Source organism: Salmo salar, chromosome ssa09 (assembly GCF_905237065.1).
Source record: "Salmo salar chromosome ssa09, Ssal_v3.1, whole genome shotgun sequence".
Taxonomy (NCBI): domain Eukaryota; kingdom Metazoa; phylum Chordata; class Actinopteri; order Salmoniformes; family Salmonidae; genus Salmo; species Salmo salar.
In genome coordinates this window covers 118,679,793-118,744,006 of record NC_059450.1, presented here as the reverse complement: position 1 = coordinate 118,744,006, position 64,214 = coordinate 118,679,793, and the positions used below count along the sequence as shown (strand labels likewise).

Below are 64,214 nucleotides of genomic sequence, written 5' to 3'. Positions count from 1 at the left end.
AAATGGTTAAAAAAAGTAAGAGACACATACCAGCAGTACTACACCAATACCTGTCGACGACACAAGTTATTCTGCTTCCACGAGCACATCCAATGCTAGCATCAGTAATTCTACATTTGTTGTTAGCCCAGCTAGCATGGACACTGACAGTTGTGAATCTGATGCAGCCGAATAGCTACTGCACCCTTACCTGGGAAAAGACCTTACAACAGACAGGGACGTTGGACCATCGAAGAGGCGCAAATATGATGAGAACTACATTGTTTTGGGGTTCACTTATATTGGGAGTTGTGCCTTTCCTCAGCCGCAGTGTGTTATATGTGAAAAAGTACTATCTCACAACTCGATGAAACTTTAACTCTTGCGCAGACATTTAAAAACAAAACATGCCAATTTGAAAAATAAACCATGGGAGTTTTTTGAGTGAGAATGAAGACGACTTTTGAGTAGTAAGACGTATAAAAGTAACAGATACCATTAATATGAAGGGGCTAGAAACGTCTTATATGGTGAGCTACCGAGTGGCTAGGACAGGCAAGCCCCATACTATTGTAGAGGCCTTAATTCTTCCTGCTGCCGTGGATATGGCTGGGACAATGTTGGGGGAAAAGGCCCAAAAAACTATACAGACAATTCCTTCATCAAACAACACTGTTTCACGACGCATCAGTGACATGGAAGGAGATGTTTTGAAACAATTACTGCTTCGCATACAAGCCAGTGAATTCTATGTTACAGCTGGATGAGTCAACAGACGTGGTGGCCTGGCACAGCTCCTGGTATATGTCTGTTACGTTTATGGGGGGTCAATTAAGGAAGACATCCTCTTCTGCAAACCACTGGAAACCAGGACAACAGGAGAGGATATTTTTAAAGTACTGGACAGCTTTGTGACATCAAATGGACTTTGGTGGTCAAGATGTTTTGGTATCTGTACTGATGGCGCAAAAGCCATGACAGGGAGACATAGTGGAGTGGTAATGCGCGTGCAAACAGTTGCTCCCGATGCAGGGTAGCCTAGTGGTTAGAGCGTTGGACTAGTAACCGAAAGGTTGCAAGATCGAATCCCCCAGCTGACAAGGTACAAATCTGTCGTTCTGTCCCTGAACAAGGTAGTTAACCCACTGTTCCTAAACGTCATTAAAAAAAATAAGAATTTGTTCTTCCCAAGTTCTCTCACGTCACCCCGCTCCTCCGCTCTCTCCACTGGCTTCCAGTTGATGCTCGCATCCGCTACAAGACCATGGTGCTTGCCTACGGAGCTGTGAGGGGAACAGCACCTCCGTACCTTCAGGCTCTGATCAGGCCCTACCCCCAAACGAGGGCACTGCGTTCATCCAGCTCTGGCCTGCTGGCCCCTCTACCTCTGCGGAAGCACAGTTCCCGCTCAGCCCAGTCAAAACTGTTCGCTGCTCTGGCACCCCTATGGTGGAACAAGCTCCCTCACGACGCCAGGACAGCGGAGTCAATCACCACCTTCCGGAGACACCTGAAACCCCACCTCTTTAAGGAATACCTAGGATAGGATAAAGTAATCCTTCTAACACCCCCCCCCTAAAAGATTTAGATGCACTATTGTAAAGTGGTTGTTCCACTGGATATCATAAGGTGAATGCACCAATTTGTAAGTCGCTCTGGATAAGAGCGTCTGCTAAATGACTTAAATGTAAAATGTAAATGATGCCACTTGGGTACACTGCAGCATCCGCCGAGAGGCTCTTGATGCCAAGGGAATGCCTAACAGCTTGAAAATATGTTTTGGACACTACAGTGAAAATGGTTAACTTTGTTAATGCAAAGCCCCTGAACTCTCATGTATTTTCTGCACTATGCAATGATATGGGCAGTGACCATGTAACGCTTTTACAACATACAGAAGTGCGCTGGTTAACAAGGGGCAAAGTATTGAGACGTTTTTTTTTTTTTTTACAGACGTTAAAGTTTTCTTTACTGACCATCATTTTCGCTTATCTAACAGCATTGCATGATTAAAAAGGTTTCTCAAATGACTGGCCTATCTGGGTGATGTTTTTTCTCGCCTGAATGATCTGATTCTAGGATTACAGGGACTCCGCAACTAAACTAAGCAAAAAAAGAAACGTCCCTTTTTCAGGACCCTGTCTCAAATCAAATCAAATTTATTTATATAGCCCTTCTTACATCAGCTGATATCACAAAGTGCTGTACAGAAACCCAGCCTAAAACCCCAAACAGCAAGCAATGCAGGTCAGGGTTCCATAGCTGCAGGCAGAACAGTTGGAACTGGAGCAGCAGCACGGCCAGGTGAACTGGGGACAGCAAGGAGTCATCAAGCCAGGTAGTCCTGAGGCATGGTCCTAGGGCTCAGGTCCTCCGAGAGAGAGAAAGAAAGAAAGAGAAAGAGAGAATTAGAGAGAGCATATTTAAATTCACACAGGACACCGGAAAAGACAAGAGAAATACTCCAGATGTGACAGACTAACCCTAGCCCCCCGACACATAAACTACTGCAGCATAAATACTGGAGGCTGAGACAGGAGGGGTCAGGAGACACTGTGGCCCCATCCGATGAAACCCCCGGACAGGGCCAAACAGGTAAGATATAACCCCACCCACTTTGCCAAAGCACAGCCTCCACACCACTGGAGGGATATCTCCAACCACCAACATGCCATCCAGGGACAAGGCCGAGTATAGCCCACAAAGATCTCCGCCACGGCACAGCCCAAGAGGGGGGCGCCAACCCAGACAGGAAGACCACGTCAGTGACTCAACCCACTCAAGTGACGCACCCTTCCCAGGGACGGCATGGAAGAACACCAGTAAGCCAAAGATAATTCGTAAAAATCCAAATAACTTAACATATCTACATTGTAAAGGGTTTAAACACTGTTTCCCATGCTTGTTCAATGAACCATAAACAATTAATGAACATGCACCTGTGGAACGGTCGATAAGACACTTAACAGCTTACAGACAGTAGGCAATTAAGGTCACAGTTATGAAAACGTAGGACACTAAAGAGGCCTTTCTACTGACTCTGAAAAACATCAAAAGAAAGATGCCCAGGGTCCATGGTCATCTGCGTGAACGTGCCTTAGGCATGCTGCAAGGAGGCATGAGGACTGCAAATATGGCCAGGGCAATAAATTGCAATGTCCGTTCTGTGAGATGCCTAAGCGCTACAGGGAGACAGGACGGACAGCTGATCATCCTCGCAGTGGCATACCACGTGTAACAACACCTGCACAGGATCGGTACATCCGAACATCACACCTGCGGGACAGGTACAGGATGGCAACAACAACTGCCCGAGTTACACCAGGAACGCACAATCCCTCCATCAGTGCTCAGACTGTCCGCAATAGTCTGAGAAAGGCTGGACTGAGGGCTTGTAGGCCTGTTGTAAGGCAGGTCCTCACCAGACATCACCGGCAACAGCGTCACCTATGGGCACAAACCCACCGTCGCTGGACCAGACAGGACAAGCAAAAAGTGCTCTTCACTGACAAGTCGCGGTTTTGTCTCACCAGGGGTGATGGTCAGATTCGCGTTTATCGTTGAAGGAATGAGCGTTACACCGAGGCCTGTACTCTGGAGTGGGATCGATTTGGAGGTGGAGGGTCCGTCATGGTCTGGGGCGGTGTGTCACAGCATCATCGGACTGAGCTTGTTGTCATTGCAGGCAATCTCAACGCTGTGCGTTTCAGAGAAGACATCCTCCTCTCTCATGTGGTACCCTTCCTGGAGGCTCATCCTGACATGACCCTCCAGCATGACGATGCCAGCAGCCTTACTGCTCGTTCTGTGTGTGATTTCCTGCAAGACAGGAATGTCAGTGTTCTGCCATGGCCAGCGAAGAGCCCGGATCTCAATCCCACTGAGGACGTCTGGGACCTGTTGGATCGGAGGGTGAGGGCTAGGGCCATTACCCCCAGAAATGTCTGGGAACTTGCAGGTGCCTTGGTGGAAGAGTGGGGTAACATCTCACAGAAAGAACTGGCAAATCTGGTGCAGTCCATCGGAGGAGATGCACTGCAGTACTTAATGCAGCTGGTGGCCACACCAGATACTGACTTACTTTTGATTTTGACCCCCCTTTGTTCAGGGACACATTATTCCATTTCTGTTAGTCACATGTCTGTGGAACAAATCAGGGGGAATGGGAACCAGGTGTGCGTAATGAGACAAGACAGTCCGGGGTTGGTGGTAATGATCCAGTTCAGTGACTCCTATAAGGCCGGTGACTTAGACCTCCGGAGCTGGTGAACGGAATGAGCAGCAGTGTACCGGGGAATCCGTGACAATGTTCCAATGGTCCACATCAGTGGCTTGTAGGCTATGTGTGGAAGATAGGAGATGCTAAATGTGTTTATGTTAATTAACGGTCAATTACCGTGAGACTGGCAGTTATTTGCTTGACAATCACCGGCTGACCAAATTTCATGATGCCACAGCCCTATCCACAGAATCAGAACTCTGTTACTGGAATATTTGTGGTTGGGTCTGGCTGAAGTACAGCTGGGTCATGCAGCATGACAATGATCCAAAACACATAATCAAGTCTACATGAAAATGGTTTAAAAGCAACACATTTTAAGTTGTGGAATGGCCTAGTCAAAATACAGACCCAATCCCAATTGAGACGTGTCAGGACTTGAAACGAGCAGGTCATGCTTGAAAACCCACAAATGTTGCTGAGTTAAAGCAGTTCTGCATGCAAGATTGGGCCAATATCCTCCACAGCGATTTGAGAGACTGATCAACAACTACAGGAAGCATTTGGTTGCAGTCATTGCAGCTAAAGGTGGCACAACCAGTTTTTTGATTGTAAGGAGGTAATTACATTTTCACACAGATACCACAAGCTGGCCTCCTAAATAGATACCACTAGCTAGCCTCCGCCCAGTACCCTGCCCTGAACTTAGTCACTGTTACTAGCCAGCCTCCGCCCAGTCCCCTGCCCTGAACTTAGTCACTGTTACTAGCCAGCTACCACCCAGTACTTTACTCTGCACCTTATAAACTGCTGCCCTTTATATATAGTCATTTAAAACTGGTCATTTTAATTATGTTTACATACTGTTTTACCCACCTCATATGTATTTAATGTATTCTAGTCAAGGCTCCTATTTCCTATATTACTACAACTACACACTTTTTCTATTCACATACTGTCCATAATCTCTATACACACCATCATATACATATACATTCATATTCTGGAGTCTGATATTGCTCGTTACGATATTTCTTAATTACTTTCTTTTTATCTTTTGTATTTGTTTGTATTTGTTAGGTTCTACTGTACTTTTGGGGCTACAAACATAAGCATTTCACTGCATCTGTGATAACATTGCAAAATATGTGTACGCAACCAATACAATTAGATTTGAAGTTGTCTATTGTGCGGGTATTTTCTTCAATGATTTTGTCTACATAAAATGTTTACAAAACAGTTATGCAAGTCGTCTGTTAAAATAGGCTATATACAGTGCAGGAGGGTGTATATACCCTAAGGGTATTGTGGGAACACGTCTTTCTTGTTCAACTATAGTTCCTGTTTATCCTCCAACCACAGCTAACCTGTAGCAGCTTTTTATTTTTTTTATTAGGTTTCATGTGGTCTTTCTCTCTCTACCTACATAGCTAAGAGTAACTGCCACGTTGCTCTGACACATCTTAATTCTCAAGTGACTTGAACATGGATTTACAACATGTATTGCTGACTGACATTTTGTCCATAATATTGGCCATAGTGGTTATTATTTTACTTTGGAAGTACATGGGGAAACAGAGCAGTTATGGACATTTGCCACCGGGTCCTTCACTAATTCCTCTTCTTGGTAACTTGCTACAAATGGATCTGAAACAACCGGACAAGTCCTACATGGAGGTCAGTTAAAAGCCACAAGCTGTCAGATTTTCTCAGTCATAGATGGAGCTATGGAGGCAAGCGCTGCAGTCATAGATCAATATGATAGTTTTAATAATTTGTAGCTGCAGTATACATTGTTTTCAGGGTTGTTAAGTAACTGATTACATGTACTGTCATCAATTACATGTCATCTGATTACAAAAAAACTAACTGTAATCAGTTACGTTACCACCCAAATTATTGTAATCAGATTAGAGCAACTTTTGAAAAACGAGATGATAAATTATTGGTTTACTTTTAAATTCAGAAAGGATGAATGCGAGAAGAAAAAAAAACATTTGTTCCCCCCTCAATGACATTCAATTCAGCGTTTAAAAAAGGCAAAAGTTTAAGTTTGTTCCACCTGAGCAAGTGGAACAATCAGAGACCAATATGATGACACACCAAATCCATTTGTGGGATATTTTTTTAATTTTTCTATTGCTTCTTAAAGGGGAAAGTAATCCAAAAGTAACTGAAAGTAATCAGATTATGTTACTGAGTTTGTGTATTCCAAAAGTTACATTACTGATTATATTTTTGGGCAGGTAACTAGCAACATTCAGAAAGTAATCTAACCAACCCTGATCGTTTGTTTAGAGACAATGGGATTAAACAGCCTTATTTGGGGTTGTGAGGGGATAAGACAGTTGTACTAAGATCATGAAGCAGTTATAAGTTATATTATTCAAGAATCAATGGGTTCCTCTCACCTCCTCTCATCAGCTCAGTAAGAAATACGGCTCAGTGTTTACTGTGTGGTTGGGCCCCAAACCTGTAGTGGTGGTCTCTGGCTATCAGGCCATCAAGGAAGCTCTGGTAGACCAAGGAGAAGAGTTCAATGGAAGAGCCAACCCTGCCATTACCCTGAAACTCCTTAACGAGCACGGTGAGTGAAATGAATGGAAGCGGGATGGTGTGACACACGTGTCATAGTCAATCTGTGTGAAAATTGACTTTGCTTAGAAGAGGGAGCTACTGTGCTATATTCATCCTATCTGTATGTGCCTCTGTCCTGTCGTACTCATCAATCTAGGGGTGGGATCAAGTAATGGGCAGAGATGGAAAACTCTTCGCAGCTTCTCCTTGACCTCCCTAAAAAACCTCGGAATAGGATGCAGGAGCCTCGAGGAGAGGGTCCAAGGGGAAGCTAAGAGTCTAGTGAAAGCCTTCAGTAAATATGGAGGTATGTTGTTTTTGTCTGTGACATCTGTTTGTGTGTGTGCGTCAAAAGAGGCTGCTGAGGGGAGGACGACTCATAATAATGGCTGGAACAGAATAAATGGAATGGCATCAAAGACATGGAAACCATGTGTTTGATGTATTTGATACCGTTCCACTAATTGCACTCCAGCCATTACCACGAGCCTGTCCTCCCCAATTAAGGTGCCTCCTGTGGTGTGCATGCATGCGTATTTATGCTTGTCTGGTGTCTCTTCCAGATTCCACTGTGAACCCCAAAGAGCTCCTGTTCCATTCTATCATCAACCTATTCTGGTCCATAGTCTTTGGGCGCAGGTTTGAATACAACGACCCTGAGTTTCAGATCTTCTACAAGCCTGTCTATACATACTTCGACATGCTTAAAAGCAAAGTGTCAACGGTATGGTAGCACATACAGCGCCTTCAGAAAGTATTCACACTTCTTGACTTCTTCCACATTTTTTTTGTGTTACAGCCTGAATTTTAAACAAAAAAATTGTCACTGGCCTACACACCATACCCCATAATGTCAAAGTGGAATTATGTTTTATACATTTCTACAAATTAATTAACCTCTAAAATGTAAAGTCCCCATACTTGGGGACCCTATTAGATGTTTTATTAAATTCAGTCTGATATGAGAACGGTAGCCCCTATCTGCAAAAGCAGGGTGTCTGCGAAAAGCTGAATATATTGGCTATTGATCTGTGCCTTAAAATATTTGGTGTGACTTACTACCATAAATGGGTATGTGAATGTATAAGGGCAGGCCGAGCCAAAGACTTAATTTCAAGATGGCTGCCACCTACATTCTGGTTAGCGTTGTGGAGCATAAATGAAATAAACACAGAATACATCGATTCACACTGAAAGACGGGATTCCACAGATCATGAGGATATCTGCTTTGTCTGCCTGTGACCTACCGTTATTGATCACCAGCCCCGAGAGTCAAAATGTTTATTTTCCACAACCTTTTCACCAGCCATCTTACAAGGTACGCTTCGATTTGGTCTGTGTTTGAGCTATAGCTAAATGTGGGTTATGAAATTAACACTTGGGTTGGTCGGAACATATCTAGTCTATTACCAAAGTTATCTGATGATGTACGACTTAATGGCAACATCGAATGTCCACAGAGTGACTATATCTTTGCGCATCAAAAATATGGCGTTGCCTGCTTACGCGCCGTAGGCATCCATTACACAACTGCTAACCTTGACAATCTTGTAGCCAATGAGATTGTCACGTCCTGACCAGCAGAGGGAGTAATTGTATTAGTTTTGGTCAGGGCGTGGCAGAGGTCTTTGTGTTTTGGTATGTGTGTCTACGTTCTGTCTAGCTTTGGTTTTCTATGTAGAGTTAATTGGGGTGGGACTCCCAATTGAAGGCAGGTGTGTTGAGTTGCCTTTGATTGGGAGTCCTATATTAGTAGGGTGTGTTTGTCTGTGTGTTTGTGGGTAATTGTTTTTGCACTGCGTTTGTATGCCTGCAAACTGTTCCTGTCGTCGTGAGTATTGTTTTCCCTGTGGATGCTTTGCGTGTTTTTTCATTAAAGAAAGATGAGTATCCACATTCCCGCTGCGCCTTGGTCTTCTCTCCACTACGACACATGTGACAGAATTACCCACCACAAAAGGAACAAGCAGTGGAGGAGGAGGGAGCCACAGGAGAACAGCGTGGATGGATGGACTGCGCAGAAGGAGCGACGATTCTGGGAGGACAAGTTAAGGGAGCTAAGGGAACCCGAGAGGCAGCCCCAATAATTTTTTGGGGGGGGGCACAAGGGCTGTTTGGCGGGGCGAGATTGGAGCCCCAGGCCAGCTCCCCGTACCCTTGTAGGGCAGAGACAGACTGGACAGGTCCCGTGCTTTGGGGTTGGGGCTGTGGTGAGGCCTGGGATTTTCAGGCCGGTAGGCAGAGTACCAGCGCCCCGCATGTGCCAGGGCGAAGTAAGCATCGAGCCTGAAGGGGTGATGCCAACCCTGCGCTCAAGACCGCCAGTGCGCCTCTACGGTCCGGTGTTTCCCGCTATACGCACTAGCATGGAGGTGCGTGTCTCCAGGCTGGCACGTCCGGTACCAGCCCCACGCATCAGGCGTCTAGTGCGTCAGCCCAGCCTCGCCAGTCAATAGTCGCCAGAGCTGCCCGCCAGTCAAGAGTCGCCAGAGCTGCCCGCCAGTCAGGAGTCGCCAGAGCTGCCCGCCAGTCAGGAGTCGCCAGAGCTGCCCGCCAGTCAGGAGCCGCCAGAGCTGCCCGCCAGCCCGGAGCCGCCAGAGCTGCCCGCCAGCCCGGAGCCGCCAGAGCTGCCCGCCAGCCCGGGGCCGCCAGAGCTGCCCGCCAACCCGGAGCCGCCAGAGCTGCCCGCCAGCCCGGAGCCGCCAGAGCGGCCCGACTGCCCGGAGCCGCCAGAGCGGCCCGCCTGTCCTCCGGCCCAGCCCGAGCGGCCCGCCTGTCCTCCGGCCCAGCCAGAGCGGCCCGCCTGTCCTCCGGCCCAGCCAGAGCGGCCCGCCTGTCCTCCGGCCCAGCCAGAGCGGTCCGTCTGCCAGGGTCAGCCCGAGTGGCCCGTCTGCCCGGTGCAGCTATCGGCGCCACCGAAGTGGGCGACGCCGAAGGTGGAGCGAGGTCCACGTCCCGCACCTGAGCCACCTCCAGGATAGGTGGGTTGGGGAGGGAGGGTGTAGCACAGTGCCGTTGTTGACGGCAGCCACCCTCCCTTCCCTCCCTTATTGTTTAGGGGATATTGTTTATTGGTTTTGTTGGGGTATTGGGGATTTTTTGTGTTTTCTTTTTTAAGGTGCATTCCGGGGTCTGCACCTTTGGGGGGGGGGTACTGTCACGTCCTGACCAGCAGAGGGAGTAATTGTATTAGTTTTGGTCAGGGCGTGGCAGAGGTCTTTGTGTTTTGGTATGTGTCTACGTTCTGTCTAGCTTTGGTTTTCTATGTAAAGTTAATTGGGGTGGGACTCCCAATTGAAGGCAGGTGTGTTGAGTTGCCTTTGATTGGGAGTCCTATATTAGTAGGGTGTGTTTGTCTGTGTGTTTGTGGGTAATTGTTTTTGCACTGCGTTTGTATGCCTGCAAACTGTTCCTGTCGTCGTGAGTATTGTTTATTGTTTTCCCTGTGGATGCTTTGCGTGTTTTTTCATTAAAGAAAGATGAGTATCCACATTCCCGTCTTCTCTCCACTACGACACATGTGACAGAGATAAGCTTTCCAGGGATACACAGTTGACCTGGGTGGGCCAAAGCAAGGCCTAGAAACTTTTATGCGTAATGCAAACTATTTCTACCTGGTTCAGAGACGAGACGCACCAAGCACACTGCATTACATTGTAAACAGATTTCATCGCGTTCATTTAATCTCTTTAGCATAAAAGATCGCTTCTCAAGGGGGATTTTTTTGTTGTCAAAACTAAGAATATAGAACAGCTAAAAAAAAGGCAGCTATGAATAAGTATACCGACATAGAAACTTTAAATAAAATACTGGTTGGACTCGGATCAGGGGAGCGATTTGGACAACGAGTATTTCGACTCGGCCGGCGAAGATTGCTTTCTAGAAGGATTGGATCCACTTTTAGATCTGTAAGTAAATTATTTTCATTACTTTATATTGCTAAATTAGTATATGTATTTCGTTTTATTTTTAAGTTGTCTGCTTTTTGTGCTTTGGATTTAGTTTACATAGGCCTATATAACAATTCATTTTCAATGTTACATAATTCTAAAGTAGTTATTGTCTATGTTTCATATTAGTTCACTGTTTGCTGTTCTAAGTTTCATCCTTGTAACTTTGGAGAGGCCACTAAACTGTCATGGCCATTGTTTATTTGTCGTTCTCACCTCTGCCTTTGCCTCCAAAGTGTTACTGATTGCACTGTGTGTCCTTCACACCTATGTGAGTCACCGTACAGATAAAGTTTAGGCTTGGTGTTTTTACTTTACAGTAATGTTGTTTTGTAAATTTAGTTAACAGTAATTCTGTGTGTCTTAAAACAATATATCCCTTTAATTTATTCACCACAGAGTGGAGGATGCATGACATTTGGGAGCCACCCTTCCCCAGCAAGCACCCCTGCCGGTCAAGGTCTTCACCCCCCACTGCTATGTCAGTCACCCTCTTGAAAAATAAAATAGGGCTTGTGGCACCATTTGTCCAAACAGTTTCCCCAAGACCAAGGTAAACAACATAACAAAGACAGTGGAAAAGGGGACCATACGTTGGAACAGGACTAACAAGCTGCTTTTTGTGAATGGAAGGATACTAGGGAAGTAACCATGCTCACCACACAGTATAAGGCATTCAAAAACAACCGTGTCTCAAGAAGGGTAAAAAAGGAAGAATGTTTCTGTGAAGGTCTACAATGTCAGCATGTGGTGTGTCGACCTATCTGATGCTCTCATAGTCTACTACCAGGTCCTCCACAAGACCAGGAAGTGGTATAATACTTTTTTTTTTACCACTTTGTGGACATTGCTACAGTAAATGCTTTCATTCTCCACAAGCAGATGGCCAAAGCAAAAGGTCAAACCCCTCCTTCAGAGAGCAGCTGGTTTTAGAGATGGCTGAATTGGAGGCCCAAAGAAACCTCACAACCATCACAAGACCCCACACTCAAGGTGAGCGCCACTATCCAACACACATGCCAAAAGACAAAAGGAAGAACTGCAAACATTGAACAAAACACGGGGAGAGGGTGAAATGGCTGATCTTCTGTCCGAAATGCCAGCTTTTTGTTTCCTGGCAGAGATGGACTGCTTCAAAGCCTATCACGACATGCACAAGCTACGGTGAACGTGAAATATAATAATCTACACCTGGGTTGTAAAACAAACACGAATGCCATTTGTAAATAGTTCAGATTACTTCTATTTTTGCACCTTTTTTAGTGAAGGACACGTGTAACAAGGTTTGTGTTTAATAAGACATTTTATATATTTTTTGTGTATATCTGTTAATTTTATATTGTATTTTGTAAACAGTTAATTTGTATGTGGGACCAATACATTGGATATGCCTAGGCTAAACGTTCAGGCACTTTGGAGAGGTTGAAAAAACACTTGGATATATACTCTGTATGTCCCCTGACACCACCACAATGTTTGAGAGAGGTTGATGTTGTAGATATTTAGTTTTTATAGTGAACAATGACTTTTAGGCACATCCAGTGTGCAAAAACAGTGCAATTACCACATTCGGACACTTTGGAGAGGTTGAAAGGACACTTGAATGTACCCTGGATACCCCATAACAGCAGCACAATGTTTGAGTGAGGTTGATATGGTAGAAATTGTGTTTTTATACTGAACAAATAGTATTTAGGGATTGCAAATATGTAATAGCACTGGTATTATCTAATTTACAGACATATGTCACTTTGTAGAGGTTTAGAGACACTTGGAAACGACCCGTGACCACACCTGACACCACTTACGAAAACATCTGCCCATTTCTAGTTGTTTGGTCTATCACTCCCATCTTTTTTCTGATATTGTTCACATGTTGTGGAAGCCGTCTGATGTGTTTCCAGCTCTGGGCATCAATAATTCACTTATAGCTTGTCAATGAAAGATGACTTTCAAAATATAAAACAAAAAAAAATGTTATTTTATGTGTGCTTGATCTTGTATGAAAACATTTATAGAATGTTCTTTTAACTTTGACATTATGAGGTATTTTGTGTAGATCAGTGACAAATAAATCACCATTGTATCCATTTCAATCCCACTTTGTAATGCAACAAAATGTGCAAAGAATCCAAGGGGGGTGAATACTTATGATATGCACCGTGTGCCTGTTATTTATCTACACCTGCTCTTCCAAAGCATGGCTTGATTGTGTCTTATAAGCTTGCCTGCCAAAATGGATAATGATAACAAAAGTATAACAACCACCCTTTCCTTCCCATGTTTCCTATGTTGCTCCTCTTCCAGCTGTACAACATTTCCCCCAGAATAGTTGAGTGCTTTCCAGGAAAACACCAAGAGCTGTTTAAGGCCATAGACAAGGCCAAAGCTTACATACGACAGGAAGCAGATCGTCGCTTTAAAAGCCTGGACACCTCTAACCCCCAGGACTACTTTGATGTATTCTTGGTTAAAATGCTGGAGGTAAAACAGTGATTGATTTCTGGAATTTAATGTTGAACATCTTACAGTATCAAAATAATGTAATAGCACCAACTAGCCACCAGAAGGCCCTGTTTTCCTAAATATATGATCAATGATTTCTTGTGTCCGAGACTTTTGCAAAAAGATGAACTTTCTCACAAACTTTCTCATAAATCTCCTATCAGTGTATGATTTAGAGGTATCTTCCAACTTTCCTTAGGAGAAAGATCAGCCCGGGACTGAGTTCAACTATGACAACTTGTTTCCGTGTGTGTGGGATCTGTTTGCTGCCAGCACAGAGACCCTGTCCTCCACCCTATCACACGCCTGTCTGATGATGATCAAGTACCCTGACATCCAAGGTATCCTCTCTTCTGTATCACTGTTATTGAAGTTATACTAATTTATTGCAAATATAGCAAATAATACTGCAACCCAACTTAATGGGCCAGTTTCTAGGATGCAGATTAAGCCTTTTCCTGGACTAAAACGTGCTATAATGAATGGAGATTCCCTATTGAACATGTTTTTAGTCAGAGGAATAATCTGGGTCTGGAAAACCAGCCAAATAAGAGCTGCAACAGAGAGTTTACATTACATACCATGTAAGCAGCACATACATGCTGGCATTTCTTCATTCTCAATACACTATAAACACTGTATATAAACATACATGACAGAACCCAAATGCTATGAATGTCTGACTGTCTCTCTTCCTCAGAGAAAGTTCAGAAGGAGATAGACGAGGTGATTGGCTCGAACAGAGTCTCCACGGCTGACGACAGACATAAGATGCCCTACACGGAAGCTGTCATCCACGAAATTCAGAGAAGTATGTGTCTTGCTCCTACTGCTGTCCCTCACCAAATGACCCGAGACACAACGTTCCACGACTACCACATCCCAAAGGTGACCACCATTTCTGAAAACCTATCCCAAACGTCTATTATTTGTACTTGTTAAACTGCCAATTGTTTTATGTAAGTGCTCTTTCGTAATTCTTCCAGGGTACCACGGTGTTTCCACTGTTGTCCTCTGTGCTGTTTGACCCCAAACTGTTCAAGAAGCCAGATGAGTTTGACCCAGAGAACTTCCTGGATGAAAATGGACGCTTTAAGGAAAACAATGGATTTCTTGCTTTTGGACTGGGTAAGAACATGTTACAAGTGGCTAATAAAATAATATGAGAATGTGAAAACAAGAACCACTCCGTAGTAGCTCTCAGAGAAAACGCCTCATCACACAATATACATACACATTGCTAACATCTTGTTTGATATGTTTTGCATATCAAACAAGGCCAATGTGTTTATTTTATTTATTTTTTTTTATTTCACCTTTATTTAACCAGGTAGGCCTGTTGAGAACAAGTTCTCATTTACAACTGCGACCTGGCCAAGATATAGCAAAGCAGTGCGACAAAAACAACACCGAGTTACACATAAACAAACGTACAGTCAATAACACAATAGAAAATCTGTATACAGTGTGTGCAAATGAAGTAAGGAGGTAAGTCAATAAATAGGCCAATAGTGACGAAGTAATTACAATTTAGTAATTTACACGAGTGATATGTGCAGATGAGGATGTGCAAGTAGAAATACTGGTGTGCAAAAGAGCAGAAAAACAAATATGGGGATGAGGTAGGTAGTTGGTTGGATGGGCTATTTACAGATGGGCTGTGTACAGCTGCAGCGATCGGTAAGCTGCTCTGACAGCTGACGCTTAAAGTTAGTGAGGGAGATATAAGTCTCCAACTTCAGTGATTTTTTGTTGTTGTTGTTGCAATTCGTTCCAGTCATTGGCAGCAAAGAACTGGAAGGAAAGGCAGCCAAAGCAGGTGTTGGCTTTGGGGATGACCAGTGAAAAATATATGTAGGTTTCAGTCCCAGGATTGTAGGTTGAGTACTGAAGGTAACCTCTCTCATTGTCCCTCAGGGAAGCGGTCCTGCCTGGGAGATGGAATGGGGATTCCCAGGATGGTGCTCTTCCTGTTCTTTACTTCCCTTCTTCAGCGCTTCACCTTCAGGGGCACAAAACCTCCAGAGGAAATTGATGCCACTGTAGTATCCTACTTTATTGGCCGCCTGGCACGCCCCTACACATGCTATGTCAAACTCAGGACAGCAAATATTTAATTGATCAAACAGCTTTTAATCTTGATGAAATTCAATGTGATTTATTTTCTGAATAAGGAGGCTCAACAGCAAAATGGTCATATCTTTCCTTATTAATGTCGATTTTTTGTTGTTGTTAGATACAAAAAATATATATATAGACAAGTACTTAAACTGGCAGATTAAGAATAATTTAAATGACTTGTGAAAATAACAAACATGTACATAAAAAGTGAATAAAAATAGTGTCCATTCATGTCACAGTCTTATACAGTATGTGAGATTTAGTGCTGTTCTTTGTACTGTAATTGCCCCGTGATAACATATTCACACACAGTGAAATATCACTTGAGTGTCAGTGCATCCACTTTACCTGTTGACAGGTATATAGAACATGTCGAGTTAAACAGACAAGACCTTCTGACTTATGTAATACGTTCCACCCATGCCACAATGGACCCAATGGATTATGGGTCCAGGGTGACAGTCCAGGACTAACTCACCCCATGGTTCTAACGTAGGCATCCATGGAATCCACCTCCCTTTGACCACAGTTTACTGTCCACTCTCTAGGTCACGGCACCACTGTAACACATACTAGCAACGCTAACTAACCCTATGCTACATCTGATCGTTTCATTATTGAAGAGTCAATGTCTGACATAAGCAGTTTTACAAACAACACAACATGTTGTAATGATGGCCAAAGAAATGCCAAAGATTACATGTGCTGTTGCCAAAAGGTACATTATACAAGAAGATATTTGTGAAGTACAACACTCAGTTTGTGAATGCTATTTCAGAATTTGTGAGGTTCAGCCAAGCCACTTTGGAAATTAAGATAATATCACACACACACACCATTCGAGTAATGATCTATGTCACCAGAGGCATCGAGGCAAGCACCAGTAATAACCCTAGTAGGAATACTGCTAGTGAAAAACAGTTGGTTCATTTGTTTGACATAATACATTTTGATGACACTGAGGTGGATGGCGGACATGCTTGGGTAATGGGTTGGTCCCATTTGGAGTGAACGGGAAGACAGAAATACAAAGTTCTGTATGTGGGTTAGAGAAGCTATTTCAAAAGGGAAGTTGACAACTGCCTGGTTTAATTGCCTACAGAACCACTGTTCAACCGGTGGATAGCCATTAGGTGCAATGTGACCCTCAAGAAGAGACTAATGACAAACCGTAAAATGAGTCGAGGGCTCTGGACGCTCTGACAGATCCATACACACAGAGTAGTCAAGCTATATCTGGAGAAGTTAGGGTTGTGCTGTGTTCGTTTTAGATTGAGACCAGTCTTTAAATAGGAGTAGGGGATTGTTAGCTGGGTTCAAAAGAAGAAAAAAAAAGTGGCCTTTAGCGCAACTCATATTGGTATTTCAAATGTTCACTGAGAGTGAGCGCGTAATCAGGGCAAAACATTTTGTTTGTCACAGATTCCAGCCTGGAGAACTGAGTTTGTTGCATCCTTACACAGATATATGTAATGTAACAGACGTCTTCACGTAGGATGAACAGAATGGATCCTAGCTTTGCAAACGTGCTGTCAGACACAGACCTACATACCATCAACACACATACAGTAGAATACTTATGTGTATTTTGTAGCTGTGGTTTATCATGTAGAGAGCCATTTCCCATTGCACCATAGTGTTTAGGCCACATGGCAGCAGGGGTACTGGGGACTGGGACCTTAATTCCCAGAAGCAGAAGAGAGATTCCCTCTAGGCATGTTACGACCTGTGTTCAGGGGGATATAAAACTGTCAGCTGGGTGGTAAGTAGTTATGGTTAGTCTGGAAAACCTATAAGACAAAACCATTTGTGGACGGTAACAGGCTACCAGAACTCACCACGATAGAGATAATTTACATTCCAGATTGCATAAGCCTGTGATAAATCGAGAAGATTAAAGAAGAAGGTGCCACAGACTACGCCATTCCAGTTATCGTCTTTTCATTTGCATGTAGATAGTGCTTAAAAGACCACTGGATTACGTTCACCTTCCATTCTGTGATAGTGAAAACTATGTCAATAGGACCTTACAAATAATTCAACCCATTTTGACAGTGCAGTAAAGAAACTCCCCTCCCCCCCACTGACATAATTTGAAGAATAAATGTCTTGCCAGTTATCTTCCACATCGGGCATGTAATCAGAGAATCCATCTTTCTCATTTGCAGAAGTCATGCCTCACACACAGCCACCACCATGATAGTAATGTGCCTGCCTTTAGGTCTACGATATTGCGTAAGAGCGCGGTTCCTTTGCTCACTGTATTCAGTTACATTTACTGCAACCTTATAGGCGTATGACTAGTGAGCAAGGGGCTTTAGAGATGTTAAACGATTGGGTGAGAAGAATTCAAAATACGGTGTTGCCAAGGGAAACCATAGTGTTTGTGTGGCTAGCTCACTGGGGAAGACAATATTGGTTTACTCACCTCTTGCCTTCTCTAAGTACCTCACTGAGTTTGTCCAATACCAACATATAAACACACTATTGTTAGAATTATCCATTGCACATGAAAAGATGGTCCACGGTTGGCACATAACGTTTCCATTTTGTCCACAAGTAGAGCAAGAGGTAGAAAACAAAAGAAGTATACCGCCAAAACAGTCGAATCAGAGCAGATCAAGGTTGGACGGTGTTCATTTCCTAATTTAAGTAGCTTTCCTCAACATCTGGGAGTCCCATAGGGCGGCGTACAATTGCCCCAGCGTCGTCCGGGTTTGGCCGGGGTAGGCTGTCATTGTAAATAAGAATTTGTTCATAACCGAATTGCGTAGTTAAATAAAGGTTAAATAAAATGAAAAAAGTCAATCTAGGTCGATTGAGGCGATATTGCACTTGGGATGGGTCATCTTATCTGCCACTGAAAACCTATAGGAGTCACAACACACAGACTGATTGGCCAGTGCAGCAAAAACACTCTGGCAATCATCCAATGTCCCGGATCATGTTCACACAACTATTAAGACATGGGTTCGATGAAACACCAACTACAGTAGGCCACATAGATCTGGAAGTACACAGCTGAAGCAGGCGGTTGTCTGGTTTGAATTCCATCCACTAGAAATTACAAAGTTAGCCAGCTAGTCGTTAGCCCCTTCACCGAGCCACTCAGCAGTAGCTCTCAGAGTATTTGATGGCTCCCTCTCCACCCCCGTTTCCCAGCGGAGCTCCATCAAGGCCGTTCAGCACCTGCTTGCGGGCGGAAATGTAGCAGTAGGCCTTGCCCTTCTTGGCCCCTGGGTGGTTGTGTGGGCGCGGGGGGATATGCGGCCCCGAGGCGGAGGCATCTGTGAAGAGGTTGTGGGTATCCTCCTGTGGACAGTCAGGCTGGCAGGGCGGGTCGTGGTGGCACTGCCCGCCGCCGGTGCCCCCCTGTGGCGTGTTGCTGCCGGTGTTGCGAAGGTCGTCCAGGACGGTCATGCCCAGCTTCCATCGCTGCCACTTCTTCTTTATCTCTGACTGCACCTGGGAGAGATGGAGAGAAATGAACGAGGGAAGGTAATGAGTTTTTCCTGACCTTATGATCTGACCAGGAAAAACGTTTCACAAGACAAATTGTATCTAAATTTGATTTTTATTCTCTTTAAGCACTACAGTATGTAGGCTTCCTCAACCAAACTAGGCCATATCTTAACAGGAAATACATCAGACCTTCCATGTCACACAGTGGCCTAACCACTTCTTGACTCAAGACATGGCTGGACCCCTCAGTGACATCCCCGTTGCCCTGTGGACTTAGGTAGTGAGCTTCTCTGTGTGACAGCTAACCCACAGTGACAGGGTGACATACCCAGCAGGTCACAGAAAGCGCTGGCTTCTCATAGGAACAAACAGAGACGAACGTGTCGTAAAATCAGGTGTTTGCTACGGATGTTCAAGTGGACTCATTTTGCCCTGGGCTTTGTTGAGAGCACACTTCACTTCCTTACTCACCTCCTTATTGACGAAGCAGTACAGGATGGCAACCAGTAGACCCTGTGGGACGAGAGAGTGAGAGGTATCAGAAGAAGAGTGATTACCTCCATCTTCCCCCATCTAACACATACAATACCTAAGAAGCACCACAGAGAGAAAGAACATGCACACTCACTCACACCGCATGCATACCCAAACACACCCCCATATAGACGAATAACTTTTGAATCTCATCATATTACCTGGAAAGAGTTGAAGAAAAGTTCAAAGAAGAGGTTGATATTTCGGAGGACGCCCTCGGTCTGTTCCTCTGACATCACGGCAAAGACAACCTCATGGATTCCGAGGAGAGGGATGAGGGTCAGAGTGGACTTAGCCAACCTGCACACACAGAGCATCCTTTACAGAGCCAAGCAAGGGCAACTATTAGAGAGGTCTGTTTGGTCCTATATGGTGAATCTCTTTCATCAATGACATCAATGGATGGCTCACTTTTCACACAAGCACATAAAACGGCAAACAAAGAAAGCCACAACTTCCACACCTGGACTCAGAGCAGGAATGTTAAGTAATGGCTTCGAAGCATCTTGGGAAATCAAAAAGGCATTCTCTTCCCATTACTCTTTGATGGCTCAGAATCAGTGCATCAGCTGCACTTGTGCTTAGATTCCAATTAGACTCATCTTATCCAGCGTGCCTCGAGGCCAGGCTTAGGCCAGAGGATTATGCATGCAACTGGTCTCTTGGATGTGGCTGGTTTCCTAAAAAGTCTATACCGTCTCCAAGGACCACGGCTCACAATCAAAGGATGGGAAGCCCCCTTGAATACCACAGAAACATCAAATGATTCCACAGCTCCCTCTACTCTGTATACCATAAAGGGCTAGTAGAAGTGAAAGTTAACTTAGTGATGGATTATTGAGGTAATGGATGTCAACGGAGGTCGAAGCAAAAACAAATTGTGTGGATAGTATGTCATGTCATCATAATGTCTGCTGACTTGCACAAGAGTAGAGTCCTTGTGTGTTTAGGCTGGAGGATAGGTGACAACGACGCTGCCAAAGGTACGGTAATGTTCCGTGAATGGGACAGGGTTTAACAAGGTATGACATAGACAAAGTTACATGACAAGAAACACAAACATGTGTAAGCAATGAGTTGACTAAATCAGTTTTTATAAGATACAATACAGTGTGTGTTTTGTGTTTTTATTTTGATCTGCTTTTATGTAATTCATGGATTAGAAGGTGCTGTATCTTTCTTACCTGAATTTATAATCGGTGTACCTCATTTGGTTTGCCTTTAATTTGGAGACAAGGATCTGTATGATCCGAATAAATATGAAAAAGTTGACCTGGAATAACAAAAGAAATCATCAATAAAACACAATCAACATTAAACCACCCAATATTAGCTTTATTAATGTCAGAGAGAAAAAAAGGATGTGTATCCAAATAGGTCTGTTCTGTTCTCTGGCATTTCAGTATCATATAAGAACAGGAAACAAGGATAAGTGCTACTGTTGAAGCAGGGTGAATATGTGAGAATTCCACAATAAGTTTGAGTTCCAAAGTCAGACTGCAACATGTTAGGGGTATTAACTGCAAAGTTCAGGTGACAGAGTGCAACTGCACGTCATATTACGTGTGAATTACTCCTATTTACTTAACCTTTATTATGACAGGCTGTCATGCTATTGTACAGATGAGCCTTGTAATTATAAAAATATACACATCAATACAATATGAAAAGTAAAACAGAGATAGAAAACACAGTCTGTCTAACATTACTATCTATGTCAAAACATGTTAGGCATTTAGTCCTTAGGGGAAATGTGAGAGTTGTGGGACAAATTACAAATTATCTGTGACAGGAGAATCCTCATCTCTTCTGGAATGTTGCTTCTGATGCAAAATACCGTAGGAAAAAAATGATATTTTCTTCCTCTCAGAGTATCACTGAAAGACGCTAATTAAACACTCTTTAGATCAAGCTTCAAGGAACATGTTAAGTGTTACTAAGAAAAGAAAAGAAACCAAGTGACATTCATTTTGTCTTCTGGGTTGATGAGTCATCCATTCATTTTAATGTACAGTGCATTCCGGAACCAAAACATGCCCACTCAGCTTTCACATTTGCACAATTTCCCCAGGCTTGTCACGGTCTGCTAACTTCAAAGAGACAAGACTGCAGGGGGAAGAGGAAAGGAGCGGTGGGTTGACGAATGACTAACCCCTGGACCCCCATTGCTTTAGGGCTCACACCACAGTCGACACACGCCACACACACACACACACACTCACCAGGATGGCCAGGAGGATGGGTGTGCGGATAATCCACCAGTACGACATGTTCTCGTTGATTTCCCAGCACCTGGGAGGAGATATGTCACAATCTCTCAGTTGGAATTCGTTTTCAGTAACAGATGAGGAAATAAGATTGAATGGACATGAGAGTGACTCACCGTGTATTTTCATACAGGTAACGCACTATAATCCAGGGGACCACAAATAACACTGGGGATCCTACACACAGTGCCATAAACCCATACATTACTGTCAGGAAACAGCATTTACATTATTTATCATACGTGTGTGTGTGTGTTCATGTGTGAGTGTGTGTATCTACCCCAGCCGATGAAGAGGTATCCACAGAAGTAGCTGTTCTCTGAGAAGACCATGAGCACCAGCAGGTTGTGAAGGTACAGGCCCTCCACCAGCAGCCAGTAGTAGTTAGCCCCCACACAGTACTGCATCAGCACCTGGGCCACACGGCAGCCAGACAGGGCCTGGGGGCAAAGGTCAGGGGTCAAATGTCAAGGGTGGAGGTCAAGGATGGCTGTCTAATGTATGAGAGACGAATTGTGTCTTTAAACGGTACGCTTGAGTGTGTGTTTCTGTAACGTGCATTAGTGTGTACAGCCTTTGGTTCTGACCTTATCACTGAGGACGTTGGACACGTCTCTGTTGTCTCTGAACTCTGGGGTGTCCCTGGTGAGAACAGCATCTCTGGTGAGGATGGATATGGCTCGCAGGATGAAGGACGCAAACAGATTGGTGTGGATATAGTTCCTGGTGCACCTTAGTTTCCTAGGGTACAACACTTGACAATGAGATTACTGTACCACAAAATTCTTTCCAGCATCATGTACAGTATATGTCATGTACAAGTGTAGGATTGTAATTTGATCACTCTTTTGTTGATGAGAATTTTCATGCACAGCAGGAGTGTATTCAAAGTTTAAAAAGGCTTCTAAAGTTTGTAATTTCCACTTTAAAATTTCAGAACTTGCCATAACAAGAAATATCCATTAATTATAATCCACAATTCACATTTCCTGTTGCTGCTGGATTATTTACATGCTGTAGCAAACTGGCTCAAATTAAGATCCTACATCTGTATGATTTACATTTACCTAATTCACATCAGATGACTAGAAGTGAATCCATTGCCTTAGTCCAAACAAACAGTCCCATAGTCAGAGTCAAATCTTGACATATAAATATGGACTGTATACTGTTTATGACTGTGGTCAGAGCCAGTATTTACCTGAAGATGAGCAGTATGATGAGGGCCAGGGAAAGGCTGGCCAGGGACAGAGAGTAGCCCACAGTGTACATCACCCGGAAGTAGGCCAAGATCACCATCTGGTTCTCCTGTGGACAAACATAGACCTGCACTCAAATCCCAAGTAGACGAGGGAACGACATGACCCTGTTTTCACCTATAACTCTCTTGTTGGTGTGCTGTGCTGTACTAATGTCCTGTCCTTTTGGTAGAGTGGAAACAGACAAATACAGACAAAGCAGATGCACTGACCGCAAAAAGTCCTCTTGTCTTGTTGCCTATTATGCCTTGGAAAATGTTCATAAACACTTTAATGATGCTCAGTACACTAAATAAACTCCTATTAAAAATGCATTAATGTACACTCTAGGCTTATGAATCTCACAGATTGGAACACGTGAGAGTAACACGTGTCAAACAGTGATGAAGTGGCGCGTAATTGCACATTTACTCACCTATCGTGGAAAAATGCATTGGAAATATAGGGAGCGTTATTTTATTCACTGCGAACGGCGATCAGCGTTTACCAACCTATTTTTCTTATCATCAGGGAGTCTGGCTGCAGACTGGAGTACATTTCAGCTGTGGGGCCAATGAGGCAAATCATCATTGCATCATTGGTTGTCAGCAAAAACATAACCCCTAGGTGACGGCTGTCTCCCTCTTCATAAAGAGGACTGTGTGTCTCTCAGAGCTCACCCCTCACACTCTGAAGCCCTGGCAGATCTATAATCCAGTATGTAGTACTGACTGTAAGGTTCTGTATTTATTTTCTTAGTCAACCTTGTGTTCTGTTTCTTTGTGTTCTTGAACGTAGCCCCGTCTTTCATTTTTGTTCATTGTTTTCACCTGTGTTAGTTACTCACCTGGTCTCATCAGCTCCTTATTTAGTTCAGTTCATTCTGTTTGTGCCTTTGTGAGGTATTGTTCGTTTTGACTCTACTAAACCTTTTCCTAGCTCGTTTGTGAGAACCAGTTATAGCCTTCAGTCCAAGTTTTGATTCACCTGCCTGTTTGCCTACCTGTGTATGACCATTGCCTGCCTATGACCACGATTCCTGCCTTCTGGCGAATTAAACACCTGCCGCGCTCTGTGTGTGAATCTACACCTTTTTCTTCCTGAGTATTCATTTCACTGACTAAGTAATGACATCTTTTATATTGATGTAGTGAGTGGACCATTCATTACTGAGCTCGAATTGGAGTGCAGCACTAGATGTGAAATTAAGAGAGGGTAAGGAGGAATTGAGTTGAACATGCTGATAGGGATGATTGGAAGTCAACATGAGGGGACAGCAACTACTGCTGCTAGCCCACCTCAACATCCATAAGCAATCAGAGCATTCGGGCATTATCGTACAAGAATGGCCATTCTGGTAATTGCATTTCTATGTCCCCTACAGGTGGTATGCCATTGGAATACCTACTCTATTACTCATTGCTTTTTGAATGGCTATTTGGCTATGAATTAATTCACCTCTCAAAGCATCTGTCAGTACTTGGAGGGTCTCCTAAGACTACTGGTGACGTTTTATAAAAATCACATACAGTAATTAAAAGCATTAACCCTTTGAAAGTATCTTGTTCTCCTCTTAGCCATGTGTGTTATTATGTGCTCTGAGAAGAGGGTCTATTTCAGGAATGGTGCATGATGGGTATTACCTGTGCCACCTGCTGGTTGTTGTCTGCGTTGCACTGGGAGTGGTCCCTCCATGTGCTACTGGTGTTGTTAACGGCCCACTGGCCATCAGGTCCACACTCCCGCAACACATGCCCATTACGAACTGCACAGACATGGGGAGGTAGAGATGAAGGAAGAAATCAAACAGATGAGACAAATTAAATTCTGTACATAGACATTAAAACCAGTAGATGGTGATAGCGCTGAAGTCATCCACGTATTCCTATGGAAAACTCCCGGTGGCGCATGAAGCCGGAACTATTTGAATTTGAAGCGCGCCATATTGCTGAATGGGACTGAATGGCACCCCAAAATTGCTAACCATCATGGTGTGTCTGTAAGTCTGTAAGTGTCTGTAACTAGCATAACAAGCAAAGGATCATGGTCGATGTAGTGGTTTTCATCCTGCATGAGAGTCACCGGGCGCCGTCTCGTAGCCTGCCCGCCCATGATTGGTCTGTGTCCGCACGTGGTCCTGTGTGACGACAAAATGTATGTAGCAGTCAGAATGGATCACGATTTAATTAAATATCGCGATTTGTAGCTGACTTTAAAATAATTGACAGTGGGGATCGAACTTGATCATAATAAACACATCTAAGAGCCCAAAATGTCCGTCAGTTGTTTTGGGGGGGTGGCCGATCGATTTATATAGGCTTTCTATGGCAGATCAGGGGCCTCATTTATAAACTGTGCATATGTACAAAATATAGCCCAAAATGAGTGTGCGCCAGTTTTCACACAAAAGTGGGCATTTATTCAAATTTTACTTGACATGAGAATGTGTTTGGGACCACGCTGACATCATACCACTCAGGAAGGAGACGCGTTCTGTCTCCTAGAGGAGAATGTACTTTGGTGCAAATCAATCCCAGAACAACAGCAAAGGATCTTGTGAAGATGCTGGAGGAAACGGGTACAAAACTATCTACACTGCTCAAAAAAATAAAGGGAACACTAAAATAACACATCCTAGATCTGAATGAATGAAATAATCTTATTAAATACTTTTTTCTCTACATAGTTGAATGTGCTGACAACAAAATCACACAAAAATAATCAATGGAAATCCAATTTATCAACCCATGTAGGTCTGGATTTGGAGTCACACTCAAAATTAAAGTGGAATACCACACTACAGGCTGATCCAACTTTGATGTAATGTCCTTAAAACAAGTCAAAATGAGGCTCAATAGTGTGTGTGGCATGCCTGTATGACCTCCCTACAACGCCTGGGCATGCTCCTGATGAGGTGGCTGATGGTCTCCTGAGGGATCTCCTCCCAGACCTGGACTAAAGCATCCGCCAACTCCTGGACAGTCTGTGGTGCAACGTGGCGTTGGTGGATGGAGCGAGACATGATGTCCCAGATGTGCTCAATTGGATTCAAGTCTGGGGAACGGGCGGGCCAGTCCATAGCATCAATGCCTTCCTCTTGCAGGAACTGCTGACACACTCCAGCCACATGAGGTCTAGCATTGTCTTGCATTAGGAGGAACCCAGGGCCAAACGCACCAGCATATGGTCTCACAAGGGGTCTGAGGATCTCATCTCGGTACCTAATGGCAGTCAGGCTACCTCTGGCGAGCACATGGAGGGCTGTGCGGCCCCCCAAAGAAATGCCACCCCACACCATGACTGACCCACCGCCAAACCGGTCATGCTGGAGGATGTTGCAGGCAGCAGAACGTTCTCCACGGCCTCCAGACTCTGTCACGTCTGTCAAATGTGCTCAGTGTGAACCTGCTTTCATCTGTGAAGAGCACAGGGCGCCAGTGGCGAATTTGCCAATCTTGGTGTTCTCTGGCAAATGCCAAACGTCCTGCACGGAGTTGGGCTGTAAGCACAACCCCCACCTGTGGACGTCGGGCCCTCATACCACCCTCATGGAGTCTGTTTCTGACCGTTTGAGCAGACACATGCACATTTGTGGCCTGCTGGAGGTCATTTTGCAGGGCTCTGGCAGTGCTCCTCCTGCTCCTCCTTGCACAAAGGCGGAGGTAGCGGTCCTGCTGCTGGGTTGTTGCCCTCCTACGGCCTCCTCCACGTCTCCTGATGTACTGGCCTGACTCCTGGTAGCGCCTCCATGCTCTGGACGCCGCCAGCATGTCATGCAATAAAATGCAAATGAATTACTTAAAAAATCATACAATGTGATTTTCTGGATTTTTGTTTTAGATTCCATCTCTCACAGTTGAAGTGTACCTATGACCTCTACATGCTTTGTAAGTAGGAAAACCTGCAAAATCGTCAGTGTATCAAATACTTGTTCTCCCCACTATAGGTTACATTGAAGTAGGCCTATGAATCAAGTTTCACATTTTAATTGTCACTTGCACAAGTACAGATGTGGCCAAAAGTTTTGAGAATGACACAAATATACATTTTCACAAAGTCTGCTGCCTCAGTTTGTATGATGGCAATTTTCATATGCTCCAGAATGTTATGAAGAGTGATCAGATGAATTGCAATTATTTGCAAAGTCCCTCTTTTCCATGCAAATTAACTTAACCCCCCAAAAACATGTACACTGCATTTCAGCCCTGCCACAAAAGGACCAGCTGACATCATGTCAGTGATTCTCTCATTAACACAGGTGTGAGTGTTGACGAGGACAAGGCTGGAGATCACTCTGTCATGCTGATTGAGTTCGAATAACGTACTGGAAGCTTCAAAAGGAGGGTGGTGCTTGGAATCATTGTTCTTCCTCTGTCAACCATGGTTACCTGCAAGGAAACACGTGCCATCATCTTTGCTTTGCACAAAAAGGGCTTCACAGGCAAGGATATTGCTGCCAGTAAGATTGCACCTAAATCAACAATTTATCAGATCATCAAGAACTTCAAGGAGAGCGGTTCAATTGTTGTGAAGAAGGCTTCAGGGTGCCCAAGAAAGTCCAGCAAGCGCCAGGATAGTCGCCTAAAGTTGATTCAGCTGCGGGATCGGGGCACCACCAGTACAGAGCTTGCTCAGGAATGGCAGCAGGCAGGTGTGAGTGCATCTGCACGCACAGTGAGGCGAAGACTTTTGGAGGATGGCCTGGTGTCAAGAAGGGCAGCAAAGAAGCCACTTCTCTCCAGGAAAAACATCAGGGACAGACTGATATTTTGCAAAAGGTACAGGGATTGGACTGCTGAGGACTGGGGTAAAGTAATTTTCTCTGACGAATCCCCTTTCCGATTGTTGGGGGCATCCGGAAAAAAGCTTGTCCGGAGAAGACAACGTGAGCGCTACCATCAGTCCTGTGTCATGCCAACAGTAAAGCATCCTGAGACCATTCATGTGTGGGGTTGCTTCTCAGCCAAGGGAGTGGGCTCACTCACAATTTTGCCTAAGAACACAGCAATGAATAAAGAATGGTACTAACACATCCTCCGAGAGCAACTTCTCCCAACCATCCAGGAACAGTTTGGTGACAAACAATGCCTTTTCCAGCATGATGGAGCACCTTGCCATGAGGCAAAAGTGATAACTAAGTGGCTCGGGAAACAAAACATCGATATTTTGGGTCCATGGCCAGGAAACTCCCCAGACCTTAATACCATTGAGAACTTGTGGTCAATCCTCAAGAGGCGGGTGGACAAACAAAAACCCACAAATTCTGACAAACTCCAAGCTTTGATTATGCAAGAATGGGCTGCCATCAGTCAGGATGTGGCCCAGAAGTTAATTGACAGCATGCCAGGGCGGATTGCAGAGGTCTTGAAAAAGAGGGGTCAACACTGCAAATATTGACTCTTTGCATCAACTTCATGTAATTGTCAATAAAAGCCTTTGACACTTATGAAATGCTTGTAATTATACTTCAGTATTCCATAGTAACATCTGACAAAAATATCTAGACACTGAAGCAGCAAACTTTGTGGAAATTAATATTTGTGTCATTCTCAAAACCTTTGGCCACGACTCGTTCAGCTAAATGCCTTTCTTGCTTGCTCTTTCAAAACAATTCAGTAATGAAAATCAGTAGAACTATAATAAATAAATAAATAAAAAGCCAAATAGAACAAAAACACACAAGAAATAGAACTGTAAGCACTGTCATTTTTCTTTGTAACCCTACAATGTTTCAGAATGCGTGGGCAGTCCATCATAAAACATTGTTGAATTCAAATGTTCTGCTGACGGGTCCCCGACAATTTGCGATTGTTCTCTCGTTCAGAAACGGACACAGTCCTGTTCCAGATACAGCATAAATGACTGCTAAAGATGAAAACATTCTGCCAACACAGTAAATAGACCGGTAGCTTATTTGACAGTATGAGTAGGTTACAGTATTGCTGTGTCGATAGGAGTGCGACATCATTGCCTATTTCATCTCAGAGTCTATACCAAGGCAGGAAATCCAAAAACCCAATAATCTATTGATGAACTGATGAACAACAATTAGTCTTTTGCATTCTGTGGTCTAATGACAATAGTTCCAAATTATACAGCAAATAAAGGGCATTATTTTCATCATAAAAGGGGAATGAAGCGTTTTCCAGGCAAAGTTTTAATGCTCATTCAAGCATCCACAGTTTTAAGACAAGGGTGATTTATAATGGGAAACATGCGTATGTATGTATGTCATGTGCGAAGTTAATAAATATCAATATTATATCAGAAATGGGCACGGTTATAAATACGGCCCCAGGGCTTGTGATTTCACGCTCCAGACCAGACACTGGGGGCCTGATTCTGTACGGCTTTAGACAGAAACAGTGTTAGCATTAACCTCTTAGCTGGAAGTCGGATGAAACAAAATCTCAATGATCCTACTGAACCATAAAGCACTAACCAATGCCACACCAGTACCTTGGTTGTACCAGGGGAGGTACCACGGGCAGGGTACTTTCACCGTGGTGTTGGGGACACCCTCCGGCCAGCAGGCGTACATGTCAAACATACGGCCGCAGAACAAGCCTGGGGGGAGAAGAGAAGATATAAGTAAGCCATAAGTAAGCAGACAGCAGACCCTGAATCCTTAATTTGTTGTCTGAATCTAAAGAGGATAGAGACGTTTTAGTTTTTGGATGAAGAACACCTGGGAAAACAGTAGTAATGATGAGGATACTGCCCTGCAATGGATGCAGTCCTTTGGGTCAGATGTTAAGTCGAAGCCTGACTCATGGTACTTATTCTAATAATTGGGTAGATTCTGTGGACTCTGAAATATATATTTGCTTGAGGGAGAGGGGTGATGATGCCATTATAATTGTGAAGCCAACTGCATAATTCTACTGTCTACTCTAGACGATAACGTTTTAGATGTTATTCGATTTAAAAACCCATAATGGGGTGTGTCTGATTAGGTCAGGCGTCTGTTTTTGAGTCTTACCTGGGGGTGTGAGGTCCGTGCTCATTCTCAGCAGGCACTCGTTCCTGTATCTGTTCCATTCCTCCACCGTGTGCTTCACCGTCTTCGTTGACACAAGCTGCTGGTCATAAATCACAAGATTGAGGGTCAGGGGTCAACCCCAGTGGGTTCTTCTGGGTAAGCCCTACAAAACCTAACTGGGTTTAAAACCTGACTGGATATAAAGCACTAATGCCTTGGCTTAGTGTAGTGTTGTAACTTAAGTTCTCCATAAAAGCTGTCACATACATTCACTAAACCAGCTGCATTGATTGAGGATGCAAAAGCACATTAAACTGACACTGGTGTTAAGATCAGCTTCCCAGCACTCTAATTATGTTCTATAAAGCACACAGACCATTATTACCTGCAGTGATTCAGAACGGTGAATCATCTTCACATGACTTACATTTCATAACAGCTCCTGAGGACAATCAAACAAACTAACGACGGAAGCGTCTAATGACACGACACACTTCTATGGATGGATTGAAGGTGGAAAGTAATGTTAAGTACAATCACTACTGCCGTAATGAGCAGAAACAAAGTTAAATGTGCCTACCACAGTTCTGCACAGGACAGACAGGATGAGGATGGCAGGGGTCTTCATCACTTAGAGGAGTGCCAGGGTAGAGGGCCACTCATCATCTCAGGGCTGCTGGGTGTTTTTGACCCAGGGGGGCCAGAACCAGGCATTGCCTCAGACCTCCACCCCATAGCCCACACCCTGCAAAACAACACACACAACCAGTTAGACCTACTGTGTACAGAACAGAGCAATCACACAATATGGTTTGGGTTACAATTCTTATCACATATTAGGCTAAAACAAGCTTGTGGTCCACAATGGGAATAGGATTTGGCATTTGATTTGTGGAAAGGAAGTAAAAACGTAATGGCACGGGATCAATGATGCCGGCCCAATAATTGTGGCAGATGAGAATTTATATTTTCGTCAAGTGATGTAGCCACTTAGTTCAAATGTTAATGAGCCCAATCAACATGTAATCATTAATGAATCCATGAAGGCCAATGAAGCCATGTAGCTGACTAGAGCATGTGAGGTTTCGGCCCACTATTTCCCAACGACACTGTGACAACAAGACACCCATTTTGTTGCTACTGTAGTGTAGGCTAATTTGAGCATTGAAATCATGTCCACACCCAAGTCTCCCAAAGACATCTCAATGAAATCTAACCAGAGTGCTATCTAACAATCTGATGGGAGGGCCAATCGTTGTAATCTTGGAAACATCTACATAAAGAAGCCCAGAGCCATATACTGTATTTAGAGAGTTAGGACATTGAGGTTTCTGCATTATGATCCATTTACATGTCACTACAACATAATTATGGCAGCCATGAATATTACATGGGGAATATTTAAACAAGTAACAGATAATCAATGAGGGGCTACTGTAGTAACTACCAAGTTTACTAGATAGCCACAGTAGTTGCCTTGGTAACCAAACAAACCCACTAGCTAGTTTAACTAACCAAACCATCAGTCCTAGCTTTCTATTAAGAAAATTGAATTCAACCATGCCAATAATGTTTTCAATTCGACTTCTGCTTTCAAAAGCAGTTCAAACTAGTAAGAATGAACTATAGCCGTTGAATTCTACCGTGCAAATACACTGTTATGGGGAAATAATGCACAATCTAGAATGCCCTTCAAGCCAATCAGAAACGAGTATCCAACAATGTCATGGTATAATGCTATGTAACTGAATGTCTAGAATTAGAACAATATTAAAAATTCTAAAAGTTGGCCTAACTCTAAATATAGCTCTGAAGAAGCTTCATGCCTGTATCTAGAGACAAAGTGTTCTGTTCAATCATGTATGACCGGGTTATGGTCAATTATTAAATGTTTTTTTTTGTGGGGGGTGTTGTGCTAAACAGTGTGAAAAACTGTGTGAATTATCTTAAAAAATACAAACACGGCCTCCCGAGTGGTGCTGAGGTCTAAGGCACTGCATCACAGCACTAGCTGTGCAACTAGAGTTCCTGGTTCGAGTCCAGGCTCTGTTGCAGCCGGCCTGGAGACCCACGGGAGACCCATGAGGCGGTGGACAATTGGCCCAGCGTTGTCCGGGTTAGGGGAGGGTTTAGCCTGCAGGGATGTACTTGTCCCATCGCGCACTAGCGACTCCTGTGGCGGGCCGGGAGTAATGCACGCTGACACGGTCGCCATGTGTTTCCTCCGACACTGTGTTTCCTTCCTGCGGCTGGCTTCCGGGTTAAGCGGTCATTGTGTCAAGAAGCAGTGCGGCTTGGCTGGGTTGTGTTTCGGAGGACGCACGGCTCTCGACCTTCGCCTCTCCCGAGTACGTACAGGAGTTGCAACGATGAGACAAGACTGTAACTACCAATTGGATACCACAAAATTGTGGAGAAAAAAACAATTTGAATAAAAGAATACAAACACTGAACATAAAATATTGTTCCCCATTGTGCCTGCTATGTTACTTAAAGAGTTGGAACACATTGGTCTACACAGCAACTCCCTCAATGTACATACTGTACTGTACTAACCTCATTGTTGGGGATCACATTTTTTTTACAAAGAGTTATTCCTTTTGGGGCCATGCTTCATGCACACAGAGGATCCTTTTAAGATGGAGAATTTTTCCTGCACAAGGATTTTGGAAATTGTATGCATAACATCAGTCACATTGTCACGCCCTGACCGTAGAGATCCTTATTATTCTCTATGTTTGGTTAGGTCAGGGTGTGACTCGGGTGGAGAAGTCTATGTTTTCTGTTTCTTTGTTTTTGGGCCAGTGTGGTTCCCAATCAGAGGCAGCTGTCTATCGTTGTCTCTGATTGGGAATCATACTTAGGCAGCCTGTTTTCCCACCTGTGTTTGTGGGAGGTTATTTTCTGTTTAGTGTCTGTGCCTGACGGAACTGTTCGCTTTCATTTTGTTGCTTTTGGTTATTCTTGTTTGAGTGTTTCTTGAAATAAAGTATCATGAACACTTACCACACTGCGCCTTGGTCCACTTCTCCTTCTAATGATGAGCGTTACACACATTGGCAAGACTTATTTGTTTCTGAATTCTATTTTTCTTGTGATGTATTACATCTCTCATGATTTGAAAAACGTTCTACATCTACAAAAATAACCCCAACTGTGTACATTTATCGAACATGACATGTTTGAGTTTTAGGGCATAAAAGAGTTGAGGGGGAGTTGCACAGTATCCTGCCTTCATCTAGCTTGTTTTTCTTTTCAGGGGCCAATTCCCAGCAGGTGTCTCTATTTTTTCCCTCTGTACAAAAGAAAATCCAGTAAGTCTACAGTCAAACACTGTAGCACACACACAAGATCAAGAGTAGCTACTCAAAACACAGATTGTGATCCAAAGTACACCGTCGGTACTGCACAAACTATGCGCAGCCATTTCAAAACACCAGGAAAAGCCTCGACTTCACTTCAGAATAACGCTCTGACAAAAACTATTAAGGTTCAAAGCTGGAGATGCCACTGGATTGACTTATTCAGTAACTCTTGAACAAGCACACGAACTGTGAGGGTTTTCTTGACCCGTGAAGGTGTTGGACTAAAACCAAGAACCGACATATAACAGCCTGACAGGTCATTATTACCATGTCATCTCATCATGATAAACACATCTTCGTTTAAGTCAACATGTCAGTCAAGCTACTGAACCCTAATCCACCCCTTACACGTACTATGGCCGTGCAAAACAGAAAAGGAAGTTCCATATTATCCAACAGACAATATGTTAAATTATAACATATGAGGAAATGATTGCACATCTGATGGGTGAGAGCCTGCTCATTATGTGGTGGGTCATATTTGCACAGTAATGAATCCTAATGAAAACCCAACTCGTTAGTGAGGCCTCGGGCAATTCCAGTGCACCACGGTGAATAAAACATTACTTTTTACGAGAGTTTACGTTCTGCCAGAATATTCAGGATTGAATTCTCATTATTGGAATTCGTCTCACAAAACATCCAGGGGATCTTACTGTTAAAGCTGCTGGGGTTTTAGGTAAACAATTACAGACTTATCTGAAAAAGAGGTATTTTCTGTAGGGTCTCAGTGGAATGTACAGCTACAGTATGCACATAGACTGTATCTATACAAAGAGCTCTCTTGGCATGAGATGGGAGTGATGATGATGATAACCTGCCTCAATGCCAGTCATACCTGGCAGGAAACCACTCAAACTCGAACCTATCTGACGCCAGAATGTAGACGGGTAAGAGGCAGCATCATGAGACAACCTGGGCTGCCATAACAGGTTTGGACAACGTTTGTGAGACGTGAGGAATAGGGAGAAAGGCAACATATCACGGATGACTTATGTCAAGGAAGAAATTACTTTTCAAAACCAAGCTACAGTACAGACACTCTTCATCAAGGTACCACATGTGATTTTCAAAAAGTGATAGAATCTACAGTATTTTATATAATTAATGGCATGTTAATCATGCCTCCTTTCATGAGGGGTGATAAGGTAGCAATGTTTTGACATGTGTGTAGGTTAAGTAGGTTTAATCCATCCCTGCACTGTGTCGGCAGTGATATGCTTGGCCCAGTGAAGGAACACATACACACTTCAATCCACCAGATGAAATGATGTGAGAAATGTCCTCCGTCTATGCTTCCTTCAAAACATTGGCCCAGGTTTTAACTGACGATACGCTTTGAAGGAGATAACAGATTCTATTCATGTGTCTTTGGCAAACCTCCGTCACCCTGTAATGATAAAAGGCTTCGACTACACCGCATTTTAAGCCCAAATGACTATGACTATGAAAAACAGAATATCGCTTCGGCACTTCGTCTGGAGTCAAATAGACAAAAATATAAGCAGATGAAGATGTTGAAGAAAGACATAAAATGGGACTGTCAAGAAGTGGTGTAATATTCACCAATGACAGCCTGGAGAGTTGGCTGATATAGTGTCTATAGTGCACAGATCTAGACGGTTATTTAGTTATTGTATTTCAGGTCTACTTACCATGTCAATGACTTCATGTATCAATGCCAACCTGGTGATATATGGTAGAGTCACAGTCTTTTGAGAATGAAAACAAGAGAGAACTGCAAGTAGTTCACCAACCAAACACAAGGTTTAAGGATATCTAGACAGTTGTGTTATCTAAACTGCGCCACCGTTTTTCAGGTTGTGTTTTTCCTATTTCCCAAGCTTCTACAATACAGTTAATCTTGTGTCCATGGAAGCTGGCATCTCTCACCAATCACAAACAGTAATAGGAAGCACATGAGCCAGGGGTTCTGGTTGTGTGTAACTTGCAGTAGAGGGACTGTCTCTGACCAGTGCTGTCACAGGTTTTCTGTCATCAAGTGCAGACATGCTTTTAAAACAGGGTGGATGATGTGTGACCCTCTCCACCCTGGTCAAACGGGAAACTGTTTCGGCAGAGGGTGTAAAAGGATCAGAGCTAGGCTACTGGATCTCCTTAACACCAGGGCTATTTCAGGTCAGTCCAGTGGCCCTCGGTGACCCCTCCAACTCATCATCTGTGACTAAGGTAATAACACTAAGGCCTGGAAGTGCGGCAGCTTCAAACAGGGGAAAGATTAGACCTGGGGATTTGAGTTTGTGTGCATAATTAGGGCAATGGACGGGTGCGACCTGACCCGACCAGTTTTCGACAGACAGAGGCCGTCTATCTACGGCAAGCTGGGGCAAGCCAGCATAACCCACTGCTCACTTTATAGTGCTGTAGACCAGTGGCAATTTTAGCATGTAAATCTTGGCGGGGCAAACTCATTTTTTTTAGATGCATGCCATCAAAGCCACTACACAACACAACACTAAACAATACATTATTGTTTAGACTATAACTGTGACAAATGGTGCCAACAAACTGTTAGGGCCTACATAATGCTGTCCTAACAGCAGACCTTTCTTTTCAGCACCATGGAGTGAATCCTTACCACTGCTCCACCTGGCGATGAGCAGAGCCTTGTCTGGCAACAAAACAGTTCATTCAGCCTCATTTACTGCCTTTAAAAAAAAACATGGCTGACTTGCTTAACAAATGTGGTTTCTACTGACTGTTGAGCTGCTCAAGCTATGGCATTAGGGAACAATGAGTGGATACGAGGCAATCCGTAATTGCGATTAAGACATTAATGAGCGAGCTAAGACGGATGTAGTCAAACTATTTGTTCAGTACTTTTGAAATGTACAGCGACAGAATTCAGAACATGGGCCATTCTTACAATATTCTCCCTGTACACCAAGTCAGAACCATAGGATAAATAAAGAGGGCATATAAGCAGACAATGAAAGCTCTGACAATAATCAGTGATGACATTTCTCTAAAACAGGCTATAGGCTACATGTGCACCACCAAGTCAGAACAGTAGGCTAAGTTATGAGGGGGAAAAGGACCAAATTATTAGGGTGAGGCACATGGGCTACTAACCCCTTACTACACAACATACACTTAGTATTACTTTCTCAGCTACAGTATACATATCTCCCTGGCATATTACATAATGTATGCAGCAGCATCCAGTACATTTTTGGACTCACCTTGTTCTGCTGTGCTCACTTGAATAGGAAGGTGGCGCGGCATTATTTTAGGGGGCAAATTGTCATCAAAATTTGTCATCAAAGTCTGGCATTCACTGGATTTATGGTGCTTTCAAGACAACTGGGAACTTGTAAAAAAACAAGGTCGAATTATGACGTCAGTGATCTTCAGGTCGGAGCGCTAGAAAGAGGCCAGAGTTCCCGACTTGGAATTCCGAGTTGGATGACCGTTCAAAACATATGTTCCCAGTAGAAACTCGTTTTTTTCAGAGTTCCCAGTTGTCTTTAACTCACTGAAGTCTGTGATTTCCCAGTTACGAGTATCCAGTTGCTTTGAACGCGGCAGAAGTCATGCTGGATTGACAGCATGGCCAATGTATTCAACCTTTTTTGGCAAATGGTGTTGCATGTGAATGTTTATCCTTTTATGCTTGGAAAAGAGACCCTTAAACCCAGACTTGGAACACACCCTGTCCACCGAATAGCAGGCTAGTGATTGCTTTACAACATTTGCAGTTAGCCACTGATTCCATCCAAACCACTCATTGTTGAATTCGCGATTTCCAACTTGTTGTGTAATGTTTATGTCCAATGGCCGATGAGCACCGATACGTTTTACCTATAATTTCTCTTCATATGACAAGGGTTGAAAAGTATTTGCCAGTAGATTGTCGACTTGATTCATGATCATGACTTATTTTCTATCTTGCAAGTTAAGATTTTGAAAGTACGATGTTGACATGATCAGTCCAATCAAAGCTACGGTAGATATAACATGATTTGACATAGTTTTTTCTGTGGCCAATGACCTTGAGCCTTCTTGGATGGGCACTTCTAATGTAAATCTATGGCAGCACCAAGGGGGTGAACCTTTTAGCTCTCCCTGTAGATTTTGCGGCGACGTAGTGTCCCCATGAGTGACAGAACCCTGAGCAACTAGAAAACATTACCAACCCCTACGCACTGTATTTTCCGCTGGCTGCCCCTCCACCACAGAAAGCACTGAGCTAGGCTGAAACACCTGCATTATGGACCTGCCTTACTCAATAAAGCAAAAAAGAGACCATGTTTGTATGCGGCTTTATTAACTCTATGATTTTTTTCTTTTACATTGTTTGCAAACTGATATGTGACATATATTAATAACAAAATAACATGCAAAACAGCCACACAAAAAAAAAAAAAATATATATATATACTGTGAGGACAGACACTGGGAGACGAGAAGCATGTACAGGGAGTGAACATTTAATAAACAACGGACATGAAACAGAACATGGACAGCGTCTGGACAGGGGAAACAAAACGACATTAATGCTGACACAGGGATGAAACTGAGGAATAGACAGATATAGGGGAGGCAATCAAAAACGTGACGGAGTCCGGGTGAGTCCAATGAAGCGTTGATGTGCGAAACGATGGTGACAGGTGTGCGTAATGAGCGCCAGGGAGGGGGAGCGGGAGCAGGCGTGACATATACAAGTACCAGTCAAAAGTTTGGACACACCTACTCATTCAAGGGTTTTTCTTTATTTTTACTATTTTCTACATTGTAGAATAATAGTGAAGATGTCACAACTTTGAAATAACACATATGGAATCATATAGTAACCAAAAAAGTGTTAAAGAAATCAAAATATATTTTAGATTCTTAAAAGTAGCAACCCTTTGCCTTGATGACAGTTTTGAACACTCTTGGCATTCTCTCATACAGCTTCGTGAGGTGGTCACCTGGAATGCATTTTAATTAACATGTGTGCCTTGTTAAAAACGTTAATTGGTGGAATTTCTTTCCTTCTTAATGTGTTTGAGCCGATCAGTTGTGTTGTGACAAGGTAGAGGTGGTATATAGAAGATAGCCCCTAGGTCAGTCAATGCGGAAAATTTCAATAACTTTCTTCAAGTGCAGTCGCAAAAATCATCAAACGTTATGATGAAACTGGCTCTTATGAGGACCGACACAGGAAAGGAAGACCCAGAGTTACCTCTGCTGCAGAAGATAAGTTCATTAGAGTTACCAGCCTCAGAAATTGCAGTCCAAATAAATGCTTTCAAGAGTTCAAATAACAGACACATCTCAACATCAACTGTTCAGAGAAGACTGCGTGAATCAGACCTTCATGGTCGAATTGCTGCAAAGAAATCACTATTAAAGGACACCAATAAGAAGAAGAGACTTGCTAGGGCCAAGAAACACAAGCAATGGACATTAGACCAGTGGAAATCTGTCCTTTGGTCTGATGAGTCCAAATTTGCGATTTTTGGTTCTAACCAGTGTGTCTTTGTGAGACGCAGAGTAGGTGAACAGATGATCTCCGTATGTGTGGTTCCCACCATGAAGCATGGAGGAGGAGGTGTGGGGGTGCTTTACTGGTGACGCTATCTGTGATTTATTTAGAATTCAAGACACACTTAACCAGCATGGCTACCACAGCATTCTGCAGCAATACGCCATCCAATCTAGTTTGTGCTTAGTGGGACTTTAATTAGTTTTTCAACAGGACAATGATCCAAAACACACCTCCAAGGTGTGTAAGGGCTATTTGACCAAGGAGAGTGATGGAGTGCTGCATCAGATGACCTGGCCTCCACAATCACACAACCACATCCGAAATGAGATGGTTTGGGATGAGTTGGACCGCAGAGTTGAAGGAAAAGCAGCAAACAAGTGCTTAGCATATGTGGGAACTCCTTCAAGACGTTTGGAAAAGCATTCCTCGAGAAGCTGGTTGAGAGAATGCCAAGAGTTTGCAACGCTATCATCAAGGCAAAGGGTGGCTACTTTGAAGAATCTAAAATAGAAAATATAATTTGATTTGTTTAACACTTTTTTGGTTACTACATGATTACATATGTGTTATTTCATAGTTGTGATGTCTTCACTATTATTCTACAATGTAGAAAATAGTAAAAATAAAGAAAAACCCTTGAATGAGTAGGTGTCCAAACTTTTGACTGGTACTGTATATATATTTTTAGCTAAACAGGTGGGGCACAAAAACCTGCCCCGAATGACGGGGTCGCCACTGCTGTAGACACGGTCAGCGGGGGAAAAAATAAACGTTCTCCATGCTTTAGCACTTTGACACGCAGGCAGCATATTTCAAAAATGAAATGTGTGGTGCATGGATGGCGTAAGCTACAGAGATAAGAATAATTAATGCCTTTTAAAATTCAGACATTCAAACTCAGAAGCTGGGGTCAGATTCAGTACTATAGCTTACAAGGGAAGAGGAGAGGAATTGTTGTTGAATTCCTGCTGTTGTAGTATCTCTGAGGCAGATCAGAGCTCTGATGAGCAGAGGAAAGTTACAGGAAGCTGTGGACCCTTTGGCCCTTCTCCTTGTGCGACATCCATCTTCAATCATGTTGTTGTGTAGAGGAGGAGAGGGAGGGATGGGGGGGATCCACATAGTAACCACTGTGATTTTTACTTCAGAGAGAAAGCTGTAATTTCCACATGTTATCGCACACATACCGGTATACTATATGGCAAAGTACACAGAAATGGGCAAAGACATGCATGCAGATATGCACAGGCACGCAAGCCAGCATACCCACGCAAGCACACACCCACACAGGCACAGAATAATGATAAAACACAGTGTCTGACGTCTCATAAAAAAAGTTTGGGGACACTTTTGAGGCATTATGCTATTACTGGTATTTCCAGCATTGTCCACTAGTGTTGCTGCTAGTAGGAAATCCTAGGAAATGTTCTGTAATGGTTAAGGTGTAGGCTTGACAGTTACTGGACATCGGTTTGAGTACCGGTCGGGGCTACCCCCCTGAATTCGCTCCAATGTACTTCCATGGTTGGTTTCATTGACTCTCCTCTTTAACTCTGGGCGGCAGGTAGCCTTGTGGGTAGAGCATTGGACTAGCAACCGAAAGGTTGCAAGATTGAATCCCTGAGCTGACAAGGTAGAAATCTGTCGTTCTGTCCCTGAACAAGGTAGTTAACCCACACGTCTCCACAAGAAGTTCATCAGGGCTGATAACATTCCAAGAGAATGTATACAAAGATGGCTAAAGATGCAACTCTCCTTACATCTCATGTAGGTCCTGTGCACACCCAAACAGTAGGCTGCTAAGCACCCACGCACATACTGTAGACACACACACGTGGCTATGTGGGCACCCATACAAAAGCACACACACGCATGGGTATGGATCACAGGAGGTTAGTGGCACCTTAATAGGGGAGGACGGGCTCGTGGTAACTGCTGGAAATGAATGAGTGGAATCAAATACATTAAACACATGCTTACCATGTGTTTGATGCCATTCCATTTGCTCCGTTCCAGACATTATTATGAGCCGTCCTGCCCTCAGCAGCCTCCACTGGGGATAAGTCAGAACTTCCTCCAGTTGAACAGTAGCAAGACTGAGGCTATGCTTATTGGGACACCCAAGCAGGTCACCAGTGCTGGAAACATCTGCCCTACCATCAGCGGCCAGGCCATCCACTTGTCCTCTGTCATCTTCAGCTGAGGAGTCAAGTTTGATCCTTCTCTGTCCTTCGATGCCGACATAAAACAAAATGTAAAACATGTTTTTTTGCCCTGGTCATACCATCACTCTCCCAGCCAGATGCAGAGAAACTCATCCACACATTCATCTTCTCTCGGATTGACTACGGCAATACGCTGTTTGGGGGCCTCCAAGCCAAATCACTCCAGAGGACTCAACTAATCCAGAAGAGTGCTGCCAATGTCCTGACCAGGACCAAAAAGTCAGACCTAGGGCACAAAATTTCATCAGACAGTGATTGTCAAGCAAATAACTGTGGGTCTCACGGTAATTGAGGGTTAATTAACAAACACATTTAGCATCTCCTGGCCTACAAGCCACTGATGCAGACCTTTGGAACATCTATATTTAAAAAAAAGTCCAATAAATCCATGTAATATAACCTACACCTCCACAATAAACCATGATTTATTCTTGACAGGTTTAAATAGTCTATTTCAGAAGAACGGAATAGCATACCCTGATCTGGCTATGCCATATGGCTGTGGACTACACTAGTTAATTTAGCAGACAAGATTTGCTTAGAATTCCTTGGCATTATTTTATTTGATAGTTCGAAGAATACAAATGAACAAAGCTGAATAAAATAGAAAGGATATTTTCTCCAAACGATTTGAGGGAAGTGCGCACATGCGGCTATTCTTTGTTGAGTGATTAAGAAATAGGTACTCCTATATGCTTAATTTAGAGTTATTAATGTAACTTTAGTTGTTCTACAAACGTTGGATTATATGTTTTGATTTTTAATACTTTGTAACGCTGCATGATGCGACTCTAATGATGACTTGAAAAAAGGCTCTTGAAAGGCATGATCTCTGCTTTGTTTCTTGCGCAGGCTGTACACACTTCATCAGTCTCTCATTCACAATTTGACAATCCCTTGATAATCCCTCGAATTTCACAGCGGCATCCCCTTTGTGTGGCCGTAATGCACCGTAAAACAATCCATGCCTTTTGCGGCCAGTGGCCGTTGTGCCCTTGGCCCAGAGTGCTGCACGGTCCGAAGCACCTGTCACTCAAATGGCTCTCCATCACGTGATCAGTTCTTTCTCACAGGCTACAAGTAAAGACAGACACACTGAAGACGCAACTGCGCATTTCTTTAACAAATTCCAAGGTGCATATTGAAGATATTGGAAGAACTGTCCACATTTACTTTTCGTCAGCCAACAAGATGAGTAGGCCTAACGAACAGGAAAAGCACTATCCTATGTCAATCTACTATCCCCATAGTATAAAAGTTGACCTATTCTATTCTGTGTGAGAAATAAATATTCCAAACATAGTCTGGGAGAGTCGTGGGATGCGACAGTTCCCAAATTAATACAAACACTACCATAAAAAAAAGTTTTTACGCAATGTGGCTGACACAACAGATCAACACGTTTAGCTTTCAATGTTGATAAAGTATTAAGCTATCTCTTCACATTATAAGCGCAGCAATGTGCACATGGCAGTAGGCTATAAGCGCGAATGTTCCATTAGCAGGAAAACATCATCATCAAAAGTGACCACAAATGTGATTATGCATGTAATGCTTTTATTATAAAGGTTGTAGCGGTATTGTTAGAGGGGGTAAAAATACCTGTGCCAGGCAGGTTTTAACCCTGCCGAAAGGAAAACAGTAGGATAGAGAGAGTACCACTACCAGACCCACACACATCAGCAGAAGAGACTGCCTAGAGTGTAGCCTGTTTACCAGATATATTTTCTCTCCACTGGCTAAGACACACCATATAAAACAAACATCACAGCACAGGGGTAACCCAACCAATAATAACTCATTCAATAAGAATGGCAGAGCAATTTAACGGCAACTTCATAGAAACAAATTTACAAGAAAGAACACAGTCATCAACATTAAAGGATTTGCAATAATCTGTATTACATCCCAATGGAGGAGTGCAGAGGGTATGAATGGGGGGTATGTGGGTGTTCATAGACAAAACAAAGGCCTTAAAATGTCCAAAATCTTATTGGCCACATGTCAATAGTATCACCCCACATCAATACAGTTCAAATAGCAATACACCATAAACTTGCAAGCAACCTCCCTTTTAACTACAATGTAAACCCAAATACTTCTGGCAATAATAGTCCAGCGACACTGAACATCAAAGCGAAGCGCATTGAAAAAATAGAAAGTCTGCTGCAGTGTAAAGCACTGGAACGATAGAGGGAAGATAGAGAGAGAGTGTGGTCTTAGCTGTTGACTTCAGGCTTGTAGTTGCACTGTCTGTCCGTCTGATGGTTTGTTTGTATGTCAAAGCTTCGCAACAACGTTGCTACTTATCCATGCGATCAATAACTGGTGCGTTCCCAAAAGATAACAACCCCGATCTAGAGAGGTAATACCGATGATCGAGTTAAACACTTTACAAACTCAGCACGCTGAAAATAGAGAAGACTTCTGCAGCATTGCGCACCCCAATCAAACTGCCGCGCCAACCGAGAGTTACCTCCCAGAGAGCCGGAAGAGCCATCTTTATTTCCTCCTTTCTGACTGCTGATGCGCTCTTAAAGTGGCAGCGCACGGTGAAGGCTCCATGCAGGAATTCGCCACAAGGTGCATTATTCTTTTGGAACTTGTACCCCTTTTTCGTGATATCCAATTGGTAGTTACAGCCTTGGCCCATCGCTGAAGCTCCCCTACGGACTCAGGAGAGGCGAAGGTCGAGAGCCATGCATCCCCCGAAAAAAACACGGCCGCACTGCTCGCTTAACTCGGAAGCCAGCCGCACCAATGTGTGGAGGAAACACTGTCCAGCTGGTGCCTGGAGTCAGCTTGCAGGCGTCCGGCCCGCCACAAGGAGTCACTAGAGTGCCATGGGACAAGGAAATTCCAGCCGGCCAACCCCTCCCCTAACCTGGACGACGCTGGGCCAATTGTGCACCGCCTCATGGGTCTCCCGGTTTCGGCCGGCTGTGACACAGCCTGGGATCAAACCCGGGCCTGTAGTGATGCCTCAAGCACCGCAATGCAGTGCCTTAGACTGCTGCGCCACTCGGGAGGCTAAAGGTGCATTTTTATGGTGAAAATGATCTTTCCCAAACTTGAAACACACGCGCGGCCAGTTAGGCTCTACACCCCTTGTAAAGCAGATTAATGTGCTTAATTTTAAGAAGTTATTTGACCACTTTAGTTGTGATACAAACCTTATCAAAACCTATAGGCCTATGGGCTAGGCTACATGAGGTGTGTGACTATGATTCGAAAAAGTGGCAAAAAAAGACATTGTTTCCTGCTTTATGCTGGGCATCAAGTGATAATATATAATTCACAAGTGATAGGCTAATATTTTCACCCATCAAACTATTCTTGATTTAATCTTGTCGTTACATATACTAAATAATATAAGTGTGAAATTTGTTTTGATTTAGAATGGACCATTATCATGCACCTGTATCGAAACAGGGGCAGCGGGAAAAAATACATGTCATCAATGCATGGAGGACGCTTTTCCAGTGGTTCATTTTCATACCAGCTAGATAGGCTATACTACTGTTTTAAAGGGAAGCAATGTGCTCAATATTAGGGAGGTGAGAAATAAATATAGTAGGCCTAGCCTATAGAAAGCTGATGGGATCCTCCTCTTTTTAATAGAGCCCATCACTCTGTTTTCTCCTGAAATTGCATAGCCTATAGAAATGTTGCGCAACATGAGCTCATGGGCTCTCATGAAGTGTTTGATTAGATTTTTGCAATTTGCATTGATGTCAGAGTGATTAGTGGGACAATAGAGTGCTGAGTACCAGGTAATTAGAACGTTTGGTAGGCTACTAATGACCGCCAGGAGCATCAGAGCTTGGAGAAGCCTAATTACAGTGACTAAATGGTCACGTGGAATTTACATTTACATTTAAGTCATTTAGCAGACGCTCTTATCCAGAGCGACTTACAAATTGGTGCATTCACCTTATAATATCCAGTGGAACAACCACTGCATTCATGACTCGTGACCACCGGTGTGGCGGTAATATGGACACCGCAACAGCCCTAATCAGACCACATCACCCCAATCCTGGCCCAACTCCACTGGCTACCGGTCAACTACAGGATCGACTATAAAATCCTCATGCTTGTATTTAAAGCCTTGATGGATTGAGCCCCACGTAAATCAACGAAGTCATCTAAATCAGCCAGCCACCTCGCACTCTCCACTCCCGCCACTCCCATAAGGCTTCAAGTCCCCAAGTCACATCTCCGAACTATGGGGGACCGAGCCTTCTGCTCCCGTGTCTATGTACTTTTGATAGTCCTTGTCCCAATCTAAAATGTATTTAGCACCAAGCCCACTATCGCTATTTAACTTGCCTTGATTCTAAATGTTCTTTTTATTATATAATTGTAAAAAATATCCTCAGTAGAGCTTTGAGATAACTCTGTAATTAAAAGCGCTATACAAATTAAATGTATGCACACACACACACACACACACACACACACACACACACACACACACACACACACACACACACACACACACACACACACACACACACACACATAATGCTAAACAAACAATAGCCATGTCTGACATCTCATAACAGATAGGTTACGTTACGATCTTTCCCTGATAAATCATGAGGCGACCACATTGCCAAATAAAAGGGGAAGGCGTCATTAAATTCCCCAGTTTATTTTTCTCTGTCTTGAATTCTTGATGATAGGCACATTTCACCCATTTCCTCATAAGTGGCGCCTTAGTCCTTTTAATTAGTAATTAAACACATGACATGACAGCCATGACTTGGCAAGACAGTTAATCAATCACTAAGCAGACATTCCCTGGAAGTAACTTAGGCTGTCAAAATCATAGGTCAGTAAGTTCAAAGGTGAAATATGGAGTACTGAGTAAACATGAGAAGAAATGTTTCCTTATAAATGCAATAGCCTACTTACTGTAAACAGAACAAATAGGACTTCACCTACTCTGTCAAGACCAAAGACTCATCAAAGAAGAATCTAACATGAACAATTGGTGCGACAAGAAAATAGGTTGTAAAAGCCCCAGTACATTCATGAGAACTCTGTAGCTTATAAGAATAAACCCAAGGTTGGACTTCTGGACCTTTGCGAGTAGCTTCACATCCCAATATCGTCCTTAAAATGGTCAAGAGATTCAGATATCATATTTGCACTAATACCTCATAGATTCCCTCTCTACACGACGCAGATAAGAAAAGCTCTATGCGCTGTCTATCTTCAGCCCAGCTGCAGCCTTGGCACATCCCCATAGAGGAGGATTACAAACAAATTAAACCCTTCAGGCAATTTAGAAGTCTACCTAAGTTAGAGGGGGAAGGAAATGAGGGGAGAACTGTTCGTGGGGTTCCCATGTACTGTAGAAGTGCCAACAGAAAGACCTGCAACAATAACATACCAGTTAAGGTATTCCCTTCAAATCGAGACGCGAACGTCCCATAGTGAATGACAGGATAGGACGTTTTAAGCAACTTTTCTGTTTTTTGTTGTTGTCTGTTGTCAGGTTGTTTTCTTGTTGTCTATGCCGGGTGGTGTCTCATAAGATGGTCATAGATGCTTTATGTATGCTTGTCTGACTGAAAGTTGGCGTTACTGGCCTTTATCCTGCCCTGATCAACTTTCTGTACAACTTAGGGACTCCATAGACTTCTGCCCATTCATGCTGACCTCTTTGACCAAATTAGATTTTTTAAATCTGAGTGCTTGATCAGATCATGGGTATGACTGAATGGAAAGTTATACTGCACGTGTAATTGAAATTAGGAAAGTAAACCATTAATAACCTACAAGATGTTTGTGTTGTTTACTTATATTTTCAAGACGGCAAACCGATAAAAAGGAAATTCCCCGTCTTGATATCGGTACATAAACACTATCCATTATGGAAAATCACAAACAAATCCTAAAAAACATGTTTGGAAGATCATTGATAACATTCAAGAAACAGATACATTTTCTAATCTTCAAAAGTAGAACACCTTGATCAAGCATTGACTAATCTTCCTAGATTTTACATGCACATATTTTAATACAATCCATTAAATCAAATAAGACATATTGGGCTTTTGGCTTACTGTTAGCACAAATAGGTCAGGACACAATAAGGCAGTAATCTATTTCATTCAGGTGCCATAGGGCAATGCCCACACACACTTTACTTTGTACTTCAGATAACCTATTTTACTTGCTCACGACATCCATTCTGTGTCCGTCTGCATGTATTGCGGCGAATTCTCTTTAAACAAATTGCAAGCCACTGATGTTTACCAAGCCAACCAAAGCATTACAGCAATGTACTCCTGGACTCCTTGTAAAGTATAGGAGCTGTGGCATATCCCAGCAACCAGACGCCCCTGCTGGTATAAAATTCCTTTGCTCTAAACAGTGATTACTGAACCCATTAGCACCACATCCCTGGAGGGCCTGATGTCACAACCCTGTCATTCTGAGTGGTGTCAGGTGCGTGGGCCAGTGCATTGACAGACACATGACACAACTGTCTGTGTCTCTAACAGAGGAGCACACAGAGCCATTAGGTGCTAGCCCAATTAACACTGACACCCCCAACAGAAAGAGCTCTCATTTTACGTAACGGGACTGTTACTACAGCTGGCCTCCGTGATCACGTCTCTCAGGGAGACAGCGAGAGAGAGAGAGAGAGAGAGAGAGAGAGAGAGAGAGAGAGAGAGAGAGAGTCTGTATATGTGCGTGTGAGTTGCTAAGCTGATGTGTATCTGTGGTGAATCTCTGTGAATATGAATACATCTGGATGTCCAAGTACCAAATATGTGTACATGCACTGCATGTAACTTTCTGACAGCACCTGCTACGAAAGAAGAAGCAATAAGCCATGCTGAACTGTTACCCAGTGCTTTCTTCTCACGTGTTCAATAAGTAAAAGAACTATCATCTTGCTTGCATGCTTTACCAGTAGAAGGCAACGGTAGTGAGGTGATTGTGTTTGGGGATGATGTTTAGGAAACAGCACTGGTCTAAAAAAAATTATGAACAGTACTGTTCATCATTTTTTACTGCGTGACAATGGAAGCCAAGGTTTTTGTTTGCATAAGCCCCTACCACTAACAGGAGGGTGGAGAGCAGAGGGCGAAGAGAAACACATGTAACAGTCCATCAGTATTATCATTCAGCCAAATCTGTGAGTGCCTATCAGCTCTCAGTACTGTACGGACACTTTACTCCGAACTAACATCTCTAAACATAAATCATAGTGATCATCAGTTGTGATTTTAACATGTAAATCTTCGTGGGGCAAACTCACATTTTTTTTTAGATGCATGCCAGCAAAGCCACTACACAACACAACACTGAATAATACATTAATTGGACTATAACAGTGACAAACGGTGCCCACAAACTGTTAGGGCCTACATAAAGCTGTCCCAACAGCAGAGTCCCAACAGCAGTCTCAAAACCTTACCACTGCTACACCTGGCTATCAGCGAAGCCTTGTCTGGCAGCGAAACAGTTCATTCAGCCTAATTTACTGCCTTTTAAACAAACATAGCAGATATGGCTGACTTGCTTAAACAAATGTGACTTGTTTCAGGAAACTAGGCGTATGTCGCGGGTCACTACTTCACAGCAGAGCCATTTGAATGGAAACTTTTCTTTAATCAAAATGCGTTTTTTGGCAGAAATGCCTTCTGGAACATGTGAACTTCCATGTGCCTTAATAACAGACTTGTATGCCATCTGTATATACAAATAAAATTGTTAAATTACGAGCCTAGTTGGTTTAGCCACCGAAAAAGCCAGCAACCTTTCCGCTAGCCATGCTAGCCATGATTGGCTGAGATAATGAGTGGGCTGGAAATGCCGAGAGATGAGTTTGGAGCTGGTCAGTATGTGTAGGTAATCCTGTCTAACGCGGCTTTTTTTTATGTATCACGTAGTAGAACTGCATAAGTGTTGCTCCACTTTCTGTAGGACTGAGTTTTGAAATCAGTGGAATTAGAGTATGATAGCTAAGGAGATGGAGAAAACACCTGTTTCAAACTATGGGCAACCATGGCATCCGTGACAGGGATAGGCGTCCATCCATTATGTATATGAGTAAGACAGTCAAGCTAGCTACATTTTCAGATATTACCCATTTCTAATTTTGACAGAAAGTCGTTTTCATTTCAAGTTAAAGTGTACTGTTAGCTAGCTAGCTAACATTAGCTGACTGTCTGGCTCGCTAGCTAACGTTACGTGTCTGATCTTATTATTTGTATCTCAGAGCCATTTGCTTTGCTAGATATAGCCTAATGTTAGCTAGCTAACATTGAACCTGGTTGGTTAGCTACCTGCAGATTCATGCAGGGTAGTAACGTCATGAGTTGGGATTATGGTTCATTGTTTACCTGGCTAGCTAGCTAGCTACACTTCTTAACAAAAGACTCCACTATGCAAGTAACCATTTCAATAGAATGTCACTGCGACAACTGTTGATAGACGTAGCTGGTAAATTCGCTCTGGCTATCTACTCCGATTACAGAGAAATCTCGTCTGAGTGTGCCAGAGCGCAGAATAACTGATGAATTTATGAACGCCTGTTGAATATGGCCAGTGTCGTGTCAGTAAACGTTGGCAAAAATGTTTTAATTGTTGCCAGCAGCACAGTTGCAGTCACCAACGCTCTGGATAACATAAAAACAGCCTAACCAGCTGCTAGGGGGAGTAAAATGGTCAGTGAGCCATTTTCTCATTTGTGTCTGGAAGTAGCTAGCAAGCTAGCCAATGTTAGCCAGTTAGCCAGTTAGCTTGGGTGTTTGACTGTTGTTGTTGTTAGAATGTCACTGCGACAACTGTTGATAGACGTAGCAATTTTAATGCTCGGATCAACCCTTAAAGAGTTGGGTGGGACTAAAGCTTAAGAGGGTGTGAATGATGCTTAATGGGTGTAGACAAAGAAGAGCTCTCCAGTAGGCACCAAAATATTCAAAGGCCATTTTCTCAAAAGTGAGGTTAAAAGTTGATCAACTTTCAAAGCAGAATTATTGTTCCTAAAATGCAGTGTATGATATACCATTTTGTAGCTCTGTGTCTGCTTTTATCCAATGTAAAAAACACAATTTCAAATGTTGCTACGTAAGACCGGATCAAGGCGGTCGGTCACAAACTATGGCATAAAGGGACTACGAGCAGATTAGAGGCAATTTCGATTAAGACATTAAGGAGCGAGCCAGGACGGACGTAGTCAATATAACTATTTGTTCAGCCCTTTTGAAATGTACAGCGACAAAATTCAGAACATGGGCCATTCTTACAGTATTCTCCCTGTACACCAAGTCAGAACCGTAGGATAAATAAAGGGGGCATATAAGCATACAATGAAAGCTCTTACAATATTCAAAGATTACATTTCTCTATAACAGGCTATAGGCTACATGTGCACCACCAAGTCAGAACAGTAGGCTAAAGTATGAGGGGGAAATGGCTACTAACAGCTTACTACACAAGCTACACTTAGTATTACTTTTTTAGCGATGGTATACACACATCCCTGGCATATTACATAATTTATGCAGCAGCATACAAGACATTTTTGGACTCACCTTGTTGTGCTGTGCTCACTTGAACAGGAAGGTGGAGCTGCGTTCCTTTGTGGGCACATTTTGTCATCAAACTTTGTCAATGTCTGGCATTCTCTGGATTTATGGTGCTTTCAAGACAACTGGGACTTGAAAAAAACAAGGTCAAATCATGAAGTTAGTGACCTTCAGGTCGGAGCTCTAGAGTTCCCGACTTGGAATTCTGAGTTGTATGACCTTTCAAAATGTATTCCCAGTTGTCTTGACTGAGGTCTGAGATTTCCCAGTTCTGAGTTTCCAGTTGTTTTGAAAGCGGCAGAAGTCATGCTGGATTGACAGCATGGCCAATGTTGAATGTTTATCCTTCCAAACTTGTAAAAAAGACCCTTAAACCCAGACTTGGACCACACATCCACTTCACTGAATAGCAAGCTAGTGATTGCTTTGCAATGCTTGCAGTTAGCCACTGATTCCTGATTCCCTCCATCCATTGTTGAATTTGCGATTTCCAACTCTTTGTGCAATGTTTATGTCCAAAGGCCGATGAGCACCGATAGTTTTATCAATCATTTGACTTCTTATGACAAGGGTTGAAAATAATTTGCCAGTAGATTGTCGACTTCATTCATGATGATAACTGCTAGTTTGCTAGCTAAGATTTTGAAAGTCAGTCCAATCAAAGTTACTGTAGATATAACGTGATTTGACCTTGAGCCTTCTTGGATGGGCACTTCTAATTTAACTCAATGGCAGCTCCCAAGGGGCTTGAATTTTTTTGCTCTCCGCGTAGATTTTGCGGTGATAGCATAAACTATAAAGTATAACATATAAATATAAAGTCTACTCTACATAATAGGATAATAATCATATAAATATCACTCGGCTTACTACTACCACTACAGCTACTACTACAACAACAAATAATAATAATATTGTCTACTATTTCTATTCAATTGTTACTGTGATAATGATCAATACATTTTTTTTTATTAAGCCGAATATACATGTCTCCAGGCGCAAGTCTGCTTTCTGATGTTAAATAACATTGCATAAGCCTGGACGCCTGAAGTCACTGAATGATAATCACGTTACACAATAATTGGGCAAATTATGCACAATTATTAGCAAGTGGCTCATGTGCCTCACACTGCGCTAAACCACTTAAAAAATATATATATTTTAGATAATTTATGCGCAAAAGTGCATCTATCAATGCAGACTACAAAGTTTCCAGCCAATGTAATTTAGACCATTAATAAACACTATCACTGAAATTCATAATGAAAGCATTATCTTACCGTTCTGGGAATCATTTCTTTTCAGTGAAGGTTACTTGTCTAGATCCCGTGCGCAAGTGAAATGGCCTTTAAACTGCAAATACAGAGCGTATTTCAAAATTACACGTATGTAGAGGAATCAATAAGGTTTGTGATACAGAGGTGCCTCCACCAGTAGCACTGAAATACTTGTGAAGCTTAAAACCACTCTGCAGGGAATTGAACCAAATTAGCACACGGCTCGCCCACTCTCTGTCGACTGCGCTGGGCGCTCAGAAATGCACGAAACACTATACAATTGGAAAATGATGTCGCTCACGCAGTTGAAACCATAACAAAGCATTTTCACAATTCACTGTTTTGGTAAAAGGTTAAACTCTCCAAGAATCAATGGGTTTAAGCTTTATCATTAATTTAACATTCCAAAAATGTATGTAAGTAACTGCAGATTGCCCCTTTAAAAGGTACAGCGACGGGTCTTCAGTATTCATTTTCAAAGCAAAACAAATTGGAAAGACCAAATATTTATGTGAAGTATTTTATATTTTAAATTGATCAGAGAATGACCCTGGATTAAGGATATTCAGAGGTCAAAAGACCAGAATACTTGAATCTTTACTGTCTTACTAAACAAACCATAATTCATTGAATATTAACCGTGCCAGAATCACACTGTTTGTTTCGCAACGTATTGTTTCGATGTTTGTTCATGTTCTCACGCACACTTGACCACACAAAGGTAATGTGACTGTTTACACATCAAAACCTATCTCTCCAATCCCACATGACCGCCCACACTAGACCCAACATACCAGCAACAAACTCGTTCAGGGTTACAATGGCCAATGGGCAGGGTTCAATGTCAACCAGTTGGGTGACTTTCCACCCTCACATTCTTGGGCATACAGGGATACCTCAGTGTATTGCTAAGGAATGATATTTATTGTGAAGTTGGCCCTCCACCCCTCATGGTAAAGAAGTGACTAATTAATCCATGAACCTTCCTTGTTTTGCCAGCACACAATTGTTGTCATAACACTCCCAACTAGCAAAAGCTACCAACAGGTATTCTGAGTAATATGAGTAACTCCCTCTCTTTATCAATGAGATCATTATCTATCCATTCAACCTATTCCCTTGTATTCTGTCTATAGCTCTCTACCAGGAAACATGCTTTGTGTGTGACCACCATTATCTCTGACAGCCATTATTTATCTCAGCACACTTCTGGGAGGACACTGGGTGATTCTCTGATAAGCTGTCTCTGCTGTTGTTTTTGCAGTGCGCTTCGTTAAGTGATGGATTGCAGCTGCATGTTCCAGCACTGCTCTGGGGCTCCAACGCTGATTGGGATGAATGGGAGAGAAGGGGCCCCCGAGTCAATTACGGTTAATCACCCTGCTAGCTTAGCCTACTGTTGGTTCTTGGTTTGTTTTTCCTCATGGGGATGAATGAAAGACTGAGCTTTGTTTCAATAGCCATCATTCACCCTTAGCACGGGTCAGAGGTGGGTTGGGGGGAGCACTGTGAAGTGGTAACTCCACTGTTTCATCTCCAGGCATATCGATCAAGGACTGTGTATGTCAAGACTTGAGAAATAAGAGCAGCATAGCTATGTCAGGAGAGGAAAGGAGAGAGGAAACATTCTCAAAATATCATTTTCATTGCTGGGGTGCGGGAATTAATGTTATGGATGGCACAAAAGCAGCATGGCTTACTTCCCAAATCCTCATTCACCCACCATCTCTAATTTCGAACAATAGCAACTTTGGGGTGTATCAGGATAAACAGAAACAAACCGTTGTAGCAATTCTCAGCACCATGGCCATCACAAGGCAAAAGGAACCTCCAGTACCACCTCCTGCAGCAGTACAAGGGAAAAGGCCTGATTTACAGAGCCTCACAGATGTCTGCACAACAATCCAAGGGAACCAGTGCATCACAATTTAGAGGGTTCACCCAGGTCAGAAGAGAGCTGCCAAGTTCTTACTTTGCAGATTTAAGGAGAAAGGGAAGGGGGAGAGAAGGCGGGGTGCAAGGAAGGGAATAGCGGCAGGTAGCTAGTGAGAAATAGCAAGAGAGGAATAATGAGAGGATTATGATATTATGTACAAGTAGAGTTGGATACTGTGACATCGAGTGGAGTATGCATGTTTAAGAAACAAGACCTGCGACAGCAGTCGGAGAGACTTTTGGTGGCTAAGTCTCTGCCTGAACACACTGTAACAATGGCAGCCCACAGAAGCCCTCTTGGCACAATGCTCAGGCTCAAGCATTTCACAAGATGTGTCTTGTTACTCCTGCAGCTGAGGCTGGTGCTGCTGACAGCTGACATGACACCAGTCATAGTGTTTGTCAAGAGAGCACGTTATAAATTAGCGCAGGAGACAGCTGAATAACTCACTAAGCTTGGATAAATGTTGCCTTGAGAGTGATCCAGTATTACAAACTGGGAGACATAGTAATAGAAGGATATCATCTCCTCTGGCTGGAAAGATGACAAGATCAGGATATGCAGGGGAAACACATGAGAAACATAGAACCCATGTCAGACATCAGAAGTGGAAACGTCCCAATGCTGGGCGGGATCATTTGTCAGGGATGATTAGGGATGCAGGCTGAATGTTGCTGTGTGGCTGCAGGCCAAAGTCCTCCAACTGGCAAGTGGCAGTCTGGCAGCTGCTGCATGCATGAGCTTCATAGCAGCTTCATTTGGAGCTCTGCTGCCCATCTCAGGTGCTGGAAGACCAGCATACTGTATGTCAGATTCACACCTCTGACTCTCAGTACAAGAGAGGAAGCTGATCTGGCCCACTGCAACCATCCTGAGACAAATGATTCAATGAGTGATTGGAATGAAAGCATTGAGGCTTGCGGCATGTGTTTTTCTCTTGTCTCCAGGAACTCCCACCCTCCTCCTGATTGAGATGAACTTGATCCATTCCTGGATAACAAAAGCAGGGTTCACCAATGGCGGCCCTCGGGCCAAGTTGTTTGGCCCCCCAAGTTTTCTGAGTAAGTTTTCATTGTTGGACATGAAAGACCAAGAAATCCGTTCCCAAGTATTCCCAACCATAATAGAGAGACACGTGATCATATAAACATTTAGGAATGGTTTGAAATGATTATGTTTTAGTCAAACATTTTATCTGTTTATGCTTCAATTTGCAGTCTACTAATTATTTGTAATTATGTTCTGGCTCCCTGACCATCCCCTCAAGAATAAAATTGTCCCACGGCTGAATATAGTTGATGATCCCCGCCCTAAAGGTTGACTTTTTACAACATTCAGTAAATTATCAACTTAATCAATAAGGCACTGAAGCGCAGTAAAATCCAGTAGACCAGGAACCATTGGAAGGCTGTCCTTGAGCTGGCCACAGGGGGATTGTTGGGTGGATTATGAATGTGTTGGCTGATAGCCATCCTTTTTGTCAAGCGCTAAAACCAGCTTGAATCATAACCTTACGTCAATACATTGACTCTACTAATGTACTGACGTCAGTGTTGGGGAAATGATATCGACTTTTATCAGGAAAAGCAGTCAGGTATTATCAGAAATGGTAATCAACCCAACCATATTGAACCGTGGATGGCTGGAATATTTAAATGTAAAGTGCTTTCCGGAAAGTTTTAAACCTGCAGGAGATGGGAATTTGTACCATTGATTGCTGTGTGAGAAAATGCAGTACTCACAGGTCAACGTGGTACATGTACACAGTATATACTTCAGATATCTCGTAAATAGGGCTCAGACATTAAAGAGTGGTCCACCATTTACTGCCTGGTTGATATTTGAGGGAAAAATCACCAAGTTAGCATCATATGGAGAGTGTTTCATGGAGGAACAGGTAGAGAGGTCAACACCCAAACAAAAACCATGCCTCTGTGTGAAGACCAAAATGTTTATGTTTCGCGCAAATCCAGGACTGTACTCTCACAGGGAAATGTGGCATTTCCCATTGATTGCAATCTTAATTAAATAAAATGCCTCAGACTTTTTCTGCATTGACCTCTGCTCTAGGACAGGGCTGTCCAACCCTGTTCCTGGAGAGCTATCGCCCTGTAGGTTTTCACTTCATCCCTCATCTAGCACACCTGATTCTAGTAATTAGCTGGTTGAAAGCTGAATCAGGCTGGTTACAACTGGGGTTAGAGTGTAAACCTGCAGGAAGGTAGCTCTCCAGGAACAGGGTTGGACAGCCCTGCTCTATGAAAAGACAGTAGGATAGTTGTGTTTTGATCAGAGGTTTTAAAAGCAACCTTTAACATGGACATTTTTCACGCTTTCTTTTCAGTATTTTCTTAATGAGGCAACTGCATTGCTTAAGATTATGCCGTCAACAGTGCCTCCCTAGGAAAATAAATACAGCTGGTATTCAAGTGTATTTAAACTGAGTTATGATGAGATGAATTGAGGTCACCACTATTTAAAGTGCCAGGGTTAAGTCACTGTTATCTTTAGATGCACCACACAAAGAGGGATATTCAGCTCCATAATCATACATGTCATGGGGTTGACACAACTTTTATGTCTGTGGTTATGGTTCTTCTGGTGTTTTCTTTGAGAAATGTTCCACTTGATTATTCCACTGGCCCATGAGAAATCCAGGGAATATCTATTTATCATACCTAATGAATAAATGACATCCTGTCTATGTGACATGGCTACGTGACTAAGTGTATGTTATCCTCACTGACTCTATTCAAGGTTCTACAATGACATTGTCTCATAAATGTCCCAAAACGAAGTACAGGAGTGCTTATGCTTAATTATCAAGAGAAAGATAGGGAAATTGACCCCTGTTCGCCCATAAAACAGCATGTCGGCTGCAGGTTATTAAACACACTGCTGGCTGCACAGCGTTTGGGCTCCGAGGCAAATGTAAGGGCACATAGCAGTAGCCGCTCCCATTTCTGCCTCATTTGAAATGAGATTGAGTGCCATACATTCAAATGGACTCGAGATGTTCTCGATTCAGAACCATTCAAGGAAATCGGATAGGAAAATCTCCTCTCAGGGTCTCTTGTTCAAGTGCTGCCCGTCCTACCTGACACACAACAGATGGTGACAATGTTTCATTAGCATACAGTCGGTCTCACGCCCCCGCCGTAAGAATACAGCAGGGGAGGCATTTTTCCAATGAGTCTCGTTGCAATGTCAATGGCAATCCAGTGTAGTGCATCCCTTATTCATTGTGATGGCATACATGACCCCTAATGTAAGACGAAGCACAATCTATGAATCACCCATGAGAACATACTGTCGCTCTCTGCTGTTTGTTCAAAGTCTTAACCATGTGTGGAACTCAGACAAATAAAAAGACAAACCAATTCTTCTCCAATTAGACATACGGTACTTCTCTAGTTTGGATCCTCAGAATCCAGACGATTGACTGCCTTTAACAACAGAGATAAAACTACTAAAGAATCTCCCTCTTGGGTTAAATGCGGCAGACACATTTCATTTTAATGCATTCAGTTGTACAACTGACTAGGGATCCCCTTTCCTTTCTCTTTTCCCTCTCACTGAGGAGCCTGAGGTTTCCATTATAGGAACCAGCCAGTGAGCAGAGTAAAAGTGATAAATCTTAAGCAGGGGGGACAACGCATGAAACAAATAAAGTGGCAGTGCTGTGTGCCTCCCCAGCCATGCCTACCCTTCATGCCTCATATTCAAAGAAATTGAACTGTAGCACCTTCCTAGACCCTGAATCTCAAGTGTCCTGGTGATTAAGCTGTGTTTGTACAGTAAAGAACGGTTTACATTTCGCATGTCGTCCCCTGGAAGAAACCATGGATAAAGCAAACAAACACCAGTATATAATACTGGTGTTTAGAAACAAAGATCCTAAATGGAAACTAAAGATCCTAAATGGAAACAAAGATCCTAAATGTATTTATTGTCAGGTTTTACCAAGTCAAAATGCCATTGTACTGTTAAATAACCTCTGACTGAAAAACAATGCAAATATTGGTTGTTCTTTGTTGATGGAGTTTTAATTTTTACATTTTTAAATGTAACCTTTATTTAACTAGGCAAGTCAGTTAAGAACAAATTCTTATTTACAATGACGGCCTACACCGGCCAAACCCTGACGACGCTGGGCCAATTGTGCGCCACCCTATGGGACTCTCAATCACAGTCGGTTGTGATACAGCCTGGAACACGAATGACCATGAATTTATGTTAGAAGCTGGAGCCATGTAGATGAATGCACCACATTAGACTCTGCAGTTCTATGAACTATGTGACAAGTTGTGGTCCCAAGGTGTCATGACATTTGGATGTCAAATTTGTTGATATAATTTCAAGTGACAGGCCATATCGATTGGTCCTTCAACTTGTTGGATTTAGCCAACAACAGTGTTTAAGTCAACAATAAACATACTTTTCCCTGTGGGATTTCAATGTGACAGTGCAACACAGATGGAGAAAGAACAAACATAAGGACTAAATACAGGACATTCATCCATTTAGTCTAAAGGGTACTGCACTGATGAAATTCCTCATGGAATTGGCCATGTCCAAATACCCATACTTGCATCCTAAATAGTAGGCCGTTTGAGTATGTGAAAAAACAAAGTTTTATAGTATATGAAATGTAGAAAATCGAGTATACTTTAGATTTGATTGATTTATTAGGATCCTCATTAGCCGACACCAATGGCTACTGCTAGTTTTACTGAGGTCCGACAAATAACAAAAAATGCATTTAAAAACAGTAACATGTAGTGTGTGTGTGCGCATCTATCAGTTACACATACATGTCAGTACATACACACAACAAGTATGTCACGACACCGACGGATGGTGGCGCCCCTCCTCGACCGGGCGGCGCTCGGCGGTCGTCGTCGCCGGCCTACTAGCTGCCATCGATCCTTTTTGTTTCACTTTCTGTTGGTTAGGTCTAGGTAGGCACGCACCTGTTTTGGTTTAGTTATTAGTAGGGGGGGGTATTTAGTTTAGTAAGGTATGTCTGTGTTTGTGCGTGATTATGTTCCTTGTCAAGTTTGTGGAATCTTGAGGAACGTGTGTTTTTTTCCCTCTGCCTGTGGTCGTTTTGTGTTTTATCACCGCAGAGGTATTTATGGGCATTTTGGACGTCTATTTTGGACGTCTAATAAGGGTTTTGGAGCGTGGTATCTGTTTGGCGCCCTGCCCTGCCCTGCCGTGTTTGGACTGTCTTTATTTTTTGTGCATACGGATTAAAGTGTGTTCAAGAATTTACTGTCTCCTGCGCTTGACTCTACCTCTCCTGCTTCCTTGAGCCAGCCCTGACAAAGTAGGTCACGTGGGGGAGAGGCGGTGTGCCATGAGGTGTTGCTTTATTTGTTTTTTGAAACCAGGTTTGCTGTTCACTTGCGCAATATGAGATATAAGGTATTTCCATGCAATCATGGCTCTGTATAGAACTGTACATTTCCTTGAATTTGTTCTGGACCTGGGGACTGTGAAAAGACCTCTGGTGGCATGTCTGGTTGAGTAAGTGTGTGTGTTAGTGCTGTGTATAAGTTGATTATGCAAACACTTTGGAATTTCCAACATTAATGTTTCAAAAAAAAAAAAGAAGTGATGCCGTCAGTCTTTCCTCATCTCTTAGCCAAGAGAGACTGGCATGCATAGTATTGATATTAGCCCTCTGATTACAATGACGAGCAAGACGTGCCGCTCTGTTCTGGGCCAGCTGCAGCTAAACTACTGTAGGTCTTTCTTTGCAGCATTTGACCACATGACTGGACAATAATCAAGATACGATAAAACTTGAGCCTGCAGTACTTGCTTTGTGTAGTGTGGTTTCAATAAAGCAGAGCATCTCTTTATGACGGACAGACCTCTCCACATCTTTACAACCATTGAATCCTTATGTTTTCACCATGACAGTTTACAATCTAAGGTACCACCAAGTAATTTAGTCCCTTCAACTTGTTCAACAGCCACACCATTCATTACCAAATTCAGCTGAGGTCTAGAACTTATGGAATGATTTGTACCAAATGCAATTATCTTAGTTTTAGAGATATTCAGGACCAGTTTATTACTGGCCACCCCATTGGAAATCTGACTGCAACTCTTTGTTAAGGGTTTTTGTGCCTTCATTAGCTGTGGTTGCTGATGGGTATATACAGTATGGTTGAACAATGTTTAATGCCAGTGGCAGGTCATTGGTAAAAAAATAGAAAAGAGTAGAGGGCATAGAGAGCTGCCCTGCGGTACACCACACTTTACATGTTTGACATTAGAAAAGCTTTAATTAAAGAAAAGGGGTTCTATTAGATATATAGCTCTGAATCCACAATATGGCAGAGGTTGAAAAGCCATAACACATACGTTTTCTCAACAACAGGTTATGGTCAATAATATCAAAGGCTGCACTGAAATGTAACTATACAGCTCCCTCAATCTTCTTATTGTCATATGGTCTATTTTTTAGCCCTTTCCTGGGTAGTTTATCAGAGATAGACATAATATGGAAAAGAGCAAACAAAGAAAGAGAAAAAAAAACATTCAGCAGTCCAATAATCAGTTGGTGTGTGGTTGTGTGTGTGTGTGCTGCGAGGTTGAAGCTATGAACCCATAGGCTTGGCTCTCTCATCCCTTCCAGGCTTTTGGGAGGGAGGGTGGACAATGAGCCTGTCATAGCTGATGTAAGCAATGTCCCCAAGCGCTCTGGCAGTTTTCATGGCTGGGATAAGTTATTTCCTCTTCTGGCGCACAGCTTCAGGATAGTCCTCTTTGAGGATTATGTACTTTCCTCTCAAGTTCTTGGCTCTTTCCACAACAGCTACCTTGTCCTTGAACCTCAGAAACTTGACCACTTTTGGCTTGGGCCTGTCACCTGGGCCGGTGGTGGGTTTTCCGTCCACAACAATGTTGTTCCGTCTTGATTGTCCCTCGAGATAATTCGATTTTTCCGTCATTGTTGTCATGGATTCACATACAGAAATTATGTCCTCTCACAATGACTGACAGATTTCTGTCATCTTGCCGTTCTCCTGTTGAAATATCATACTCATTTCGGCTTTTCATCTAGTAGAATTCGGTGCACACGTTTTCTTTTCACTGACATTCTTGCACTGACTCTATTATGCACACTCACTGAACTCTACCCACACACTCACACATACTACACTGACACTCCAACACATGCACGCACACACACACACGCACGCATGCACGCACGCACGCACACACACACACACACACTACATATGCTCACACAAAAAGTAAACACACACACTCGCATATTGACACCACACACACATAGCCTCGCTGTTGTTATTTTTTTGAGTTACCATTATTTAGCAAAACAAATAAAAAATACTTTTTAATTGTTCTATGTTGGGAAAGGCCTCGTAAGTAAGCATTTCACAGTAAAGTCTACACCTGTGGTATTCAGCGCATGAGACAAATACAATTTTTTTTCATGTGATTTGACTATTGAGGAAGAGAATCATCTTTCCACACCACCTCACTGGGAATAAAACTGGTTGAATCAATGTTTTTTCCATGCCATTGCAACAAAAAAATGTAACGTGATGACATTGACTCAATGTCGAAAACTGATTGGATTTGAAAAGGTCATCCCCTAACTTTTTAACCTAAGTCCAATGACATGGTAAATGTATTTGTTGATTTCAAATTGAATTGACGTTAGTTGACAACTCAAAAGTAGATGTTGAACTGACGTCTGTGCCCAGTGGGACGTGTGTTCAACAACAGCTGATCATCAGAATAGGTGATGCGCTCCACAAAAATGAACATATAGTGGGGAACAAGCACCATTGCACGTTCGATGACGACTTCTCAATATGGATGAGTAGTATGTTGACATTTGTTGTTTACTGCATACTTTTGTACTCAACAGGACGTTCTAAGTAGTATGTAGTAAAATTAGTAAACAGTATGCAGTTTAAGTAAATTGTACGCAAGCCAGATTTCGGACATGGCCATAGTCAATACAGCACACCTGTACCACGTTCTCAGATTGCATAAAAAACAGTGTCCATGGGCTATCAAAATAGCATAATGTAGGCATACAGAATCCAGAGCCCAGTTTCATAGCTTTAAATCTAGACTTAGGGCTGTGAAAGGAGTGGTAGATTTTTATCTTGCAGACTTATGGCTGCCTATAGTTTTCAAGGGTTCACTTGGTCTGAAACCTTCCACGAGGATAACCATTTCACAACATTGAGGGACACTGAGTTCAGAGACAGGTGCTTGGCACAGTTCACCATCGACTCTCACTCACACTATTGACATTTTTACACACTGTGCCAATATAAACCAAAGAGATGGCCACAAGAGGATTCTGACTGAAGAGAGTGCAAAGACAGAGCAATAGCGCTACACAGAGCTGTGACAAGATGCATGCACACCTGCGATAGACGTGGCTGGATAAATATACTGCATGTTGTGTTCGAATCAACATCTACCAGTTTTGACAAGCCAATTTCTCCCAGGCACAGTATGTAGCATAATCCAATTTCTATAGACTTTGTATGGATGGATGTGAAATCTTTGTCAGCTAGTGGTTTGTGAAGACTAAGAAATGTCCCGTTAAAAGTAGTTGGTGAATGATTTCTTAAATCATGTGTTCTTGATAAGTGACAGCTAAGGCAAATACATTTACTATGGTTCGTTGGGCAACAATTCTATTATGACAACAATTCTAGCATGACAACAATTCCATTACTAAGTAATACAATATAAAAACAATAAAAAATAACTTATTCCAAGAAGCAAACCATTCAACAAGCATGCTAAACAGCTCTGTCTCTGCAGTCTCGAGTGCATTGCTGTGCCATGATGAATCGTGATTGGCTACATGAGAAGGAGAAGGAGTATGACCTCTCTAGGACACAACAAAGCAAAAAATGTTTAATCATCTGTATGAATGTCTCATGCAATGTACTCTTCATTTGATAACCAAAACAAATGATTCCATTTCCAATCTGATCCATATCACTCAGAATGTCTCTCAGAAGAAGAAAGAGAAACATTCGGAGATGATGAGGCTTTTATGTGGCTCCATTTGTTTTATATCTGTCAAATACAGTATATAATTTAATTACTGCTGTACAATCCAAGCAAGAGTGGAAAGACAAAAATATACAAAATATGAGATATTCTTTGATGGGTAAACCCTTTATTATACTACTATTGTTCATGTTTGATTGTTCAATGTGACTATTACTTAAAGGATGAATATGGCAAGCATACAAAGTATAATAAAAAGATGATACAGTATACAATAAGTACATGTATAGATTGTACATTAATGTAACATGAAGAGTGACTTTTCCATAAGCAAAATATGCCACGTCACACACTCTGTGGGAAATAAATAATTGTGACATTACCCTTTCACAGTTGACATACAGTGGCTGGCGAAAGTATTCACCCCCTTGGCATTTTTCCGATTTTGTTGCCGTACAACCTGGAATTAAAAAATATTTTGGGGGGGTTTGTATCATTTGCTTTACACAACATGCCTACCACTTTGAAGATGCAAAATATTTTTTATTGTGAAACAAACAAGAAATAATACAAAAAAATTGAAAACTTGAGCGTGCATTACTATTCACCCCCCCAAAGTCAATACTTTGTAGAGACACATTTTGCAGCAATTACAGCTGCAAGTATCTTGGGGTATGTCTCTATAAGCTTGGCACATCTACCCACTGGGATTTTTGCCCATTCTTCAAGGCAAAACTGCTCCAGCTCCTTCAAGTTGGATGGGTTCTGCCGGTGTACAGTAATCTTTAAGTCATACCACAGATTCTCAATTGGATTGAGGTCTGGGCTTTGACTAGGCCATTCCAAGACATTTAAATGTGTCCCCTTAAACCACTCTAGTGTTGCTTTAGCAGTATGTTTAGGGTCATTGTCCTGCTAGAAAGTGAACCTCTGTCCCAGTCTCAAATCTCTGGAAGACTGAAACAGGTTTCCCTCAAGATTTTCCCTGTATTTAGCGCCATCCATCATTCCTTCAATTCTGTCCAGTTTCCCAGTCCCTGCCGATCAAAAACATCCCCACAGCATGATGCTGCCACCACCATGCTTCACTGTGGGATGGTATTCTCGGGGTGATGAGAGGTGTTGGGTTTGCGCCAGACATAGCATTTTCCTTGAAGGCCAAAAATCTCAATTTTAGTCTCATCTGACCAGAGTACATTCTTCCATATGTTTTGGGAGTCTCCCACATCCCTTTTGGCGAACACCAAAAGTGTTTGCTATTTTTTTTCTTTAAGCAATGGCTTTTTTTCTGGACACTTCCATAAAGCCCAGCTCTATGGAGTGTACGGCTTAAACTGGTCCTATGGACAGATACGCCAATCTCCGCTTTGGAGCTTTGCAGGGTTATCTTTGGTCTCTTTGCTGCCTCTCTGATTAATGCCCTCCTTGCCAGGTCTGTGAGTTTTGGTGGGCGGCACTCTATTGGCAGGTTTGTTGTGGTGCCATATTTTTTCCTTTT

The 64,214-nt window shown here is 42.9% G+C and overlaps 2 protein-coding genes across 3 annotated transcripts; one reads left to right on the top strand and one right to left on the bottom strand.

Annotated features, from left to right (window-relative positions):
* The first annotated feature begins 5,549 nt into the window (after nt 1–5,549).
* LOC106612692 (cytochrome P450 2M1) lies at nt 5,550–15,603 on the top strand. Its single transcript, XM_014214106.2, has 9 exons — nt 5,550–5,875; nt 6,623–6,785; nt 6,933–7,082; nt 7,339–7,499; nt 13,034–13,210; nt 13,431–13,572; nt 13,932–14,119; nt 14,218–14,359; nt 15,149–15,603. The coding sequence occupies exons 1-9, from the start codon at nt 5,684–5,686 to the stop codon at nt 15,346–15,348; spliced, it is 1,515 nt and encodes a 504-aa protein (XP_014069581.2). The 5' UTR covers nt 5,550–5,683; the 3' UTR covers nt 15,349–15,603.
* Nucleotides 15,344–52,360, bottom strand: LOC106612691 (glucagon receptor). Of its 2 annotated transcripts, XM_014214105.2 has the most exons (15): nt 51,757–52,360; nt 50,483–50,607; nt 30,416–30,580; nt 29,836–29,932; nt 29,313–29,420; nt 24,497–24,618; nt 22,817–22,923; nt 22,203–22,356; nt 21,896–22,055; nt 21,732–21,792; nt 21,571–21,640; nt 20,533–20,621; nt 19,510–19,648; nt 19,286–19,327; nt 15,344–18,817 (listed from the first exon to the last, which is right to left on the bottom strand). In XM_014214105.2, the coding sequence occupies exons 3-15, from the start codon at nt 30,461–30,463 to the stop codon at nt 18,461–18,463; spliced, it is 1,554 nt and encodes a 517-aa protein (XP_014069580.1). In that variant the 5' UTR covers nt 30,464–30,580; nt 50,483–50,607; nt 51,757–52,360; the 3' UTR covers nt 15,344–18,460. The 2 variants fall into 2 exon arrangements, with proteins under 2 accessions (XP_014069580.1, XP_014069579.1); XM_014214104.2 differs by lacking the exon at nt 50,483–50,607 and having other exon boundaries at nt 51,757–52,359.
* Nucleotides 52,361–64,214: the final 11,854 nt, after the last annotated feature.

Excerpts from the sequence above, each read along its gene's own strand:
- LOC106612692 (XM_014214106.2), top strand. The coding sequence starts at position 5,684 with ATGGATTTACAACATGTATTGCTGACTGACATTTTGTCCATAATATTG. Across the intron at positions 7,500-13,033 it reads TTAAAAGCAAAGTGTCAACG|CTGTACAACATTTCCCCCAG; the intron begins GTATGGTAGCAC and ends CTCCTCTTCCAG. Across the intron at positions 13,573-13,931 it reads CAAGTACCCTGACATCCAAG|AGAAAGTTCAGAAGGAGATA; the intron begins GTATCCTCTCTT and ends TCTCTTCCTCAG.
- LOC106612691 (XM_014214105.2), bottom strand. The coding sequence starts at position 30,463 with ATGAAGACCCCTGCCATCCTCATCCTGTCTGTCCTGTGCAGAACTGTG. Across the intron at positions 22,357-22,816 it reads ATCATACTGCTCATCTTCAG|GAAACTAAGGTGCACCAGGA; the intron begins GTAAATACTGGC and ends GTTGTACCCTAG. Across the intron at positions 22,056-22,202 it reads CCAACGTCCTCAGTGATAAG|GCCCTGTCTGGCTGCCGTGT; the intron begins GTCAGAACCAAA and ends CTTTGCCCCCAG.